The 72,089-nt window shown below is 40.5% G+C and overlaps 4 protein-coding genes and 1 pseudogene across 4 annotated transcripts; 1 reads left to right on the top strand and 4 right to left on the bottom strand.

Annotated features, from left to right (window-relative positions):
- Window positions 1-424: 424 nt before the first annotated feature.
- LOC117676507 (proto-oncogene Mas-like) lies at window positions 425-2,176 on the bottom strand. The gene has a single exon (XM_034436015.3). It carries the CDS (start codon window positions 2,033-2,035, stop codon window positions 1,100-1,102), a length of 936 nt encoding a protein of 311 aa, XP_034291906.2. The 5' UTR covers window positions 2,036-2,176; the 3' UTR covers window positions 425-1,099.
- A 10,805-nt stretch (window positions 2,177-12,981) lies between these two features.
- On the top strand, window positions 12,982-21,526 carry LOC148114975 (proto-oncogene Mas-like; annotated as a pseudogene).
- A 6,423-nt stretch (window positions 21,527-27,949) lies between these two features.
- LOC132709919 (proto-oncogene Mas-like) lies at window positions 27,950-35,011 on the bottom strand. Its single transcript, XM_060684978.2, has 2 exons — window positions 34,938-35,011; window positions 27,950-29,478 (listed from the first exon to the last, which is right to left on the bottom strand). The coding sequence occupies exon 2, from the start codon at window positions 28,946-28,948 to the stop codon at window positions 28,001-28,003; it is 948 nt and encodes a 315-aa protein (XP_060540961.1). The 5' UTR covers window positions 28,949-29,478; window positions 34,938-35,011; the 3' UTR covers window positions 27,950-28,000.
- A 9,052-nt stretch (window positions 35,012-44,063) lies between these two features.
- LOC132709921 (proto-oncogene Mas-like) lies at window positions 44,064-45,984 on the bottom strand. The gene is made up of 2 exons (XM_060684980.2): window positions 45,929-45,984; window positions 44,064-45,105 (listed from the first exon to the last, which is right to left on the bottom strand). Exons 1-2 carry the CDS (start codon window positions 45,982-45,984, stop codon window positions 44,133-44,135), a joined length of 1,029 nt encoding a protein of 342 aa, XP_060540963.2. The 3' UTR covers window positions 44,064-44,132.
- A 12,359-nt stretch (window positions 45,985-58,343) lies between these two features.
- On the bottom strand, window positions 58,344-59,261 carry LOC132709922 (mas-related G protein-coupled receptor member D-like). Its single transcript, XM_060684981.1, has one exon. It carries the CDS (start codon window positions 59,259-59,261, stop codon window positions 58,344-58,346), a length of 918 nt encoding a protein of 305 aa, XP_060540964.1.
- Between the last annotated feature and the right edge of the window lie 12,828 nt (window positions 59,262-72,089).

The following is a 72,089-nucleotide window of genomic DNA, read 5'->3' as shown; positions in this document are numbered from 1 at the left end:
TTTTACTTATTAAACATCAGGCCAGATAAAATAAGCACTAACAAATGGTATCAGATTGTTTATATCACAACTGTGGCTAGAATATGCCTCGCCCAAAACTGGAAGGGTAAAGATCTACCGTCTAAAGATATGATTATAAGGAAAATCATGGAATGTGCAGAAGCCGATAGGCTAACTAAAATTTTAAGAGATCAAAAAGATTCTGCATATTTCCAATGCTGGGACCTATGGTATGCCTGGTTAGATTAAAAAGAGGACAATGCTAGATTAGACTTTTATTTTTTATCTGTTTATTTAGATTGAAAGTTATGTATTGTGTAATGTTCTCACCGTGACCTGTTTGTCGACAAATCATCTGTTTGTACTTTTTTAAAGAAATAAAATTTATAATAATAATAAAAAATAGATTAATTTATTTGCTAAGTTTTGATCCTTCCTTTCTGTTTATTCAACATTCAGAGTGGATAACAACATATAAAAAAGAAAGTGTAAACCATAGGAATACATGATTACAAATGTCATTAAAGTAAAATTAAAAGCAGTATCATTAAAATTGAAATTGCAATATATTTAAGCATGCATGGGATATTAATGAAGAGTATATATATTAGATGGTTGCCACATTTGCATGGATGCTAACACAAAATTAGATTTCCAGATGAATTCTCACTGGTAAATGAACTTTGCTGAGTAGCTGTGGGGATAAAATAGGCAGGGTACATCGAAGCATTTTAAATAGGGTTTGGAACATTTGACTTGTGCTTGCAAATGAACAGACCAAATGCAGAAATCTGAAGATACGGTAAACTGTTCATTAAACTGCTCATAGCTAAGAACAAAGATTCAAAAAAAAAAAAAAAAGTTTAGCTCCTTTAACCTATGTGTTATTTTACCAAGTCATCTCAAAAGAATCTATTTGGAATGTTTTAGAAACCACTGTTAAAGTTGAGAAGATATCAGACTAATTTCCTAATTTCATTGGTGTTAAATTTCTGGTAATGCTGGATTTGCCAGAGTAGGTTGGTCTGAATGGAACCTCGAGACTTTTCAGGAAACCATAGAAATATGGAAGCTTTTCACTCTTGTGAGAACCTCATAATCATATATCCACCTGAACCTCTGGTTGCTTGTCATTCTTTTCTTCCTCTTTGCAAATTTTTAAGTTGTGCATAGATGTATGTTCCTTCTCTCTCCCCAAGAGGAAACAGATCAGTGGGTTTACACTGCTGTTGAGACAAACAAATAAATAGATGTATGCAATTAAATTGAAATAATTCCATATGAAAAGAACGTCGAAGAGATAAATGGCGCTTGTTGGAATAGAAAGGATGAGGAAGAAGAACAGGGCAAGCAAGATGGTTAGGAGAAGCTGTTCTCGCCTCTGCATTTGTGGTTTAAGAGAGCCTTTGATGAAGAGGGCCAGAGAGGAGACCACCATGAGCGGGAAGCAAACTGAGGTACATATTATAATGTTAAAGATTATGGGGGGCCATATAAAAAAACTCATAGTGTAATGAATTGCTGAGATGAGGAAAGAGACTATCCATGTAATGGTGCAGAGGATGGTGGACAGGCAGGGGAGCTGATGGCTTTGGTACCGAATAGGGGAGAAGAGAACCAAACACCGGTCCATGCAGATGATAATCAGAAAATATCGACCAGCGCAGTAAGTGCATATTAAACATTCTCTTATTAGTTCAGTATAATACCAATTATTTATGTCCAGAATTCTGGACAGAAATATTAATATGAGAAGCCCGCTGTCAGCCAAAGCTAAATTGAGGATATAGAGATCGAAATAATTCCTCTTCATCCGGAAACACAAACGGACGATGACAATTCCATTTCCAATAATCCCCGGAATGCAGAGGAAAAGGATGAAAGAATAGATGAGTTTTCCCGGATATGTAGAATCAGAATTGCTGACATGTAAGTCCATGGCATCAGTGACATTGTGTTCAGTAAACTTGGATGTCAGATTTTCCAATTTAGCAGCCTTTATTCCAGAAATGATGTTTGTCATGTTGATCGTCATCTTCTATGGAAATGAATCTTGACCCTTACAAAGTAAAGGACTTGTTTCAACTCTTTATACAAGGAAAGCAGAAATCACAGTTTGTTTAAACCCCTTTCCAGATAAAAGAGGAAATCCTTTTTGGTTTTTTTGAGGACTTTGTTTTCCTCTGGTTCCGCAGAACAAATCTGTGAAAAATAAAAGTAAGCAAAAAATGGCCATATGATCATTCTGGTTGGGCACAAGACAGTATGGATCGTTTAATCATTATTACAAAATATATTTAAAACTGTTATACAAAAGAATTAATCATAATTTTTTGGGACTACCTGTGAATTACAAAACGTTTAATAATATTCTGGTCCGTTTATACAGCAGTGGCCAAAATTGTGGAAACCATTTGGGAAAAGTGCATTTTCTAAAACTCGCTAATAACACCACTTTTTTTGGGGGGGGAGTAGGACCATAAAATGATATATCAATGGAAAGATAATTTAATCAAGAATGTAATGCAATAACTTTTAGGAAGGATTTGCTATTAGAATAGCAGTTACAGTATAAAGAAGAAAAGTGAAACCTGTAGAAAAAAACGAGATATACAAAAATTATCACCATAGAACAAAATGAGAACTACAAAAATTATTACCATGTCAGTTAATAGTTGGGTAACCTTGAACATGAATTATGGCCTTAAAACATCTTCCCATGGAGTAAACCAAGTCTTTTAGTTTTGCAGCTGTTATAATGTCAAACCAAGATTGAATGATTGCTTCTGTAACTGGGTTTTATTGCTGGGTCTCTTCTGACTAATGAGTTTCTTTAGTCGGCTCCATAGATTTTCAATTGAGTTAAGATCTGGGCTATTCCCAGGCCATTCCAGCAGTGGAATAGGATTATCTTGAAATTCAAAAAAAAAAAAAAAAAAAAAGTTGTGTTATTAGCCATCAAACTTAAGTCATTTCTTGATTTTGAGAAAAGAATGAATGTAGGGGAGAAAGAACAGGAAAAAGGCAAGCAAAAGAAACCAATCAACAACAACCAAAAAAAAGGCAAGAACGTTTGATAGGATGGGGGACAATGAATAAGATATCTCTGTGACCTGAAATGCATAATTGAGGAATGCAAGATAGTGTATATGCAAGAGAAGGTTGCCCGAATGAAAATGAGAACCTTTAGAGTTAGGTCATGGTATGGAAAAAGTCAGTAGGAGAAAAGGACCAGAAAAGGACTTCTTCATAAGTTTTCTGACAAACATTTGAAAGGAAAGGATGTTTTTGACAAATAACCATATCTGTCCAAGACACCAAGAGCAAATTTGTGGACCACTGCAGATTAGAACTTCTTAAGTGTTGTTGGATTAAATGATCAAACCTGATCAGCAGTTCCTGACACTCAGAATAACAGAGTTGGAAGGGATCTTGGAGATCCTCTAGTCCAATCCCCTGCTTAGACAGGAAACCCTACACCACTTCAGACAAATGGAGGCTAAAACATATGAAGAACGGTTGCAGGAACTGGGTATGTCTAGTTTAACGAAGAGAAGGACCAGGGGTGACATGATAGCAGTATTCCAATATCTCAGGGGCTGCCACAAAGAAGAGGGAGTCAAGCTATTCTCCAAAGCACCTGAGGGTAGAACAAGAAGCAATGGGTGGAAACTAATCAAGGAGAGAAGCAACTTAGAACTAAGGAGAAATTTCCTGACAGTGAGAACAATTAATCAGCGGAATAACTTGCTTCCAGAAGTTGTTAATGTTCCAACACTGGAAGTTTTTAAGAAGAGATTGGACAACCATTTAGAATAGAATAACAGAGTTGGACGAGACCTTGGAGGTCTTCTAGTCCAACCCCCTGCCTAGGCAGAAAACTTTACACCATTTCAGACAAATGGTTATCCAACATCTTCTTAAAAACTTCCAGTGTTGGAGCATTCACAACTTCTGGAGGCAAGTTGTTCCACTTATTAATTGTTCTAACTGTCAGGAAATTTCTCTTTAGTTCTAAATTGCTTCTTTCCTTGATTAGTTTCCACAAATTGCTTCTTGTTCTACCCTCAGTGCTTTGAAGAATAGTTTGACTCCCTCTTCTTTGTGGCAGCCCCTGAGATATTGGAGCACTGCTATCATGTCACCCCTGGTCCTTCTGAAATGAGAAAAAAGTTCTTTTCATATAATAGTTATCAGGAGGAAAGTTATACCTTCCCTGTGGACATACCTGGTGATGATGTGCAGGAATCCCTGGTGAGAAGGTCTCTTTGAGAATCCAAAGAAGTCCAGAAAGCTAGATTTCTTGGATGAATCCAGTTTGCTCCGTCTGCATTTGATGTTGCTGTGATGAACAAGCAGACTTTATCCAGCAACAGGAGCAGATTTCCTGTAAAGAAAAGAGGAAGTCATTTTGCTATGTATTTTATTACAAAGGAAATGCTTATGTTTAATCATAACTTCGAAGGAAAAACAAGAGACAGGCTGAAAAGAAGTGTAATCTCATTTTGGTTTATAACTTCTTTAAGAATGAGAAAACACATAAAATTGAAACCAAATTGTGAGAGTTTGTTGCAGCACACACAATCCGACACAATTAAATGAACTTTAGCAGGATTCAAATTACATAAGAAACTTCTTTATACCATAGAGGAGAATTCAGCATACAATACCAGGAACACAGAAGCAATCTTCATAGAAGCAAGTCATTACAGAGTAGAGAGATACAGAGGCTAATATATTGTACAGAGGCTCCCATTACAGAGGCCAAACCAACTCTTATATACAGTTCAGCAAGTCTAAGCCACGCCCAGGCTCCAAACTGTCTCTTATGGCCCCATACAAACAAATGTTTCAGTTTCCAAACAGTCCCCATTGGCTGACCTGTTGCCATGTCTATTCCAATCTATGAACATACTCTGACACAAATGTCTGCAAGTATTAGTGAATTTTGAATTTTCCACATTTTTGTGTCTTGTGCTCATGGGCGAGTGTGTATGTGCCTGTGTTTCTGATAAGGGTGAAAGTGGGGGGGGGGAGTAAATTTTGGAACATTTGATAGAGCCTCCATGAACAGGTACTCTGGTTGCTTTACCAAAAGGAAAAATAGAAACGTGGACTCATAAAGTTTTCTTCAAAGTCTCTTTTAACAGCTTATCTGTCTCCTGTCTGACCATTGAAGAAGGGGAAGCCACTCATCGTCACCTACCGTATTTTTCGGACTATAAGATGCAGCGGTGTATAAGACACACCAAGATTTTGAAGAGGTAAACAAGAAAAAAAATTTTTTTGCCCTCCTCAGCCCCCAGGAGCACTCTGCAGGCCCCGTTTTTGCGAAAAAACGGGGTGGGGCTTTTGGAGGCCAAAAATGGCTGTATTCGGTATATAAGACTCACCAACATTTCTGTCCTCTTTTAGGGTGGGGGGAAGTGCATCTTATATTCTAAAATGTAGGATAGTCTTTACAGCAGAAGCCTCCAAGAGAAGGTTTGAAAACCAGAGAGCCTGCTTTCCTGCTAGGGGACACAACTGAGAGACCTGCAGGAACAGGTCTGGCAAATGTCCAGTGACATCAGTGTTGGATGGGCATCCAAACAACTGGATTAGCACTACTGGGCATAGATGTATGGTGTATGATGTAATAGGACCCTGGCTTCCCTACAATAGGATAGAGTTCTTTATTGGCCAAATGTGATTGGACACACAAGGAATTGTCTCCAGTGCAGAAGCTCTCAGTGTACATACAAGCAACAAGTGATAAATCATGACCTTAATCATAAGATACAAACTCAGTGACAGGGCACTAAATAAGCAAACAACATAAATCAGAATAGAATAGAATAGAATAGAATAGAATAGAATAGAATAGAATAGAATAGAATAGAATAGAATAGAACAGAACAGAACAGAACAGAACAGAACAGAACAGAATAGAATAGAATAGAATTCTTTATTGGCCAAGTGTGATTGGACACACAAGGAATTTGTCTTCGTACATATGCTCTCAGTGTACATAAAAGAAAAGATACATTCGTCAAGAATCATAAGGTACAACAATTAATGATAGTCATAGGGAACAAATAAGCAATCAAATCATATTGGGAAACAGTCAATATAAATCATAAGGATACAAGCAACAAAGTTACAGTTGTACAGTCATAAGGGGGAGGAGATGGGTGATAGGAATGATGAGAAGACTAATAGTAGTGCAGACTTAGTAAATAGTTTGACAGTGTTGAGGGAATTATTTGTTTAGCAGAGTGATGGCGTTCGGGGAAAAACTGTTCTTGTGTCTACCTAACCTAACAACATAAATCATGATAGGATATTAAATAAAGGCACTCAACATAAATTATGAGATACCAACAACAAAGTTATAGTCATAAGAAGCTAAGGAAATAGATAATAGGAAAGGTGAACAGATGAGAAGGATAATACAGCCTTACTAGGAGGTTTGACATCCTAGGGCATAGACAGCATTGTGAGAATTAGTTGTTTAGCAGAGTGATGGAAAGGGGTGGGGGGTGGGGGAGGAAACTGTCTTTGCTAACGATTGTCTTTTGGATTCAGTAGACTTCAATAGGTTGAGGAGGACTGCAGGAGGAGCTCTCTAGCAGAACATAAGCTATTCAGAATGACACAGCATTGACACCTTCACCAGCCAAAAAGGCTTGTCTTTCTCCCTCCTGCTGACAAGGCATACCTGCATTTCAGCTGCAGTTTCCCATCGCAGAGCAACTGATTTATTTACAGTAGTGGCCAAAATTGTGGAAACCTTTTGGCAAAAGTGCAGGGGTGGGTTCTAAATTTTTTTACTACCGGTTCTGTGGGCGTGGCTTATTTTGTGGGTATGGCTTGGAGGTCATGTGACTAGGTGGGCGTGGCTAGCTGGTCAGAGTCATTTCTGGAAGGTCCTTGCACTTAAGACCAGTCCTCGCACTTATGACCCGACTCATTTGTTTGCTTTTAACACTGATTAGCTGTGGGACGGCCCTTTGAAGCCCCGCGGCAAGAGTTTAAACAATTTTTTTCCCTCTAGTCATCAGCTGGGACTCAGGAGGCAGCAATAGATTGGGGGTGGGACCAAATAAAAGGTAAGAATAACATGGGGGGGAGGGGGGGAGGGCGGGGGGGGAGAACTGGTTCGGTGACGTCATATCGTCACCGCTACCAGCTCGGCCGAACCGGACCGAACTGGGAGGAGCCCACCATTGGAAAAGTGTATTTTTGAGGTTTGATGGCAAAAAACACCACTTTTTTTTGGGGGGGGGAGTTTCAAGATAATCCTATTCCACTGCTGGAATGGCCTGGGAATAGCCCAGACCTTAACCCAATGGAAAATCGATGGAGCCGACTAAAGAAACTGGTTAGTCAGAAGCGACCCAGCAATAAAACCCAGTTAATAGAAGCCATCATTCAATCTTGGTTTCATATCATAACAGCTGCAAAACTAATAGACTTGGTTCACTCCATGGGAAGATATTGTAAGGCCGTTATTCATGCTAAAGGTTACCCAACTAAGCATTAACTGACGTGATCATTTTTGTATATCTTGTTTTTTCTATGGTGATCATTTTTGTGTATCTCATTTTTTCTACGTGTTTCACTTTTCTTCTTTATACTGTAGCTGCTATTCTAATAGCAAATCCTTCCTACAAGTTATTGCATTACATTCTTGATTAAATTATCTTTCCATTAATATATAATTTTATGGTCCTACTCCCCCCAAAAGTGGTGTTATTAGCGAGTTTTAGAAAATACACTTTTCCCAAATGGTTTCCACAATTTGGGCCACTACTGTATCCTGGGACTGATGCTCTATTCTTCAGCAGATTAATTGAATGGAATGGAGGAATGGTGACATCATAGATATTGATCTCTATGCTTGTAATGATTGCTGTGTTTTTGCTTGTTGTTGCTGTTATGTCATGATCTCTGAGCTTGATTGTTTGTTTGCAGATGTTTCATTACTGGAGAGAAAGCCACATCACCACCAACACTGGGAGTGCGAGTTACTGTATATAAACAGGCATCAAATTCCACACTCACATTGAAATTGTTACCGTAATTGAGGAATGAAATGTCTGCCAAGCAATCAGCCAAGCTCAGAAAGCACCAAGGAGCCCACAAGTATCTTCTGTTGAAATTAATCATTTCCTCTTGCCATCTTTTATGGTTATCACACTCTTTTGCTGTGGTTAGCCTGATCAAAAGCAAACTCATTCAACTCTTGTGTTCTCCTGCTGCCTGCCTGCCTGCATTGACTCCCTCTTCTTTGTGGGAACCCCTGAGATATTGGAAGACTGCTATCATGTCTCCCCTAGTCCTTCTCTTCATTAAACTAGACATACCCAGTTCCTGCAACCATTCTTCATATGTTTTAGCCTCCAGTTCCCTAATCATCTTTGTTGCTCTTCTCTGCACTCTTTCTAGAGTCTCCACATCTTTTTTACATCGTGGCGTCCAAAACTGAATGCAATATTCCAAGTGTGGCCTTACCAAGACATTATAAAGTGGTATTAACACTTCACGTGATCTTGATTCTATCCCTCTGTTTATGCAGCCCAGAACTGTGTTGGCTTTTTTGGCAGCTGCTGCACACTGCCGGCTCATATCTAAATGGTTGTCCACTAGGACTCCAAGATCCCTCTCACAGTTACTACTATTGAGCAAGGTACCACATATACAGTACCTGTGCATTTTGTTTTTCTTCCCTAAATGTAGAACCTTGCTTTTTTCACTGTTGAATTTCATTTTGTTAGATAGCACCCAATGTTCAAGTCTGTCAAGATCCTTCTGTATCTTGAGCCTATCCTCTGGAATGTTGGCTATTCCTGCCAGCTTGGTGTCATCTGCAAATTTGATGAGTTCCCCATCTATTCCCTCATCCAAGTCATTGATGAAGATGTTGAAGAGCACTGGGCCTAAAACAGAGCCCTGGGGTACTCCACTGCATACTTCCCTCCATGTAGATGCAGTTCCATTGGGGACTACATGTTGAGTGTGGGTGGCCAGCCAGTTACGAATCCATCTGGAGGTGATGCTGTCTAACCCACATTTTTCTACTTTATCTAGTAGTAGGTTATGGTCTACTTTATCAAATGCTTTGCTGAAGTCCAAGTAAATTATATCGACAGCATTCCTCTGGTCCACTAATTTTGTCACTATGTCAAAGAATGCAATAAGATTAGTCTGGCGTGATCTACATGGGGCTCTCTACATGGGGCTCCCTTTGGGGTGCACCCGGAGGCTTCAACTGGTGCAAAATGTGGTCGTGCGGGGGATTATGGGAGCGACGGGGCGCTCCCACGTGACACCTCTCCTGCGCGAGCTGCATTGGCTTCCGGTGGACTTCTGGATGCGCTTCAAGGTGTTGGTGACCACCTTTAAAGTGCTCCATGGCTTAGGGCTGGGGTACTTACGAGACCGCCTTCTGCCACCAATTGCCTCCCACCGGCCGGTTCGCTCCCACAGAGAGGGCCTCCTCAGGGTGCCGTCAGCCAGACAATGTCGGCTGGCGACCCCCAGGGGGAGAGCCTTCTCTGTGGTGGCACCCACCCTCTGGAACGATCTACCCCCAGAGATACGAGTGATCCCCGACCTCCAGACTTTTCGTCGGGCCCTAAAAACTTCTTTTTTTTAGTTAGCCGGGCTGGCCTGATTCCATGTTGGTTTTAACATTTGATACTGATTTTTAATTGAAATGTTTTAAATTATGGGCCAAATTTCATTTAATTATTTTTAAAAATTATTTTAACTTTTGTGTACAAATGTTTTTATTTTGGCTGTTCACCGCCCTGAGTCCGAAAGGAGAAGGGCGGTCTACAAATCTAATAAAAGATAAAGATAAAGATCTGTTTTTGACAAACCCATGTTGGCTTTTGGTTATTACTTGGTTTGCTTCTAGGTGTTTGGTGATATGTTGTTTGATTATCTTTTCCAGAATCTTCCCTGGTATTGAGGTCAGGCTGATAGGTCTGTAGTTTCCTGGATCTATTTTTTTTTCCTTTTTTGAAGATGGGAACTACATCAGCTCTTTTCCAATCCTCTGGCAGTTCCTCTGTGCTCCAGGATCTTTGAAAGATATAGTTCAGTGGTTCTGAGATCTCATCTGCCAGTTCCTTCAGAACCTTGGGGTGTAATCCATCTGGTCCTGGTGATTTAAACTCATCTAGGGAAGACAGGTGTTCACTTATCATTTTCTTCCCTATTTTAACTGGTATTCCTAATCTGTTTTTTTGTGGTGCTGTTTTTATTATTTTTATTATTATTTATTGAATTTCTATATCGCCCTTCTCCCGAAGGACTCATGTGGTGAACAGAATAAGATTTCATATACATATAATATTTTTATTTTTTTCTTATAAACAGTAAATAATAAATTGAGTCAACTTAGTGTATCTGCTAAGACCTTGGCATAGAATTTAGATGTTTATGCTAGCCCTGCTTGTTGAAACAGAAAGGTCTTCAGGGCACGTCGGAAAGTGCGAAGCTCTGGGATAGGTTGGACTGTTTTTTCCTTTTGTGTAAAGACAGATGCATAAAAATGAGTTAAGTAGTTCTTAACTCATTTTTAACTCATAACAAGGCATTGCCTGGCCTTGTTTTCTGAAATTGGGGCCAAAGTTTATTGGACCTTTCCCCATCAAACACATCATCAAACCAGTGACTGTGGAATTAGATCTGCCTAAATCCCTCCGGCAAGTCCACCCTGTTTTTCATTGCAGCTTGTTAAAATCTGAAATCACCTCTCCCCTTAGGTCTCAGCTTCCACCATCACCTGAGCCACTAATAATAGAGGGGGAATATCACTTTGAGGTGCAGAATATTTTAGATTCCCATAGGCATAGAGGAAACCTTCAATACTTAGTGGCCTGAAAAGATTTCCCTGAGCCCCAGAACAAATGGGGCCCACCACATTAGGGCCCCTAGACTTCTCAAACTAAATGATTTTCCCCCTTTGGTAACCGTTTTCTCTCCTACTGTTTGTTGTGTTTTGTTCTACAGGACTGCCACCTATGTTCAGGGGGGCAGCATGTCAGGTCCACCATCCTGTCCTGCCTTTCTGTGGAAGGTGGGGGAGGAAAGTTTGCTGGCATTTTTCACAAGCTTTTACTTTTGCTGCACCTGATTGGGGACTAAGGAAGGGGATTGTCTTCAGAGACAGAGCAACCTCTCTCCCAAGACTGGCAAGGCAAGCTACTGTATATAAATAGACATCAAACTCCACACCCACTCACGTTGAAATTATTACCATAATTGGAGAATGAAATGTCTGCAGCCTTGATAGTACAGTGGTTTAATGCACCCTGTTATTAACACAGCTGCCTGCAATTTCTGCTGGTTCGAATCTCTCCAAGGCTCAAGGTTGACTCAACCTTCCATCCTTTCTAAGGTAGAAATGAGGACCCAGTTTGTGGGGGCAATAAGGTGACTTTGTATAAATATACAAAAGGATGAAGGCTATTGCTTAACGCATTGTAAGCTGCCCTGAGTCTCCGGAGAAGGGAGATAATAATAAATAATAAATCAAATTTAAAAAAAAAAAAAAAGCAACCACCAAGCTCAGAAAGCACCAAGAAGGCCACAAGTCTCTTCTGTTGAAATTAATTATTTCCTCTTGCCATCTCTTGTGGTTCTCCCATCTTTTCCTGTGGTTAGCCTGATCAAAAGCAAACGTCTTTCACTCTTGTGTTCCCTTCAGTGGTGAAATTGAAATTTTTTTTACTACTGGTTCTGTGGGCACGGCTTGGTGAGCGTGGCTTGGTGGGCATGGCAGGGGAAAGATACTGCAAAATCTCCATTCCCTCCCCACTCCTGAGGGAAGGATATTGCAAAGTCTCCATTCCCACCCCACTCTGGGACCAGCCAGAGGTGGTATTTGCCAGTTCTCCGAACTGCTCAAAATTTCCGCTACCGGTTCTCCGAACTGCTCAAAATTTCTGCTACTGGTTCTCTGAACTACTCAAAATTTCCACTACTGGTTCTCCAGAACCTGTCAGGTTTTGGAGAACCAGGGGTGAAACTGGATTTCACCCCTGGTTCTCCTGCTGCCTGCCTGCCTACCTGCATTGCCTGGCCTTATTTTCTGCTTAATCCTGACATCTCAAAGATGCCCCTGCTTTTGGAGTCCTTGGTGACTGTTGTGACTCCGACCCCCGAGGCTGACTTATCGGAGGGAGAAGGCTCCAAACATGAAGGAGAGGAGTTGGCCAGGCCTCCCTCTCCAGGATCTCCTCTCTGGCAATGCCTCAGGTGTCTCCCGAAGGAGAAGAGATTGGCCAGGAGCCAGGTATCTCCTTGCAGTTGGACAGCAACGGAGATAAGTCTTGGCTGGATCCACGCCAGCGTCGGAGTGACAAGCGCATGCAGCAGAAAAGGAGGCGTGCCAGAGTCACTGGACCACACCCCACAGGGGATAAAAGGGGGTGAGGTGGCCATTCAGACTCTGTGACAGACAAAACTAACTACTAGTGAGTCACATTGTATCTGTGAAACAACGTTATCTGCCTTGGATTTAATACGGACTGGACTTGACAATTCTTGAACTGTGTGTATCTTGTTTGGGTTTATCTGTCGGAGGAACAACCCCTCCCTCTATGAGTAAAGTTCTTGGCAAGCAGCTACTGGGTTGCTGCCAGGGCCGGATTTTCCTATAGGCTAACTAGGCTTCAGCCTAGGGCCTCAAGATCAAGAGGGGCCTACATTCCCTACATTCAAATTGTTAGCAAAATTAAAATTACACTTTCACTATAGGTGAAAGGGCCTCATAAGTGGAATAGCCTAGGGCCTCTTTGCATCTAAATCCGGCCCTGGTTGCTGCCAATCCTCTTATCGAAAGAATTTGTTGTCTGCCAGTTTTATTTAACCCCTGGCTATCTGTTTGTGTGCGTGTGTGAGATGGGGACAGAACAGTGACCTCTGAGTTTGGTTGTTTGCTTGCAGATGTTTCATTACCAAAGAGAAAACCACATCACCATCGACATGGCAGGGTAAGTTATTGTATCTAGGCAAAACTCTATGTCCTGTAGTAAAATATAAAGTCTGAAATTTTCAGGCTCATAAATACTATATTTTATTTCCTGAAACTGAGCTTACAGCAGAGTTTCCTCTTCACTTTTAATTTCTCCTTTTGGCATTTTCCCCTCATCAAGCTGGAATTACTAGTGTCAGGGTTCCAAGTAAGACCCACAATGAAAGAAGATTCCAAGGCTTGATTGGAGCTTAATTGATAGCCTAATTAAGGAACTACCAAGGAGAAAACAAGACTCCTATCAACGCCGACAATACAAGCTATCTATCGTTGGATCTATCATTGATCCTCAACAAGAAGCAGAAATGACAAGAAATCAAAATAATACCCATTTGCACAGAACATGGCAATCAATATGACAATCACCTTTTCAAGAAAAACTGATGCTAAAATGGGAAGCTCAACATTCAATTATAATGAACACACTTACATTGATGCCATGCATTCAAAGGAAAGTGTTTGTGAGCCTGAATATCAGGGGGAAAAAGTCATATCAAGTCCAACTGGTCCAGAATGCTGCCGCGTGAGTAATTATGGGAGCAACATGGCGCTCACATGTAACATCTCTTCTACGCGAGTTGCACTGGCTTCCGGTGGCCTTCCGAATACGCTTCAAGGTGTTGGTTCTTACCTTTAAAGTGCTCCATGGCTTAGGACCTGGGTACTTACAAGACCACCTGCTGCAACTGATAACCTCCCACCAACCAGTACGCTCTCACAGAGTAGGCCTACTCATAGTACCATCATTAAAAAAATGTCATCTAGTAGTTCCAAGGGAGAGAGCCTTCTCTGTGGGGGCACCTACTCTTTGGAACAAAATACCCCCTGGAATACGAATAATCCCAGATCTTCACACTTTCCAATCAGGAGCAATGTGAGATCGCAGCTGTCTCTTCCTTTTAACTGCTAGTGGGGGTGTGAGCTGATTGGGTGGGAACTTGGCTGTGTTCTGATTGGGTGGAGGTGTGTTCTGATTGGTTAGGGGCTTGGCTGTGCTCTGATTGGATGGGGGGTTGGTTGTGCTCTGATTGGCTGGGGGTATGTTCTGTTTGGGTGGGGGCTTGGTTGTGCTCAGCTTAGTCTGAGTTGCAGGGGGATTTGAGCTGGTGAGCTGCGTTGTTGTTGTTTGGCTTCGTGTTTGTGGCCGTGCGAGCTCTTCATGGTGGGTGTCAGTCTGCTTCATGTATGGATTGGAGGGCTTTAAAGTGGCTAATGATGCAGCTGCGGTCTGGCTTCTGGTCCTTGGTCGTGGCTCATTATCAGTGTGGGTTTGAGTCTGCTTTCTGCGTGGATGTGTGGTGGTGACATCCTGTGTGGCTCTCGTGAGTGTGGGTCTGGTGTCATTCGTCGTGTTAGGGACTCGTTTGTCAATAAGGGCGGGTTTCCAAATGGCTGGTAGGCGGGAGGTATCGTCTCGTTTGTTCATGCTGTGTGGGCGTTTTTCTATCTCGATGGCTTCTCTGATTATTCTGTTGTTAAAGTGTTCAGTTTTGGCGATAGTTCTGGTCTTTTTAAAGTCAATGTCATGTCCTGTGGCTTTAAGGTGTTGGACCAGGGAAGAAGTTGGTTCCTCTTTTCTGACTGAGTTCTTGTGTTCTTCTATGCGTGCACTTATTCGTCTGTTGGTTTGTCCGATGTATGTGGTGGGGCAGGCGGTGTATGGGATTTCATATACTCCTTGATTTTCTAACTCAATTTTGTCTTTGGGGTTCCTTAGGATGGTGGATATTTTTCGGTTTGTGCAGAATACTGTCTTGATGTTATGTTTGTGGAGGATTTTGCTTATTCTGTCTGTGGTGCCTTTTATGTATGGGAGGAGGGCTTTGCCGTTTTCTTGTTCTCTGTCTTGGATTTTAGTGGGGGTTTCTTTTTGGATTAGGTTGGTGATCTTATTTCTTTGGAATCCATTGGATGTTAGTACGTTAGTGAGAGTGTGTAGTTCGGTTTTTAGGTGTTGTTCGTCAGCTAAGCGTTTTGTTCTGGAAATGAGTGTCTTGGCTACAGAGTTGATCTGGGCAGGGTGGTGGTGTGAGAGTGCGTGCAGATAGCGGTTTGTGTGTGTTTTCTTCTGGTAGATAGTGTGTCCTAGGGAGCCATTGGATTTTCTGTAGACTAAGACATCCAGGAAGGGAAGTTGGTTGTTCGCTTCTGTTTCCATGGTGAACTGTATTTTGGGGTGTAGGCTGTTGAGGTGTGTGAGGAAGTTGTCCAGTTTTTCTTTCCCATGTGGCCAGATTATGAAGGTGTCGTCCACATATCTGAGCCAGAGTTTGGGTTTGTGATCAGATTTTTCTAGAGCTTGGGTTTCAAAGTATTCCATATAGAGGTTGGCAATGACAGGTGAGAGGAGTGATCCCATGGGTGCTCCTTCTGTTTGTTTGTATTTCTGTCCATTATAGATGAAGTATGTGTTGGATAGGCAGTGGTTGGTCAGATCTAAGATGTGCTTGGGGGGGTTATATTTGTTTTGGATAACTGTCAAGGCTTCTTTGATTGGTACTTGGGTGAAGAGGGATATGACATCGAAGCTCACGAGTAGGTCACTGGGCTGTAAGTTTTGTTGCTTTATGATGTCTATGAACTGGAATGAGTTTTTTACGTATGAGGTGATGGATTCTGCATAGGGCTGTAGTTGTTTGGCGAGAAATTTGGCTAGGTTTTGTAGAGGTGAGCCTATGGAGCTGACTATGGGTCTAAGTGGGGTTCCTTCTTTGTGTATCTTGGGGAGACCATAAAGCTTAGGGCATCTGGATGATTTCTCTCTGGGAATGATTCTTTGCTGAATCTCTTCGCTGATGGGGGAGGCTTTTATTTTGGATCTGGTGGTTTTTTCCAGGTAGGTGGTGGGGTCTGTGTTTAGGGGTTTGTATATGGAGTTTTGGAGTAGGTTGGTTAATTTGGTTTGGTAGTCAGATGTGTTCATAACCACCGTGGCATTGCCCTTGTCTGCTGGTAGGATTATTATGCTGGTGTCTTCTTTCAGGTTAAGTAGTGCTGTCTGTTCCTCTTTGGGTAAGTTACTTTTGGGTGGCTTGCTGGTGCAGAGGATGTTGGTGATTTCGAGTCTGATTCTGTTTGCATCGTCGGGGTTGATTTTGGTCAGGCTGGTTTCAACTCCGCATATAATGGTTTCAGTGGGGATGCTTTTGGGAGCGACTGCAAAGTTGAATCCTTTGGAAAGGACATTGGTTTCGGCTTTGGTGAGGATCCTATCTGAGATGTTATGCACTGTTTGTTTCATGTGTGGCTGTGAGGGTGGAGGGGATTGTTTCTGGCGTTCTTGTAGTCTTCGGAGTTTGTTGGTGTGTGTGTCTGTCTTGAGGGTGGTCTGTGTTTCGGCTCTCCAGATGGCAAGTTGTTTGGATTTGTCCCAAAGTGCGGGGTGGATCTTGTTGCTGAGTTTGAGGTGAAGTGTGAGGAGATCCTTGTTGATTCGGTCTAGGAGGAATCTTTTTCTGTGGAGTTCATTTCTGATTAGGGCTAGTTCTGTTCTTTTCAGAATGCGTTTGGTGGCTGCAGAGGTGGAGTGGAATTTCAGTTGGAAGCCTGTGGGGATTAAATTTTGATCTCGGCAGTTGCGTAGGAATGCAAGGTCACATAAAATGGAAGCTCTTTGGACTTCGAGTTTTTCATAGGTCCTGGTCAGATGGTGGATTTCCTCCCCGTAGAGGTGCGATATTTGTTTTCTCAGGTTTTCGCGGGTGTTTGTATGTAGGTCTTTGGTTATTCGGGTCTTCTCCCACGTAAAATTGGAAGTGTCTTGGCGACGTTTCGACGAAGTCTCATTCGTCATCTTCAGGCTGGTGTTCTCGGCTTCGTGCTTCCAGGAGCAATGTGAGATCGCAGCTGTCTCTTCCTTTTAACTGCTAGTGGGGGTGTGAGCTGATTGGGTGGGAACTTGGCTGTGTTCTGATTGGGTGGAGGTGTGTTCTGATTGGTTAGGGGCTTGGCTGTGCTCTGATTGGATGGGGGGTTGGTTGTGCTCTGATTGGCTGGGGGTATGTTCTGTTTGGGTGGGGGCTTGGTTGTGCTCAGCTTAGTCTGAGTTGCAGGGGGATTTGAGCTGGTGAGCTGCGTTGTTGTTGTTTGGCTTCGTGTTTGTGGCCGTGCGAGCTCTTCATGGTGGGTGTCAGTCTGCTTCATGTATGGATTGGAGGGCTTTAAAGTGGCTAATGATGCAGCTGCGGTCTGGCTTCTGGTCCTTGGTCGTGGCTCATTATCAGTGTGGGTTTGAGTCTGCTTTCTGCGTGGATGTGTGGTGGTGACATCCTGTGTGGCTCTCGTGAGTGTGGGTCTGGTGTCATTCGTCGTGTTAGGGACTCGTTTGTCAATAAGGGCGGGTTTCCAAATGGCTGGTAGGCGGGAGGTATCGTCTCGTTTGTTCATGCTGTGTGGGCGTTTTTCTATCTCGATGGCTTCTCTGATTATTCTGTTGTTAAAGTGTTCAGTTTTGGCGATAGTTCTGGTCTTTTTAAAGTCAATGTCATGTCCTGTGGCTTTAAGGTGTTGGACCAGGGAAGAAGTTGGTTCCTCTTTTCTGACTGAGTTCTTGTGTTCTTCTATGCGTGCACTTATTCGTCTGTTGGTTTGTCCGATGTATGTGGTGGGGCAGGCGGTGTATGGGATTTCATATACTCCTTGATTTTCTAACTCAATTTTGTCTTTGGGGTTCCTTAGGATGGTGGATATTTTTCGGTTTGTGCAGAATGCTGTCTTGATGTTATGTTTGTGGAGGATTTTGCTTATTCTGTCTGTGGTGCCTTTTATGTATGGGAGGAGGGCTTTGCCGTTTTCTTGTTCTCTGTCTTGGATTTTAGTGGGGGTTTCTTTTTGGATTAGGTTGGTGATCTTATTTCTTTGGAATCCATTGGATGTTAGTACGTTAGTGAGAGTGTGTAGTTCGGTTTTTAGGTGTTGTTCGTCAGCTAAGCGTTTTGTTCTGGAAATGAGTGTCTTGGCTACAGAGTTGATCTGGGCAGGGTGGTGGTGTGAGAGTGCGTGCAGATAGCGGTTTGTGTGTGTTTTCTTCTGGTAGATAGCACAAACCGAAAAATATCCACCATCCTAAGGAACCCCAAAGACAAAATTGAGTTAGAAAATCAAGGAGTATATGAAATCCCATGCACCGCCTGCCCCACCACATACATCGGACAAACCAACAGACGAATAAGTGCACGCATAGAAGAACACAAGAACTCAGTCAGAAAAGAGGAACCAACTTCTTCCCTGGTCCAACACCTTAAAGCCACAGGACATGACATTGACTTTAAAAAGACCAGAACTATCGCCAAAACTGAACACTTTAACAACAGAATAATCAGAGAAGCCATCGAGATAGAAAAACGCCCACACAGCATGAACAAACGAGACGATACCTCCCGCCTACCAGCCATTTGGAAACCCACCCTTATTGACAAACGAGTCCCTAACACGACGAATGACACCAGACCCACACTCACGAGAGCCACACAGGATGTCACCACCACACATCCACACAGAAAGCAGACTCAAACTCACACTGATAATGAGCCACGACCAAGGACCAGAAGCCAGACCGCAGCTGCATCATTAGCCACTTTAAAGCCCTCCAATCCATACATGAAGCAGACTGACACCCACCATGAAGAGCTCGCACGGCCACAAACACGAAGCCAAACAACAACAACGCAGCTCACCAGCTCAAATCCCCCTGCAACTCAGACTAAGCTGAGCACAACCAAGCCCCCACCCAAACAGAACATACCCCCAGCCAATCAGAGCACAACCAACCCCCCATCCAATCAGAGCACAGCCAAGCCCCTAACCAATCAGAACACACCTCCACCCAATCAGAACACAGCCAAGTTCCCACCCAATCAGCTCACACCCCCACTAGCAGTTAAAAGGAAGAGACAGCTGCGATCTCACATTGCTCCTGGAAGCACGAAGCCGAGAACACCAGCCTGAAGATGACGAATGAGACTTCGTCGAAACGTCGCCAAGACACCTCCAATTTTACGTGGGAGAAGACCCGAATAACCAAAGACATATATATATATATATATATATATATATATATATATATATATATATATATATATATATATATATATATATATATATATGTGTGTGTGTGTGTGTGTGTGTGTGTGTGTGTGTGTGTGTGTGTGTGTGTGTGTGTGTGTGTGTCTTTGGTTATTCAGGTTTTCTCCCGCGTAAAATTGGAGGTGTCTTGGCAACGTTTCGACGAAGTCCCATTCGTCATCTTCAGGCTGGTGTTCTCGGCTTCGTGCTTCTAGGAGCAATGTAGCCGAGCAAGCACAAAGCCGAGAACACCAGCCTGAAGATGACGAATGAGACTTCGTCGAAACGTTGCCAAGACACCTCCAATTTTATGCGGGAACCGCCCTGAGTCCTTCGGGAGAAGGGCAGTATAGAAATTCAATCAATCAATCAATCAATATATATATATATATATATTCTGTAACCATTTTAATCTGCATTCCAGTGATTATTTATCAGAACTGCCATCTCACACTTGTGCTTTGCATTCGCTGGATCCAAGTTTGGGGAGATGAGAAAGCTCACTACAGACCATACCTTCTGGAGACACAGCTTCAAGGCCAGACAGCTGAGAATGGAATGCAGCTGCATACCAGCCAGTCCACAATGGAAGGGAATGTTCCCAAAACAATTCATTTGAATATGATTGGACACTCATGATGGTCTCCAGTCTGGCCATCTTCATCAAAGGGTACCTTAAGTCATGGGTGCAGAAGTAGAGCATTATTTGCATATTGCCCCCAACAATCTGGATCCTCATTTTACTGACCTCAGAAGGATGGAACGCTGAATCAACCTTGAGCTATTCAGAATCGAATTCCTGGAGTGAGCAGTGAGGTAGCCTGCAATATTTATTTTATTTATTTATTTTATTTCCAATTTATATACCGCCCTTCTCCCTGAGGACTTAGGGCGGTGTATAGCTAGAATTAAGAACATGAAATACAAATATTAAAAAACAATTAAAATATATATAAATTTGGCCCAAAAATTAAAAATCACAAACCAATTAAAAAATTTAAAAATTTCTTCTTAAGCTAGCCCGGCTTGCTGGAAAAAGTGGGTTTTAAGGGCACGGTGGAAGGCGCTGAAGTCTTGGATTCTCCTTATCTCTGGGGGCAACTGATTCCAGAGGGTAGGTGCCCCCACAGAGAAGGCCCTCCCCCTGGAGGTCAGCCGCCTACATTGATTGGCTGATGGCACCCTGAGGAGGCCCTCTCTATGGGAGCGCACGGGTCAATGGGAGGTCGTCGGTAGCAGCAGGCGGTCTCGAAGATAGCTAGGCCCTATATGCATTCAAACTACTCATCAGGATTGTACTCCTGGCTGTGGGCAGAGTTTGCTGGAAATACTGCATTCTAACCACCATGCCACCAGGGTTCCTAATGCTAATTTAGAGATTACCTTGCAATATGCATTTTTAGGAACCACGACCCAGGCTAATGCCCTCTGTTTCGCTTTTGTTCCAGCAGGAGTATCTGCTGTCCTGATTATCGAAATTCACTGGCTTTTTGCATACTGATATTACTGATATCTGTTTCTCTATGAATTCTTCAAAATGGTCCTGCTGTTAATATACAGTACGGGATAATTTCTCCTGACAGCCATCAGCTTCGACAGGTGTGTTTTGGTCCTTTCTTCAATTTGGTATTGATGCCACCAGCTGGTGCATCTGTTCAATATTGTCATCTGGGTCATTTCCTTCATCCTCTGTGCAATTCACTTCATAATTGTAGCTGTTGCTGGATATGAACAGACGTATACTCTGATGTATCCATTCATGATTAATGCTTTGCATTGTCCCCCACTTATGACCATCTCCAGTGTCATCTTGCTCATGAAAATCTGCTTCATATCCCAAAGCCAAAGGCAGAGGAAACTTTTGACAATAATTTTGCTCACTCTTTTCATCTCCTTAGTCTTTGCTTTCCCATTAAATACCTTTCATTTGTTTTGTTTGTTTGTTTGTTTGTTTGTTTGTTTTGCTTTTTTTGTTTTAATTTGATTTATATGCCGCCCTTCTCCGGAGACTCAGGGCAGCTTACAAAGTGTTAAGCAATAGCCTTCATACTTTTGTATATTTATACAAAGTCAGCTTATTGCCCCCACAAACTGGCTCCTTAATTTACCTACCTTAGAAAGGATGGAAGGCTGAGTCAACCTTGAGCCTGGTAAGATTCGAACCTGCAGAAATTGCAGGCAGCTGTGTTAATAACAGGGTGTATTAAACCACTGTACTACCAAGGCTCTGTTGATCCTGTACTTTGCGTACAGGATAAGTATGGCTACTTATTTGCCTGCATCAACAGCAGCATGAACCCTCTGATCTATTACTTACTGGGGAGATAGAAGGGTAAAACTCAGAGAAGCATGAAAGACATACTTCGGAGAATTTTCAAGGAGGAAGAAGATTGTACTGATCAAATGGAAACTTCAGAAGTTTCCAAGATCTGAACTCTTTAATTTCACCATTGTCATTCAAAAGATAGACGCATTTCTTTCCAAGCACATCCATCTTGTTTTAAAAAAGAAACTGATTTTTATAGCGATTAATTTGTGCAAGAATCTAGAATTTGTACAGATGATTATTTTTGTGGAATATCAAAACATTTGTCAAGCTGGACTTACTTATTTTCCTAGTACCCTGTTTTTCCCAAAATAAAACATTTCCTGATAATAAGCCCAATCGGGCTTTTGAGTGCCTGGCAATAAGGTCAAGCACTTATTTCAGGGTTCAAAAAAATATAAGACAGGGTCTTATTTTGGGGAAAACACGGTATCTCCTACCTGAAGATTAGTTAGCTTGCTGTAATTCAGCTTTACCCAATTTCAGTGGCCTCCAATTCTGTATGTTTGAGCTTCAGTACCTATTCAGTAGGACTATGGTTGGGAATTTTCAATGTTGGCATTCCCAACTTTGGAAGGCCCCACCATAGAAAGGCCAAGCCAAAGATGGACACATGTAACCTTCAAAAGATTCAAAAGGTTCTATCCATGAGCAATGGTGAAGGATAATGGAATTCTAGCTCAACAGCATCTGGAGAACTGTATGTCTCCTGTCTCCACTAGTCCAGTATTTACCAAACCCACTGAATCAAAAAGAGGACAACTCTTACAACAAGAAAAGACTTTATAAAATCATATTTAATTGACGATATTTTTGAATGATTCCAGAATGATTGACAATCTCCATAGGCATTCCAGAAGAAAAGAATCAGAGATAGACTGAAAAGATTTCAAGCGCTAATATCTACAAGCTAATCTCTCTTTGAATGCATGTAAATATATTGTTTTTGGAGCAACTACACCCCAACTGTTGTAACTTTATTGTCTGTGCATACAGAGATGAGATTTAAAGGTTTCATATTATTGAGGACAGATACAGAAGCAACTGAAACTAAAACAATACAATATAACCTTTATGGAAGGGAAAAAAATAACATTTTTTATGCAGGACACTTTCCCATAATAACGAGTGACAAAGCATGGAGGAGCTCTGAAAATGTTTTGCTTCCTTATGAAAGTGCAAGTGACTATTTTTGACAAAGATACTCCATGTGGTGGATCTACGACAACTCGCACAGCCAACTCACCACAGCCAACTATCCATAGCCAACTTGCTGTGGCCAACTCACCATGGCCAACTCTCCATAGCCAACTTGCTGTGGCCAACTCACCATGGCCAACTCTCCATAGCCAACTTGCTGTGGCCAACTCACTATGGCCAACTCTCCATAGCCAACTTGCTGTGGCCAACTCACCATGGCCAACTCTCCATAGCCAACTTGCTGTGGCCAACTCAACATGGCCAACTCTCCATAGTCAACTTGCTGTGGCCAACTCACTATGGCCAACTCTCCATAGCCAACTTGCTGTGGCCAACTCACCATGGCCAACTCTCCATAGCCAACTTGCTGTGGCCAACTCACCATGGCTAACTTGCCATGGGAGAAGAGCAGGGGTGAAATGCTACCGGTTCGGCCGAACCGCTAGAGATGGCAGCGGTAGCGGCAGCAGTGTGAGGCTCTGCCCACCTGCCTGGATGTTGTTACTTCCTGGTTTTAACCAGGAAGTAACCTATTTTTGACCTTCTGCATATGCACAGAGGGTCCAAACGCGCACTTCCGAACCGGTAGGGAAGGTAAGTAGATTTCACCCCTGGAGAAGAGTTACACTAATGTCAGACTACGATGCTATCTCAAAATTAAATGAATTTCCAAACTGCCAATCTTTAAGGAAATCTTTCTTTAATTGAGCACAGCCACCGGATCATGACTCCGCGCGGACAAGACTGACCTTTTGCCCCCCAATCCTTCCCTTTCCGATCCCCAAATCTCTGCTTCTCATTGGCTATCTTCCAAGTCATTCTTCGGACTTCATTCCCCAGGAATGTTCCCCCTCCCCTCATTTCCACGACAACCCGACTTCAAAGAGATTTAGCCTGCAAAAGTTCCAGAGTTTATCTCTCGCTCTCCTCTGCTCTCCATGCCAGCATTGAAACTAATATAGAAGAAATAGTCAGATAGAATCGTTAAAGAAAGGATGTCAAAGGAGCGACAAAATAAAATGTGAATGACAAAAATTAAAATATTTTTGTATTATTTTAAATAATTAAATTGAATTGTTGAATAGTCCCAGAGTGAATTGTCCCGTAGCAAGTTTGCAGGGGTGAGTTGGCCATAGTGAATTGGTTGTGGTGAGTTGACCATGGTGAGTTAGCTGTGGTGAGTTGTCTCATTCCGCCATGGGGTTCATTTGTTGTGGCTCAATCCAGACAAAGTGAATCTTTCTTCTGCACCTGAGCCATAATCATGCAGGGTTGCTCATATTAGAGAGTTTGAAAATTTCCAAGTGGTACAAGAAGGTTAGTAACAACCGCTTTGCATTTTGTTTTTATTACATTTATTGTGTCATAATTTCAACAGCTGCCTATTCACTACTTGTAGATGTTAAATTCCTAAGTGTTTCTGGATTAGAGTACCTAAAGAAATCTTCTTCTCTCACACCAAAAATGAGAGTGGACAAGTTGCCAACCTTGGGAAATAAAGGAAACACTCTGAGCTTTGTGGTTTCATATTTTAAAGTCATTTAAAGCTGTGGGTATTGTTCCTGCTTTGAGAATTGTTAACTACAAACAATTCCTTTTTGTTTCTATATGAGTATATGAATTACAGACCAATCAGCCTGACATCAATACTTGGGAAGTTCTTGGAAGAAATAAGCAACAAATCTGTGAACACGTACAAACAAACAAAGTTATAACTAGAAGCCAACATGGACTCCTCAAAAGGAGTCTGGTGGCTCAGCAGACTGATAGCATTGTGATTAACACCAGCTGTCTGCAATTATTGTAAGTTCGAATCTCACCAGGCTCAAGGTTGACTCAGCCTTCCATCCTTTCTAAGGTAGGTAAATTGAGGACCCAGTTTGTGGGGGCAATAAGCTGACTTTGTATAAATATACAAAAGTATGAAGGCTATTGCTTAACGCATTGTAAGCCGCCCTGAGTCTCCGGAGAAGGGCGGCATATAAATCAAATTAAAAAAATAAAATAAATAAAATAAATAAAACAGATCATGCCAAACAAATTTTATTTCATTCTTTGACAAAATGACTCAATTAGTGGATAAGTGAAATGTTGTGGACATAGTATACTTAGACTTCAGTAAAGCATTTGATAAAGTAGACCACAACCTACTTCTTGATAAACTAGAAAAATGTGGGATAGACAGCATCATCACTAGATGGATTTGTAACTGGCTGACAAATGATGGCCGTGATGGCTTTTGCAAAGATACCTGGACCGATTGAGGTGTGCTATTTTTACATCTCATTTGTGACAAAATAGCTCCTTGTAATACCATTTGAGATTATTATCATGATAATCTACATTTGTAATAATTATTCAAAAATTGAACAAGTTTATTAATGTATATGAAATTTAAGATTTGGGATGCTAAGTGATACTAGCTACAGTAATTTTTTTTTTTAATTTGATTTATATGCCGCCCTTCTCCGGAGACTCAGGGCGGCTTACAATGTGCTAAGCAATAGCCTTCATCCTTTTGTATATTTATACAAAGTCAGCTTATTGCCCCCACAACTGGGTCCTCAATTTACCTACCTTAGAAAGGATGGAAGGCTGAGTCAACCTTGAGCCTTGGCAAGATTCGAACCCTGCAGTAATTGCAGACAGCTGGTCTTAATAACCAGCTTAATAACAGGGTGCCTTAAACCACTGTACTACCAAGGCTCTGTAATTCCCTTAACATTCCTTTTTTTCCCCTTTACACCCTTTACTTTTTTTTTTTAATTTGATTTATATGCCGCCCTTCTCCGGAGACTCAGGGCGGCTTACAATGCGTTAAGCAATAGCCTTCATACTTTTGTATATTTATACAAAGTCAGCTTATTGCCCCCACAACTGGGTCCTCATTTCACCTACCTTAGAAAGGATGGAAGGCTGAGTCAACCTTGAGCCTTGGAGAGATTCGAACCAGCAGTAAATTGCAGGCAGCTGTGTTAATAACAGGGTGCGTAACCACTGTACTATCAAGGCTCTTGATATGGATCACAATAGCTGCATGTATGAACTATTGCAAGAAGGCTAGTTTTAATAGTTCAATATTCTGTTAAGTATGCTGCATTATGGTATTATATCTTTTCAACAGGGGATGCCATAAATCTGTCTAATCATTTTGCAAAATTCAAAATTGATTTTCTGTTATACACTAAGCCAACTGGTGGCATGGTTCCCATTGGAAAGAGTAAAAGTTTCAAACCAGTGAATTATTATATGGTTGTGCTTAATAGTCATCATAAAATAAAGATAGCAATAGTAATAGTACTTAGACTTACCGGTATATACCGCTTTACAGTGCTTTATATCCCTCTCTAAACAGTTTACAGAGTCAGCATCTTGCCCCCAACAATCTGGGTCCTCATTTTATTGACCTCAGAAGGATGGAAGGCTGAGTCAACCTTGAGCCGGTGAGACCCAAACTGCCAAACTGCTGGCATCTGGTGATCAGCAGAAGTAGCCTGCGGTACTGCATTCTAACCACAGTGCCACCATGGCTCTTGCAGTGTCCCTAAATCAGGGATCAGCAACCCACAGCTCTGGAGCCGCATGTGGCTCTTTCGTCCCTCTGCTGCAGCTCCCTGTCACCGGTCGGCTCCACAATTGATAGAGCTTTCTGTTGGGACAAGTAGAGGAAAAAGGATGCTGCGCTAGGAGACTCTATGGTGGGGGAACCGGACTTCCGGTCAGTAGAGGAAAAAGGACGCTGCGCTAGGAGGAGACTCTATGGTGGGGGAACTTCTGGTTGGCTCCAGAATTGAACAGGGGGGCTTCTGGTTAGGACCTTTGTGGCTCTTTGAGTGTTTAAGGTTGCTGACCCCTGTCCTAAATGAAGACAATTAATGTATTCTTCTGGCTCATTGGTTACCTAAAAGCTTTTTTAGATATAAGTACTGTCCCTCTCAGACAAGTTTACTCCTGCATAAGTTCTTCAAGAACTGAGCTGTGGTGCCGCAGTGATTAGAATGCAGTATCGCAGGCTAATTCTGCCAACTGCTAGCAGTTCGATTCTCACAGGCTCAAGGTTGACTCAGCCTTCCATCCTTCTGAGGTGGGTAAAATGAGGACCCAGATTATTGGGGGCAATATGCTGACTCTGTAAACCGCTTAGAGAGGGTTGTGAAGCACTGTGAAGCTGTATATAAGTCTAAGTGCTATTGTTATTGCTATTAGTACCATTATATACTGCCTTGCTAATACCACACTTGAATACTGCATCCAGTTCTGGTCTCCACAATACAAAAAAGATGGTGAGACTCCAGAAAGAGTACAGAGAAGAGCAACAAACATGATTGGGGAGGGGTCTATGATGAACGGTTGCATGAATTGGGTAAATCTGGTCTAACAAGGAAAAGAACTAGGAGTGACATGATAGCAGTCTTCTAATATTCAAGCGGGATAAAATGTTCTCCAAAGCACCTGAGTGCAAATCAAGAAGTAACAGATGGAAACCTATCAAAGAACAATCCAACCTTGAACTAAGGAGAAATTTTCAGACTATGAGAACAATGAATCAGTGGAACAGCAGGGGTGCTATTCAACAGGTTCTGACAGGTTCAGGAGAACCGGTAGCGGAAATTGTGAGTAGTTCGGAGAACCGGCAAATGCCACCTCAGGCTGGCCCCAGAGTGGGGTGGGTATGGAGATTTTGCAGTATCCTTTCCCCAGGAGTGAGGAGGGAATAGGGATTTTGCAGTATCCTTCCACTGCCACACCACCAAGCCATGCCCACCAAGCCACACCATGCCCACCAAGCCACGCCCACAGAACTGGTAGTAAAAAAAAAAATGAATTCTACCACTGTGGAACAGCCTGCCTTCCGAAGGTGTGGGTACTCCATCACTGTTTTTTTTTTTTTTTAATTTGATTTATATGCCGCCCTTCTCCGGAGACTCAGGGTGGCTTACAATGCGTTAAGCAATAGCCTTCATTCTTTTGTATATTTTATACAAAGTCAGCTTATTGCCCCCACAATCTGGGTCCTCATTTCACCTACCTTAGAAAGGATGGAAGGCTGAGTCAACCTTGAGCCTTGGAGAGATTCGAACCAGCAGAAATTGCAGGCAGCTGTGTTAATAACAGGGTGCACTAAACCACTGTACTATCAAGGCTCTTTTAAGCGTTTTTAAGAAGATATTGGGTAATCATTTGTATGGAATGGTACAGGGTTTCCTGCTTGGGTAGGGAAATGACTACTAGACCACCACCTCAATTATTCTGTATTCAATTCTCTCTTCTGGCAGTCCTGTATTTGCCACAGCAAATTTTTTCTGAATAAAAGATCAGGTCCTAGCAGGGAGCTATAAAAATATAGATTTTTTTCCCCCACTCTTGTGTGTACATCATATCTAGATATCAACCGGGACCTCTGTTTTCTCTTCACTCTCTTCTTCCTCCTTGAAAAGCGTTTGGAGATTTATTTTTAGGTTGTACATAGAACGATGTTCCTTCCTTCTCCCCAGCAGAAAATAGATCAACGGATTAACACTGCTGTTTAGACAGGCAAATAAGTAGCCAAATGTATGTAAATTGAAATATTTGTTGCTGGAAATAACATTGAGGGCATAAATGGCAATTGGTGGGAAAGAAAAGATGAGGAAGAAAAACAGGGAAAGCAAAATGGCTGTGAGGAGCTTTCTTCGTTTCTCCATCTGTGATTTAACATAGCCTTTGAAGAGGAGGGCCAGAGTGGAGACCACCATGAGTGGGATGCAAACTGCGATATATATGAACAGGTGATAGAATAGGCTGAAGTTTCGACGGCGCTTAACCAAAATCAGAGTGTAATGAATTCCACAGAAGAGGATGGAGACTATCCAAGTAACGACACAGACGATGGTGGACAAGTATGGGGGCTGATGACATCGATACCAAATTGGGAAGAAAAGAGCCAAACATCGGTCGATGCTAATGATAGTCAGAAGAAGTTGACCAGTGCAATAATTGAATACTAAACCTTCTATGATTTCTATCAGAGAATCTCCGATCGTCATGTGCAGAATTGCAGAGATAAATAGGAATAGGAGAGTCCCACTGTCCGCCACAGCCAAATTAAGAATGTACACGGTGAAAGAATTCCTTCTCATCCGGCAACGCAAAACTTGGATGACAGCTCCATTTCCAATAATCCCTGGAATACAGATTAAAATGATTAAAGAATAGATTATGGTCCCAAGAAATCCAGGCAGATAAAATTTGCTCTTCGAGTGGATAGCCTCAGTGTTATGGTGTTCCGTATAATTGAAGGTCAGGTTTCCCATTTTAGAGTCCATTATTCCAGAAAAGTTGGTTGTCATGTTCTGTGGAGTTGAATCTTTTTTTAAAATTTAATTTCTGCTTCTTGTTGAGGATCAGTGAGGGATCCAGACAGCTAAAGGACAAACCATTTACCTTTAGTTTAGTCAACAGACACCAAATGACATTTGCATCTGTTCTGGTTTTTCTGAGAAGTATGGCAGAGGATGTGGAAAATTTCTTCAGAAGTTCTTCAGAAGAAGTCACTTGGGTAATGCTTTTGTGGACTTCTGCATTGCTTCTCACTCAAGAATACAGATGTGGCAACATCAATGTCTTTAGATTATTTTATCCTTTCAATATGGGTCAATTCAGCATCTGACATATATAACTCTTCAGAACTCATGAAGAATTTGAATCTCCCAAAATAAAGGACTTGTTTCACCTCAATGCCTCTCCATACAAGCAAAGGAGAAACATCTCATGGAGGATAGTTTATTTGACCACGTTGCCATATAAGAGAAGAATTATTTTTTTTTCAGTTTTGTGGTGAGTTTGTTTCCTCTGGTTCTTCACAAGAAATGTATAATATCTAAAATGAAAAGAAAACAATAGTGATAGGATTGTTTTAATGGCATACAATACAACATGGATCCTTATTTTAAAATGTAACTAAAATGGCTGTAGATGGTTATTAATCAGAATTCTTATCCTACCAAAAAGTTCTTTTTTGGGGACCACATGTAAATAGCAGAACATTTAATAAAACTCTGGTTCAGTGTTTCTCAAACTTGGCAAGTTTAAGGTAGATGGATTTCAACTCCCAGAATTCATCAGCCAGACCTGCTGGCAAGGGGATTTTGGGAGTTGAAGTCCAGCAATCTTAAAGCTGTCAAGGTTGAGAAATTGCTCTGGTTGGTTTATATTTGGTCACTGATTACCCCCATTTTTTAAAAAAATAGCCCACAGTGGATGTCAGCACTTAAGAGATAAGGAGCTTATTGAAAGAAGCAGCCAACTATCTAGATGGCTCTATTCATAAGCAAAGCAAATACTGCAGACAGGAATCCATTCAAGACAGGATATCTTGAAACTGCTTGCAGCAAAGTTTGACAGCTAACAAAAGCAGAGTGATAGGATTAAAAGCAGCCCTTCAGCCAAGATCCAACGGAGGATGAAAGCCATTAAACCAGAGGTTAACTAGATTAGCTCAGAAAAGCACCTAGGATTTGCATTTTGTCTTTTGCCTATATAGCCAGCTATGACCCCCTACATAACCTCTACATGACCCCATAGGAATCTGACAACAGCCAATAGAATATTAAAGGACATGTTCTTGCACAGGAACAGGAAGCTCAAATACAAAGCCCAAAGAAGGTATAAACCATACCCCCACTCCCCCATTTTGTCAGCTGCACCAGAACCACAAATGCTGCTGGTTCTGCTTCATCAATAAACCATCTTTCCAATCAGCCTCCATGTTTCCAGTCTCTTTCTCTCAGATTGGAAGTGAACCAGGTGGATATTTCTTCCAACAGTGGGGAGAAAGATCAGAGAAAATGACAAGAAAGGAACAACCAAAAGGGACAAGAACATTTGGCAGAATAGGAGACAATTATTGAAGTATCTCTGCTGACCTGAAAAGCATCATCAAGGAGTTCAGTTGCACAACACAAAGACTTATCCCGAGAAAGTTCTTCAGAATGAAAATCAGAAGCTTAGAGTTGGGTCATGGGTAGGAAAAAAAAAATCAGCAAGAGAAGAGGACCTGAAAAGCGCATCTTCACAAACTTTCGGACAAACGTTTGAAAGGAAAGGATGTTCTTGATGAGTAACCACATTTGTCCCAAGCAGCAAGAGAAGAATAGTGGGTCACTGAAGATGGGTTGTGGGACCACATGGTCAACACTGCGACTTCTCTAAAAAAGGAGTGGTCCTGTGCTTAAAATTTTGCAGTGGTAAAAAATGGAAATGCTCTAAATCACCCTATAGTGCAGAGGTGTCAAATTCAAGGCCCAGGGGCCAGATCCGGTCCGTGTGGTGCTTAGATCTGGCCCAGATCTTAGGGGCTGCCCTGGAAACATGGAAGGACCGGCCCACAGTGCTTCTGCCACTGAAAATGGAGCTCAGGAGGGCCACGTGCGGCCCTCTCGAGCTCCGTTTTCACTGGCGGTGGGTTGCAGGAGGCCGTAGCGGCCAAAAACAGACCTTGGGAGCCCATTTTCGCTGGCAGAATACTCGGTTCACCACAGGCACCCCCGACACGAGTGACATCAAGCTGACCATGCCCACCCTGGCCCCTGGAGGCCAAACACAACCCTGATGCAGCCCTCAATGAAATCGAGATGCATCAGAATTGTCCACATTGTCTCCAACCAGTGGTGGGTTGCTCCTGGTTCGCACCGGTTTGCAAGAACCGGTAATAACAATTTGTAGTAGTTCCAAGAACCGGTAATAACATTGGCTGGCCACGCCCCCGAACTGGTCCCCGGCCCGGTCACAGCTTACTTACCCCATCCATCTCATCAGAGGCTTTTTTAAAAAAAAAAATAAAACTTTTAAAAGCATTTTTTCTACAACCTCTTCGGCCGAAAAAATGCTTTTAAAAGTAAAAAAAAAAAGCCTCTGATGCTCAGCCGAAGAGGTGGTAAAAATAATGCTTTGAAAAGCCTCTGCTGATCTCAGCTGAGTTGCCTGATCGGTAGAGGCTTTTCAAAGCATTTTTTCCTGCAACCTCTTAAGGTTGTAGAAAAAAATGCTTTTCAAAATATTTTTTTTTTTTGAATATGACCTGATTTTATTTTATTTTATTTTATTTTATTATTTTTTTTATTTAATAAACAAACATACATATACAGACGTAGACATTTAAACAAACAATACATAAACTAACTATACAGTAAAATCAAGTCATACAGCTTGAACTTTGAAAATAGAGCTACTTCGGTAATTATATATCTATATATCTGTGTATATTTATCCTTCATCATGTATCAATGTTTATACAACGATATTTCATTTTATTTCCTTATTTTTGTATCATTGGGTGGTATTCCCTTATTTCGTGTTCTTTTTATCTAACCAGTTGTACCATTTTTGCCAAATTAAGTAATAATCTGAATCTTCTTTTCCCTGTATTTCTTTGATAAGTTTGTCCATTTCCGCACATTCCATTGTTTTTTGTATTATTTTTTCCTCTGATGGCATATCCTCCAGTTTCCACATTTGTGCGAAAGTGATTCTAGCTGCGGTCAGGATGTGTATTATCAAGTATTGTGTCTCTTTTTTATAGTCCTTTGTCAGTATTCCTAATAGGGCCTAGTTATCTTCGAGACCGCCTGCTGCCACCAACGACCTCCCATTGACCCGTGCGCTCCCACAGAGAGGGCCTCCTTGGGGTGCCATCAGCCAAACAGTGCAGGCTGGTGACCCCCAGGGGGAGGGCCTTCTCTGTGGGGGCACCTACCCTCTGGAATCAATTGCTCCCAGAGATAAGGAGAATCCAAGACCTCAGTGCCTTCCGCCGTGCCCTTAAAACCTTCCTTTTCCAGCAAGCTGGGCTGGCCTAATTTTTTAAGTGTTTTTAAGTGTTTTGTTTATTGTTTTTAATTAATGGGGCCAAATTTATATATATATATATTTTAACCGTATTTTAATATTTGTACTTGATGTTTTTACTTGGCTGTTCACCGCCCTGAGTCCTCAGGGAGAAGGGCGGTATACAAATTCAAAATAAAATAAAAATAAAAATAAAATAATAGATATGTTTCCGGTCTGAGGGGCACTTTTTGGGTGGTGATTTCTTCCAGCTGATTTTGAATTGTTTTCCAAAATTTTTTGACCTTTGGGCATGACCACCACATGTGGTAGTAGGTCACGCCCACCCAGTCACATTACCCTCCACCAAGCCATGCCCACAAAATAAGCCACACCCACAGAACCAGTAGTAAAAAAAGAGCCCACTCCTGTTTCCAACCAGATGTGAAAACTCAGGGCTATTACTGCTTTTACTGCAAGCAGGTTGGCATGAAGATATGCCTGGTTATGTTGGCTAGGTTTTACAGTGCTGAGGAAATACATGTAGATATGATTAACTCCTCCACTCAACTGTTTATCTGATCTTTTTAGTACAGTAACTAATCATCTGTGATGGATCTTTTTCTGAAAGAGATGTGATATCAAATAATCATATTCTAGCAGTTTCTGAGGCTCTGAACTACGAGTTCCTAGCCAACGTAACCATGCATATCTTCACACCAACCTGCTTGCAGTAAAAGCAGTAAACTTTCTGACAAAAGTTTGAAAGGAAAGGATGTTCTTTTTTATATATATATAAAGTTTTTTATTTTTTATTTTTCAAAATACAAAGATTCCATATTTTCTTAAACAGTGTGTCATTTGGGTTCAAATATCTCTGTGCACCAACCTTCAACATTTACAAGTTCATTCACTTTAGTATAATTCTCTAATCTTAAAATTATAGAATATTAAACAATTAAACGTTATAAGCCTGTTTTTCCTCTTACTGTCTTCTAGTAAAAATACAATAATAATAATAGCATTACACATAATTAACCTCCTCATCCTAATACTAACAATTTTCATCTTATTTTTACCTCTATCTTAACATATTTATTTATTTATTATTTATTTATTTATTTATTAATTTTATTTCTATACCGCCCTTCTCCCGAAGGACTCAGGGCGGTGTACAGCCTATTTAAAAACACAAAGACAGACAAAATTTAAAAATTATTAAAATTATTAAATAATAGACCCAATTTATAAAACCCCAAATTTAAAATCCCATTTAAAACCAATTAAAATCTTTACATTGATAGCCCAGCCTGGCGGAACAACATGGTTTTGAGGGCACAGCGAAATACACGGAGATCAGAGATTTTACGAATTTCCGGGGGCAGTTCATTCCAAAGGGCAGGGGCTCCCACAGAGAAGGCCCTCCCCCTGGGTGTCGCCAGCCGACATAATTTGGCCGATGGCACCCTGAGGAGACCCTCTCTGTGGGAGTGAACTGGCCGGTGGGAGGCTACTGGTGGCAGAAGTTGGTCTCGAAGGTATCCAGGTCCAATGCCATGGATCGCTTTAAAGGTGGTAACCAACACCTTGAATCGCACCCGGAAGACCACTGGGAGCCAGTGCAGCTCACGCAGGAGGAGTGTCACATGGGCACAACGAGTTGCGCCCATAACCACCTGCGCGGCTGCAATATTTTCTATTGTTCTTTAATCTTTTATTTCCAGTTTCCATTTTTACTCTCTAACCATTGATAAAATACTTCCCATATCATATAATATTCGGTTTGTTCTTTCTCTTTAATTGCTAGTGTTAATCTGTTCATTTCTGCACATTCTAATATTTTCCTAATCACCTTCTCCTCCGTAGGAATCTCTTCACTTTTCCAATGTTGTGCAAATACAATTCTAGCTGCAGTTAATACATAGATAATTAAATAAGTATTCTCTTTATTATAGCTTTCGGGTAAAATCCCCAGCAAAAATATTTCTGGTTTTAGCTCAAGTTGTTGTTTTGTCATCTTTCCCAACCATTTTTATCCAATACTTTTGTGCTTCTACACACGTCCACCACATATGATAGTAAGATCCAGGTATCTGGTGGCACTTCCAACATTTCGCTGAGTTATCTTTAAACATCTTTGCCAATCTCGCCGGTGCAAGGTGTCATCCATAAAACATTTTACACAAGTTCTCTTTATATGCAGTCGACATTGTTAATTTGTAATTCCTATCCCACAGTTTCTGCCACTTATCTAATTCTATCATGTAACCAAAAATTTTTGCCCATGCAGAAAGGACGTTCTTAATGGGTTGTGGGACCACATGATATATCTCCTTCACTCAACTGTTTAACTGATCTTTTTAAGTAACTAATCATCTGTGACGGATATCTTTCTGAAAGAGATGTGATATCAACTAATCATATTCTAGCAGTTTCCAAGATTCACCCTGAACTAAGAGTTCTTTTCATATAACAGTTACCATGATGAAAGCTCTATTTTAGCTGTGGACATACCTGGTGATGATATTCATTAATCCCTGGTGAGAACTGAACCAACAGATCTCTTTGAGAATCCAAAGAAATCCAGAAAGGTAGGTTTCATTGAGGAATCCAGTTTTGTCTGTTTTTGATGTTGCAGTTGTGAGAAAGAAGAACGTATCCAGCAACAGGGAACAGATATCTATGCTAAAGAGGAACTTCCTTTACATTTTGCTGCAGAACTGAAAAGCAGAAGAGAAAATGTTTCTACAAATTTGTGGGGTGGTGATGGTGATCTTTAGAAATTTCATCATAACTTTGAAGGCAAAAGAAACATCAGGCTGAAAATCAGTCTAATTTCATCCCTGTTTATAATATCTGTAAGACTGAGAAAACACATTGAATCCAAAGCCAGTTTCTTCCTTTGCTTGCCAACATTAATGACTTTTGAAATTTTTGCATGAAAATTTAAAGTCAATTCCCCCCCCCTCTCTGTGGGCTAAGATATCCTTCAGGAGCCATAGTGGCACAGTGGTTAGAATGCAATATTGCAGGCTAATTCTGTCAACTGCCTGGAGTTTGATCCTGGTCAGCTCAAGGTTGACTCAGCCTTCCATCCTCTCGAGGTGGCTAAAATGAGGACCCAGATTGTTGGGGGCAATATGCAGACTCTGTTAACCACTTAGAGAGGGCTGTAAAAGCACTGTCAAGCGCTATATAAATCGAACTGCTATTGCTGTTGCTATTTTGCACAATGTTTGTTAAGACTGTAGCTCTTCCTCCTCTTTGCCAAGGTCATTCCCACATACCATTGCATGTCTGCATATCACTATAAGGTTCTAAGGATGAATCTCTGCAGCTGAAGGCTAACACCTTAACTTCTAAACTATAGCCTCTGTATATTCACATTCCTCCTCATGAATGTTAGGTCTGATTCTGGCTAGGTTACCCTGTTAATGGAGAAGCACAAAATGGGCATATAAAATCAAGCAGGAAAAAGTTCTTCTTTCTCACATGAATATCAGTAATCATCCAATGAAGATCTGACTGGATCTAAGACAGGCAAAAGATAAGTACTCACACGGTGCGTAACTTTAGTATCTAAAAATGGTTACCATCATTTTAAAGCATCCTGATTGCCATTAACATGGATCATTTTAAAAGTAGGGTTGATCAATGTATAAAGGCTAGGGCAGCCAAAGGAGATCACTGATGATGAACCAACGCTACCTGTGTTTTGTGGGCATTTCAAACATCCCTTCGCTCAGGAATCGAGAAAGAAGCCTTCTGCCATATCTTCCTTCTGAACATCTTAAGAGGTATCTGTTTAATTTTGTTTTAAATGCTGAAATAAAAGGGATCTTTGATTCATTTGGAGGTCCAATGTGGAACTTGTGGGCCTCTAGGTACTTTCAATATTGCTAGCCGTGCTGATGTAGTTCAGTTATAACCTCAAGAGCATAAATTCCCCAGAGACATATCTATATGAAGGCAACCCAGATTGAATGTAGCACACTACAAGCTCTATGCAATCTTAACAGAATAGCAGAAGGGACCTTGGAAAGTACCTGCTAACAAAATGAGAAGAAGCCAGTTCTTATTACAAGCAATAAGGAGATTTCTGTGGATTTTTTTTGGGGGGGGGGGGACAATTAAAAGGTAATTTCAGCAATCCAATTTCTTTCTGCTTGTGTAGCCAGAGAAATTGCTGCAGTGATCATAAAACCAAGTTTTTTTTATCCGTAAGTCCTCTAGATGTTTTTCATTATAATTCCCAACAGTCCTCATTATTTCCCATTCTGGCTGATGCCAACACTTGGGAATTCCCAAGTTTGGACAAAATCAGGTCATTGATGCCCCGGCTTTCTACCAAAAGTTGCCGCAATTCAACCCACACAGCAACAAATGTAGCATCTCTCTGCCGGTTTGAATGCAGCTTTGCTTTCAAGTGGCAATGAGAGGTACCGGAAGAGGTAGCCAGATAACCAGGGGCCTTAGCTGGAAGAGTCAAAACTACTTTTGTCAGTCAGATCTAAACTACTGATTTCTTACTGATTTCTTAAAATCAGCCTATTGAATGAAATCATGGTACTGTTGTGGCCTGTCGGCCGCCAGCCCCTCCAGTAGCCAAATCAGAGGAGGAGGAGGAGGCGTGGGAGTCAGGGTCAGCATTAAGGCAACCTGAGAGCTCCGAGGGGGATGAGGGAATGGAGCTGTCAGAGAGAGAGAGAAAGAGAGGCGGAGCCTGGGCCGTCCATCAGCCCTCAGATGGACAGTCAACAGCCCCCAGGTCTGGAGGTGGCTGATGAGGAAGAGGAGGAACAGCTGGGTCCAGTGCCTGATGTCCGGATGTGCAGAAGGCAGAGGAGAGGAGAGCAGTGGAAATCTATGGGCTGATCCTTGGGACGGAAGAGCCACCACTGCTAGCGAAGCCCCACCCTCGCTCTGGGGATAAAAGGCAGGGAGTGGAGATGAATAGATGTGGCAGACAACTATTCATCTCCCTGCCAGACAGACTTGTTAGCCTGCTATGTGTGAGGGAGAGACTTTTTGCCTGGGCTGCTGGCGCTCCTAATAAACGGAACAATTAGGTAACTACAGAGGATTTGTTGTGTTTTGGAGCCGGGTCAGGTACCTTACACACCCATCCCAACCCAACCCTTCTTTCAGCCTATCCACAACTGAAGAGTGCTTCTTTTCTTTTCTTTTCTTTTCTTTTCTTTTCTTTTCTTTTCTTTTCTTTTCTTTTCTTTTCTTTTTTTTCTTTTTCTTTTTCTTTTCTTTTCTTCTTTCCTTTCCTTTCCTTTCCTTTCCTTTCCTTTCCTTTCCTTTCCTTTCCCTTCCTTCCTTCCTTTCTTCCTTCCTTCCTTCCTTTCTTTCTTTCTAAAATTTATTGGCCACCCATCTTGCCACAGGGTTACTCTGGGCAGCTTAAGGATACACCCAACAATTACATCTGTTCATATAACAGTTTCCATGAGCTACACCCGGACAACAGGTTTCCTGAGGATGATAATCAGGAGCTCCAAGGAGGTTCAGCAGATCTATTTGAAGACCAAAGGATGCCCAGAAAATGAAATGTGTTTGAGGAATCCGGTTTCACCCTTTGATGGGCTGTGGTAGAGATGCTTTGAGAAAACAGAATATATGCAGCCAAGGTGGAAAGAAAAAGAGGAACTTGTTTAGTCTCTGCAAACTCAGCACGATAAAGGTTTTTCCTGTAATTACCCAAAGAAACTGATTAAATATCTAATTATATCTTGCACTGATAAAGGTTTTTCATGTAATTACTCAAAAAACTGATTAAATGTCTGATTATATCTTGGCAGGAGAAACAATCTGAGTGCAAAACATCCTGTTGCCTTCTCTGTCTATAAATTCTGTTTGAATAATGGGAGAATGCACCAAATTCAGATTTATTTCAGTTACAATAATTTCTTTTCAGTTACAAGAATGGAGGCCTTTGAACTCTGGTGCTGGAGAAGACTCCTGCGAGTCCCTTGGACTGCAAGGCGAACAAACCGGTCAGTCCAAGAGGAGATCAACCCTGACTGCTCTTTAGAAGGCCAGATCCTGAAGATGAAACTCAAGTACGTTGGCCACCTAATGAGAAGGAAGGACTCACTGGAGAAGAGCCTAATGCTGGGAATGATGGAGGGCAAAAGAAGAAGGGGACAGCAGAGAAGGAGGTGGCTGGATGGAGACACTGAAGCAGTAGGTATGAGCTTAAATGGAGTCCAGAGGATGGTAGAGGACAGGAAGGCCTGGAGGAACATTGTCCATGGGGTCGTGATGGGTCGAACATGACTTCGCAACTAACAACAACAACAACTTTCTCCTTTTTCCAAGCCTCACCCGATTCCAACCTTTTTTTTTTCTTCAACAGGTTATGTATCCTGACAGCAAGAATAATTAATCAGTGGAATAACTGGACTTCAGAAGTTGTCGGTGCTCCAGCATTGGTGGTTTTTAAGAAGAAATTGGACAGCCATTTGTCCAGAATGGTATAGACACTGCTGCTTAAGTGGGGGTTGGACTGGAAAGGACTCCAAGGTCTCTTCTGACTCTGTTATTCTGTATTCTATAAATGTATAGAGGACAGGCCAGCAAGGGCTATCACTGATGAAGGATCAATGCTACCTATGTTTGGTTACATGTGTTTTGTTCCTCTACACGGAGGATCCGGATCTGCGCACCTTCCGTCGCGTGCCTAAGACTTTTTTATTTCATCAAACTGGCCTGGCCTAAATCTTCTCCCGTTTTTAAATGTAAATTTTAATTTGTTTTTAAATTATGGGGTATTTTAAATTTGTTCAGCCAAATTATTTAATTCATTTTTATTCTATTTTAAATTTTTGTATTTATGTGTTTTATCCTGTGGCTGTTCACCGCCCTGAGTCCTTCGGGAGTAGGGAGGTATAGAAATTTAATAAAATAAAAAATAAAATAAAATAAAATACACATGAGTAGAGGAAGAACCTAGCATAAGGACTTGAAATGTCAACAAAGGTGTTATTCTTAAGGAAACTTTGGAAGCCACGTAGCAAGAAAAAAGATTTAAAATGATAAAAACCACATAATTTTCAAATACATTGAAAGGGAGAAAATCTAGAAGCAAGCTTTATTGCAAATGAAAGGAAGAAAATCTAGAAGCAAACTTTATTGTAAATGTAAATATAAATGCAAACATGTGATAAAGTTAACATTTAAAATTTAAAGTAGAAAAAGGGTAAGATTTAGATAATAATACGTCTGATATTTTCCAGATCATCAATGTCATATTTTATTTCTTGGATTATTTATACAGCAAGGTTTCCTTCCCCCCCCCCTATTTCCTGGAATTACTTAAATCAATTTGACATGATTTTATTCCATAGATCTTCGATTAATTATAATTATAAGTAAAAATATTAACAAAACTGGCCTTCCTTCATGGTTTTGTGTTCTTCTCAACTGCCTTCTAATCCTTGAATACTCTCTATGAGATTGGTTTGGTTCTTTTTTTCATCTCTTTTCTCTGGCTAAAAAAAATAAGCCACTTGATTGATATTTCTCTTAAAAGAGGTATATCTATACAATACAGATGAATAAAAGACTGAATTGAAGGAGAATTTACTTGTGCTACTTGTATAACTGATATAAAATCTACTATGCATAATTTAAAATATAAACAAATGTTAATGGACCTCAACTTTTAAAACTGTTCAAGCTTTCAAATAACTTTCAATTCAATCAACAACTTAATTTCAACACTGGAGGTTACTAAGATACTAATGGAAATTACCAGGGGTGAAATACTCCCTGTTCGGACTGGATCGCCTGATCCGGTAGCGATGGAGGCGGGTGGTTGGGAGAACCAGTAGCAAAAATCCCTGCCCCCTCCCATGCCCAGCTGAGTCGCACAATCATCAGAGGCTTTTTTTTTTTTACTTTTAAAAGCATTTTTCTACAACCTCTTCAGCGGAAAAAATGCTGTTAAAAGTAAAAAAAAGAAAAAGCCTCTGATGATCGCGTGGCTCAGCTGGGATCATCAAAGGCTTTTAAAAGAAAAAAACCCTGTTTTTAAAAATGCCTCTGACGATCCAAGCTGAGTTTACAAGAAAAAAAGCCTCTGACGATCAGGCAACTCAGCTGGGATCATCAGAGCCTTTTGAAAGCATTTTTTTACAACCTCTTCGCCGAAGAGGTTATAGAAAAAATGGTTTTAAAAGTAAAAAAAAAAGAAATTGGCCATGCCCACCCAGTCACATTACACCCCCCCCACCAAGCCACGCCCACAGAACCGGTAGTAATAGAGTTTAGATTTCACCACTGGAAATTACTAAGTTGATTATAGCAGCTAATTGAATCTCTCTCTCTCTCTTTTTAAAAAGTTTTTATTAATAGTTCAAAATTAAAAACATTGGACATAGATATGACATCACTGGTCCCAAGCATCTTCCAACACCTTAAACTAATACATAATATACTAATGATAATATAATAATATATTCCTTACACCTTATACATTATTTAAACATAGTATAATAATAGTAATTTATACCTTATTCCTATACAATTATACATATCTTTACCTACATATACCTATCTATACAATTCACATACATATTTATCTATAATAACGTATAAAATTCTAGCCTAATACTACACATTTGTCTCGGCTATCCTCCTTTTATCTAACCATTCATAGAATTTTGCCCAGATTTTATAGTACAATGTTTCACTTTTATCCTTGAGTTCCAAAGTGAGTCTATCCATTTCTGCGCAGTTGAAAATTTTTAGTAGTATTTCCTCTTCAGCTGGGGTATCTTTCTCTTTCCACTTCTGCACAAAGGCTATCTCTGCCGCTGTAAGTATATGCAGTAGTAGATAATTTATGTCTTTCTTGTATTTGCCCTCTGTCATTCCCAAAAGGAAAAGTTCCAGTTTGACTTCTATGTTTATTAACAAAATTTCTTCCAACCAAATCTTTATCAGATTCCAATATAAATTTGCCTTTGGGCATTCCCACCATATATGATAGAAGTTCCCTGGAGCCACCTTGCACTTCAACATGCCGAAGAATTTCCCTTATTGATTCGTGCTAATCTTGTGGGGGGGAGGTGCCACCTATAAAACATCTTATATAAATTTTCCTTATATGAAGTTGCTAATGTAATTTTTATTTTTTTTTCCCAGAGAGTCTGCCAATTGTCCAAATCAATACTGTGCCCAAAACATTTACTCCAAAGTATCATTGTTTCTTTGACTTGTTCCTCAATTGTGTCTTGTTCCAATAAATAGCAATATAATTTACTTTTGGTCTTACCCTCCCTACTTAATAAAATCTTATCTAATTGTGATAACTCTTGCTTTATACCCCATTCCTTTTTGTCTTTGCTAAATTTAGATTATATTTGGAGGTATGCCCACCATTCCAATTCAATTCCTTCTTCCTTTAAAATGTTTCTTGTTTTCAATTCTCCTCTTTCATTCAGAATATCTTTATAGGTGACAACCCCCTTTAATTTAGTAAAATTTGGATGAGTATACATTTCCAAAGTTGACACCCAGTTGGGAATTTCCATATAATTACTTCTTTTTGTCTTAATCCAGATATTTAATACAGCCCTACTGATATAATTCCTCTGGAAGTACTGATGGACTTCATGCTTTTCCTCCCATAAAATAGCATGCCATCCTGTCTGTAAATTGTGGCCTTCTAACGCCAATAGTTTTGTATTTTTGAGATGCATCCACTCACTTATCCATACCAAAGCTACTGCCTAATAATATTTTCCTGAATCTGGCAAACCGAATCCCTCTCTTTCTCTAGCATTTTATAATAACTTTAATCTAATTTTCGTTTTTTTCCTTGCCAGACAAATTTTGAAATATGTCTATCCAAATTAGTAAAAAAATCTTTTTTGAGCCAAACTGGTATGCACTGGAATAGAAACAACATTTTCGGTAGGACATTCATCTTAATGGTAGCTATCCTGCCCATTAAAGACAGCTGTAATTTTCCCCATTTTTCCAAATCAGACCTAATTTCTGCCATTAATTTATCATAATTATCTTCTTTGAGTGTGATGCATCTTGCAGTCAATTGAATTCCTAAATATCTAAGTTTTTTTCATAGTCTGAATATTTATCTTTCCCTCCAATTCTTTTTTTGCTCTTCAGTCTTATTTTTGACTATCATTTTCATTTTTCCTTATTTATTTTAGGCCCACTACTTCCCCATATTCCTCCAGTACTTCCATCAGCCTAACATCGGATTGTATAGGCTCTTCGATAATAAAGACAAGATCGTCTGCAAATGCTTGTACTTTAAAAATTTCTTTTCTTATTTTGACATCTTTGATCTGTACATATTCTTGAATTGTTCTAATTAAAGTCTCTAATGATAAAATAAACAATAATGGTGATAGTGGACAACCTTCTCTTGTCCCTTTTTGGATTGGAAAATTCTTCGTCGTTTCCCCATTGATTACCACTTTGGCCTCCTGTCTAAAATAAATTGCTTTATACATCCTTATAAATTTCCCCAAAAAATCCATGTAATTTAATTGTTCTAATATAAAGTCCCATTTGATGTTATCGAAGGCTTTTTGCGCATCAATAAATATCAATGCCATCTGTTTTTCATTATGGATTTCATAATATTCTATGGTATCTAAAATAGTCCTAATGTTGTTCCTTATATGCCTTCTGGGCAGGAAGCCATTTTGGTCAGAATGAATAAAATTCTCTAGAAATTTCTTTAATCTGTCTGCCATGATTGTCATAAAAATTTTGTAATCCGAATTCAGTAAAGATATCGGTCTATAATTTTTAATATAAGTCAAATCAGAATTTTCCTTAGGGATCAATGTAATTATTGCTTCTTTTCACGATGCTGGTATCCTGGCTTCATTCAAAACATCATTATATACCTCTAGTAACAATGGACTTAGTATCTCCTGGTGATTTTTATAGATTTCTGACGGCAAATCATCAGGACCTGGTGCTTTATTACTTTTTTGTTTTTTTAATTGCCTCAAATATCTCAAATGCTGTTATCTCATTATTTAATAAATCTTTACATTCCACCGAGATTTTTGGCAGTCCTATTTTTTTGCAGATATTGCAATATCTTGCCTTCCTCTATCTTTTCTTTATCCTCATACAAATTTTTAAAGAACTCATAGGCCCTTATTTTGACATATTAATTCTAATTGAATCTCAAATTCTATAATTTGGTGATAATGCTTAACATAACAGAGCATAACATTTAAAATGATGATAAAGGCTATAGTTTTTAAACATTTCATCTGGTATCAACTTACAATTATTGCTACGAAAACTCCTATTATGAAAAAACAACAACAAATGGAATGATATAAACGTTTCGCTAGCTGGGAAAGATTGAGGGCAAAAGAAGAAGGGGACGACAGAGAATGAGGTGGCTGAATGGGGTCACTGAAGCAGTCGGTGTGAGCTTAAATGGACTCCAGAGGATGGTAGAGGACAGGAAGGCCTGGAGGAACATTGTCCATGGGGTCGCGATGGGTCGGACACAACTTCGCAACTAACAACAAAAAGCTTTAAAAACTACGAATACAGCAATGTTTACTCTTTTTGTGGTTTCGAGTTTTGTAGTTTCCTCTTGCAAAGCACGTCAGTGTTACACATCCTCACTGAAAACACACATTATATACCAAACTAAACAACAATATAAAATATTGGATAGACAGCGTCAGAGACACTTCACACCTTGTCTTCCTTCAGACTTTCCTGGTCTACTTCCCTGTCCTGCTCATCCTTGAAAACTCTTTGCAGAGCAACCTTGAAAGAGGTTCTGGGCTGCTCCCTTTCCCTCTTCTTCCTCCCAACTAAGAAATAAAGAAGAGGGTTGATGCTGCTGTTGAGAGAGGCACATCCGAATCCAATGGTCATGAGAATGTTATGAGGTGGATCCAAATATTCAACGACATAAAAGGCGTTTATTGGGAGAGAAAGGAGGAGGAAGCAAAGGAGAGCTAGCAAGGTGGCGGTGAGCAGCTTCCTTTGATTGTGTTGCAATTTAGACCTCATATGAATCAAAAGGGTCACAGTAGAGACAATCATAACGGGTGTACAAAGTAAACCATTCACAATAAGCTGGAAAAGCAAAGGCGAGCTGCTGATCTGGTAGAGAATGAAGTGCACCATAAACAGCAGGAAGGAGAGGATCCAGATGATGATGCAAACGAGTTTGGAGAAATATGGAGGACGATGGCAGCGATGCCAGAGTGGGAAGAGAGCAGCTGCACATCTGTCCAGGCTGATGGCCATCAGCAGAAACTGGCTAGCAGAATAAGTGAAGAACAAGAGCTCAAAAACCAAGAATTGAATGGTTTTGACAAGGTGAGTTCCGTGACCAAGAAGTGACACCACTACAAATATAGCTGCAATAATGAGGAATGTGAGGACGCCAAAATCAGCAATGGAGAGATTCAGGATGAAAGTGGTGAAAGAATTCCTCTTAATGGATTTAGTCAGAATATAAATTGTCCTTCCATTTCCAATCAGGCCCAAAACACAGATAATGGCAATGAATCCATTGATAAGATTTCGTGTTAGATTATCCAATCGTACATCATATGGAGAAGTAGAAACATTGTTATAGGCGCCACGAAATGAATGTTGAAAAAATTTAATACCTAAATGATTACTAAAACTTAACGGTTCAGGGTTTGATCTGTTGACAGAAAGAGAACAAAATGAAACCAATCCTTATTACAGAAATAGACATATTTCTTTAAAAAAAATTTTTTTTTTTTTTGCAAAGATTGGTGGACAAATTTCTCTTTTGACAATTAAAAGGTAATGTCGGTCATGCCAATTCTCTGTTCTTGTGTGGCAGGAGAATAGCTGCAGTCAATACAAACCCAAGCTTTTTATCCATAAGTCTTCTAGATGCTTTTCATGATAACCCCCAACAATCCTCATTGCTGACTACTCTGACTGATGCCAAATGGAAGGCAGAGTTCCATGCTTTGGAGAACACCAGATCCCTGATGCCATGAGTTTGTACCAGAGGTGGAATTCAGCAGGTTCTGAACAGTCCTGGAGAACCGGTAGCAGAAATTTTGAGTAGTTCGGAGAACCAGCATATACCACCTCTGACTGGCCCCACCCCCAGCTATTCTCTGCCTCCCGAGTCCCAGCTGATTGGGAGGAAATAGTGATTTTGCACTAATCTTCCCCTGGAGTGGGGTGGGAATGGAGATCTTACAGTATCCTTCCCCTGCCACACCCATCAAGCCATGCCCACCAAGCCATGCTACGCCCACCAAGCCACACCCACAGAACCAGTAGTAAAAAAATTTGAATCCCATCACTGGTTTGTACCCAAAGTCATCAAAACCTAACACACTGGGAAACAAATGTCGCAGTTTAAATGGCATTTTGCTTTCAAATGGAAATGAAACGACCAGAAGAGACAGCAATTCCTTCTGACATCCTCTCCAACTGCATTGATAGATTCAGGGCTTAAGCGAATTATGACACAGCATACAAACCGTAAAGTTTCGTCATCCTGAGGAATTCCTGATTTGAAGTGGGAGTCGTCATCCATCCTCATAAGGTCTAAGGAAAGTAGGGATGGGAAGGAAATAATGGCAGCAAATGTTATTTAAGCAGCTAAAGAGCCAATTTTCTAACACCATGTTAAACTTGATTAAAGCTAAGTTAAAAGTATAATCGGCAAGTGAATAAGCCCACATAATATATTAGTTTTTTTGACTGCCCAGGAGAGAAGTCACACTGGAGGTCCCATTTCAATGTCTAGATGTTGATGGAGTCTGGATGGGGAGGAACTAAATCAGTCTCAATGCCAACAAGACCTAAGGCTTGTTTATAGAATGACAGTAATTTCCCAAAAATTAGTTCTGAAATGGGTTACACTATCTCAGTCAGAGCTTATGTTTAATTTGTGCTGGTCCAAGATTCTTGGCTCTTCATGAAAGATATGCAGATAATATGATGATTACTGAAAAGGATCTGCAAATCCTAGTATTAGTATCAAACTAGCTACTAAGTCTGCATTACTATTAATCTTCTCATCGTTACTATCACCTATCTCCTCCCACTTATGACTGTAACCTTATTGCTGGTATCCTTACGATTTATATTGACTGTTTCATAATATGATTTGATTGCTTATTTGTACCCTATGACTATCATTAAGTGTTGTAGCTTACGATTCTTGATGAATGCATCTTTTCTTTTATGTACACCGAGAGCATATGCACCAAGACAAATTCCTTGTGTGTCCAATCACACTTAGCCAATAAAGAATTCTATTCTATTCTATTCTATTCTATTCTATTCTATTCTATTCTATTCTATTCTATTCCTTTCCTTTCCTTTCCTTTCCTTTCCTTTCCTTTCCATTCCTTTCCATTCCATTCCATTCCATTCCATTCCTTTCCTTTCCTTTCCATTCCATTCCATTCCTTTCCTTTCCTTTCCATTTTATTCCATTCCTTTCCATTCCATTCCATTCCATTCCATTCCATTCCATTCCATTCCATTCCATTCCATTCCATTCCATTCCATTCCATTCCTTTCCTTTCCTTTCCATTCCATTCCATTCCTTTCCTTTCCTTTCCATTTTATTCCATTCCTTTCCATTCCATTCCATTCCATTCCATTCCATTCCATTCCATTCCTTTCCATTCCATTCCATTCCTTTCCTTTCCTTTCCTTTCCTTTCCATTCCGTTCCTTTCCATTCCATTCCATTCCTTTCCTTTCCTTTCCATTCCATTCCATTCCATTCCATTCCATTCCATTCCTTTCCTTTCCTTTCCTTTCCTTTCCTTTCCTTTCCTTTCCTTTCCATTCCATTCCATTCCTTTCCTTTCCTTTCCTTTCCTTTCCATTCCATTCCTTTCCATTCCATTCCATTCCATTCCATTCCTTTCCATTCCATTCCATTCCATTCCATTCCTTTCCTTTCCATTCCATTCCATTCCATTCCATTCCATTCCTTTCCTTTCCTTTCCTTTCCTTTCCTTTCCTTTCCTTTCCTTTCCATTCCATTCCATTCCATTCCATTCCATTCCATTCCATTCCTTTCCATTCCATTCCATTCCATTCCTTTCCATTCCATTCCATTCTATTAAAAGTGACAGAGCACAGTGAAAAAAAAATGGAACTAACATTAACTATACCAGACTAATGACAGGGCAACCATTCTCAGAACTGACAATGTAGATACTGAATGGATGAATAGCTTCTGCCTTTTAGAATGAAACGAATAAGCAGTCACGTGATATTTCACAGTCTCCTACTTTTAGAGTGTCCATGAAAAAGACATCAAAATGCTGTGATGTGTCTCTACATATAAAGATCGGAACAGTGCAAGTCATGGAATTCTTGGTGATATCCTATGGAATTAAAAGGTGGACTTTAACAAAGTAGGATAGGAAGAGCATTGACACTTTTGAACTTTGGTGTTGGAAAAGACTAAAACCAAACAAACAAACTGATGGAGCACTGAGGAAATCAGGAAATTCATAAGAAGACTATGACCAACAACTAAGTGGATGGACAGTTATAGTGGCAATGAATACACCGTTGGGAAACTTCAAAGAATAGAATGGATTGCCATGGAGGAAATCTAATTATGTTGTTGCTTGGGGTCCAAAACAATTTTGTGATACATCATCCATCCATCCATCCATCCATCCATCCATCCATCCATCCATCCATCCATCCATCTCCAGTATGCCCTGCATGTGGTTGCCCTTGAAGATAATACAGAAATTCTAGCTAGAATGAAATGCATCTATAATGAGTACTTCAGTTCATCCATGTTTCGTTGGTCCAGCATTATGAAAGATGCAGTTACATAGGGAAGGAGAAGAGAGGAGAGGGAGAGAGATTGAAAGAAGGAGAGGAGAGGAGAGGGGAGGAAAATTTCTGGTGATAATGTCACTAAACACAACTTAAACACTTGATAATTTCTTTAAAAGAAATAACCTAAAAGAAGGCAAAGGAAAAAAAGCACATAATTCCCTTTGTATCTTGCATATACCTTTTAAAGAAGTGAATAGATTTGTCTGTGTGCTTAAGATGAAATCAGTCCTCATTGTTTAAAATGTAATTCAGGATACTGAAATTTAAAAAAAAAACATAATTGTTAGAATGAAAGTGAACAAATCAGCTAATAAATAAAGCCTATTTGCTTTCACAAGAGCACTTATCAAACAGAGCTCCAATTAGCTTTCCGTGATTCTTTCTTCTTGTTGTTGTTGTGCTTTCAAATGAGTCTTGACTTTTGGTGACTATCTGGATTAGTCCCTGCAACTTTCTTGACAATGTTGTTTTGAAGTAGCTTGTGACTGTGAAAAAGAAACTGACCCAAGATCACCCAACAAATGGAGGAATAACTCATAGTCTCCAGTCTTCACATATATGTGAAAGTTGCCTTAACCACAATTCCTCAATTTTTTGAAAACTGTACCCTACCTACTGCTCCACTTTGGCTGGTTGCTCAAGAGGAGGATAAATCTGTATCAAGAACAGAAATTATACCTCTCAATGTTTTTCTTAACATTGACTTCCTCTTCTTTCTCTGAGTGCTTAAAAAGGTAAAGTTAAAGGTTCCCCTCACACATATGTGCTAGTCGTTCCCGACTCTAGGGGGCGGTGATCATCTCCATTTCAAAGCTGAAGAGCCAGTGCTGTCCAAAGATGTCTCCGTGGTCATGTGGCCGGCATGACTCAACACCAAAGGCACACAGAACGCTGTTCCCTTCCCACCAAAGGTGGTCCCTATTTTTCTACTTGCATTTTTTACGTGCTTTCGAACTGCTAGGTTGGCAGAAGCTGGGACAAGTAATGGGAGCTCACCCCATTACGCGGCATTAGGGATTCGAACCGCTGAACTGCCGACCTTTTGCTCAACAAGCTCAGCATCTTAGCCAATGAGACACCACGTTTCCTCTGGGTGCTTATGATATTATAACATAAGTATTAATCTCACTTTTCTTTTCAAATCTGGAAAGAATGTGTGGGCCAGCTCTCCTCTGAAATCCCATCTGCCTTTGCTGCCCAATCTATTTTGATTGGTTTTCTTTTCAGAAAGAGCTTGGGGAAGACTTTTTTTCCATCTCTTCCTTCAATTTCTCCCAAAAAAGTGTAGGATTTCTTCAAATCAACACATCGGAGAAAATCATAGCATCTTACAAACTCCTCCCAACCCTTCTTTCAACCTATCCATAACTAAAGCGGACTTCTTTTCATTTTTTTTAAAATTTGATTTATATGCCGCCCTTCTCCGGAGACTCAGGGCGGTTTACAATGTGTTAAGCAATAGCCTTCATACTTTTGTATATTTATACAAAGTCAGCTTATTGCCCCCACAAACTGGGTCCTCATTTCACCTACCTTAGAAAGGATGGAAGGCTGAGTCAACCTTGAGCCTTGGAGAGATTCGAACCAGCAGTAATTGCAGGCAGCTGCAATACAGTAGTGGGCAAAATTGTGGAAACCTTTTGAGAAAAGTTTATTTTTGAGATTTGATGGCTATTAACACCACTTTTTTTGGAGTTTCAAGATAATCCTATTCCACTGCTGGAATGGCCTGGGAATAGCCCAGACCTTAACTCAATTGAAAATCTATGGAGTCGACTAAAGAAACTGGTTAGTCAGAAGCGACCCAGCAATAAAACCCAGTTAATAGAAGCCATCATTCAATCTTGGTTTCACATGATAACAGCTGCAGAACTAAAAGACTTGGTTCACTCCATGGGAAGACGTTGTAAGGCTGTAATTCATACTAAAGGTTACCCAACGAAATATTAACATGGTGATAATTTTTGTAGTTCTCATTTTTTCTATGGTGATATTTTTTGTATATCTCATTTCACTTTTCTTCTTTATACTGTAACTTCTATTCTAACAGCAAATCCTTCCTAAAAGTTATTGCATTACATTCTTGATTAAATTATCTTTCCATTGATATATAATTTTATGGTACTACTTCAAAAAAAAAAGAAAGAAAGAAAGAAAGTGGTGTTATTAGCTAGTTTTAGAAAATACACTTTTCCCAAAAGGTTTCCATAAGTTTGGCCACTACTGTAGTTTCCAAGAGACAACAAGTTTACCTGGTGAAGACAGCTAGTAGGTCCAAGGAGGATCAGCAGATCTCTTTGAAGACCAAAGAATGCCCAGAAAATGCAATTTCTTTGATGAATCTGGTTTCACCCTTTGATGGCCTGTGGTAGAGATGCTTTGAGAAAACAGAATATATACAGCCAAGTGGAAAGATAAGGAGGAACTTGTTTAATCTCTGCAAACTCAGCGCGATAAAGATTTTCTGTAATATGCAAATAATATGAATGATATTTGATGATATCTTGGCAGGGGAAACAATCTAAAAATTTGAGTGAGAACATACCAGTGCCTTCTCTGTCTACAAATTGTATAGCACGGGTGTCAAACTCGATCGCAACATGATATATCGTGACATTTTTGCCTTTGCGGATCTGGGGTGGGCGTGGTCTGCTTGTGACGCATCCGGCCTACGGGCCGCCAGTTTAACAGGCCTTTTGTATAGGAATAATGGGAGAATAAGTCAAATTGCAGAGTGCATTGAAGTACGGGTAGTCCTTGACATATGACCACAATTGAGCCCAACTTTCTGTTGTTACGTGAATCAGTTGTTCAGTGAATTTTGCCCCATTTTACAACCTTCCTTGCCACAATTTGTCCAGTGAATTACTACAGTTGTTAAGTTAGTAACACGGTTGTTAAGTGAACCTGGTTTCCCCATTGGCTTGTCAGAAACCATGTGACCCTGGGATATTGCAACCATCATAAATATGAGTCAGTGACTAAGTACTTGAATTTTGATCACGTGACTATGGAGATGCTGCAATGGTTATAAGTGTGAAAAATGGTCATAAGTCATTTTTCCCTGCCATTTGAATGGCCACTAAATGAACTGTTGTAAAATAATAATAATAATAATAATAATAATAATAATAATAATAATAATAATAATAATAATAATAATTATTATTATTATTATTATTATTATTATTATTATTATTATTATTATTTCAATTTATATGCCGCCCCTCTCCTAGGACTCAGTGCGGCATATAAATTGATTACCTATGGTCCCATCTGGAAGTGACTGTTGTAGCCCGCCAGCGGCCAGCGGAGCTGGTGGCAGACTCAGATGATGAGTAGGTTGGGGAGGAACTTGGGCCAGTCCTGGAGTCTGGGGAAGACTCTGATGGATGCTCTGCATCAGACACAGAGATAGAGCCAGAGCCATCCAACATTTCCCAGATGCCTTTGGAGTCAGAGGCAAGTGGGGAAGAAGAGCTGGGGCCTGTTCCAGTTGCGTATATGCGCAGAGCTGTCAGGAGAGGAGAACAATTGTTGTGGCCCGTACGTGGCCTGTGCAGCTTGTAGCTGATTTGGACAGCGAGAAGGCTGGTGTGGTGTTGCACCAGCAGCCTGTGCAGCTGGCACTCGAGTTGGACAATGAGGTGGCTGGAGAAGATGTGGTGCCAGAGGCGGGGATTCAGCCAGGACCTTCAGAACCTCCAGAAGCTCCCTTAAGTGAAGAGGAAGAAGAGGAGGAGCCTCTTCTCGATACATGGGCGCGCTGAGCTGCCAAAAGGCAGGAATGGCTCCTCAGGAGGAGGTCTCCTCGAGAGTAAGTCTTGGGGCTAATTGGCCACTCCTTTAGCCTACTTAAGAAAGGACGATGACCGAAGCAATTTGCAGGGAACAACTTCATTCACATACCTTTGTGTCTTGTCTTGCTAATCTTATCAGCTTCCTGCAAATTGCTTCTGGGCATTCTGCCAACCATAGTAAGTTTTCAGTTATTATTCTTTGAATTCTTGGTGGCTATTAATGCAGTTAATTAACAGCCGTTGTTGTAAAAGACTGGTTTATTCAGTAAACTAAGGTTTGAATGGACTTTGTGTGTGCTGCGTTCTTTGGGGTCCGTAGCTGGGGCAGAACAACAATTGAGTACCAGGAGCCGAATCAGAAAGAAAGGCACTCATGGACATTGAATGGCTCCTCCCTGGCTGGGGAATAAATAGAAGCTAAAGGGAAGTGGAGTCATGGGAAACAACATTCGGATTTATTTAGGAAGATTTGCTCATCGTGAATTCCTGTCTCAGAGACTGTTTGAGAGAGTTTAATTTACAACTTTGTGGCTGGAAGCTCCCAGCCTGGCAATTATCCAAGAACTTATAAGGTTGGTACTTCAGTTAACCCTTGGAAGGATTATTGCTTGGACTTTTCTCTGTGTGAATGCCATGAATTCACAGTAGTTAAATAAAGAGGGATTTTTCAGGACAAGGGGTTCTATTTCTTGGTTCCGCAAAGGCTGGGTCAGAACCAGGGGTGGGTTCTAAATTTTTTTACTACCGGTTCTGTGGGTGTGGCTTATTTTGTGGGTGTGGCTTGATGGTCATGTGACAATCCTTAAGGATTTAGCAGAGGTACTGGTCCACCAGGCTTTTAACTGCTTGAAGAGCTGTACCGGTCTACTCATTTGTTTTTGGAGGCACCAGTCTACCACCACACTGCCTTTTAACACTGATCAGCTGTAGGGAGGCCCTTTGAAACCCTGCGGCAAGAGTTTAAACAGTTTTTTTCCTTCTAGCCAATCAGCTGGGACTCAGGAGGCAGCAATAGATTGGGGGCGGGGCCAAATAAAAGCTAAGAATAACACGGGGGGCGGGGGGCAGGGGGCAGGGGGGGCAGGAGGGCCCAGCTCCTGAACAAAGAGAACTGGTTTAGTGACATCATATCATCACTGCTACCAGCTCAGCTGAACTGGGCTGAACCAGGAGGAACCCACCACTAGTCAGAACAGTGTCTAGGGAAGAAATGACTCAGTAGAGCTTTCTGGGTGCACAACATGAAGCTACAGAAAGGGTTAAGGGGATATATTTGTTCAGTAAAAAGAAAGGAGAAGATGAGAGATTTCTAAGAATAAGATTTGGTTTCCGGTAGAGTCTGGGAAGATCTGAACCGCTATTAAGTCACCAGTTCCACATTGCTTTCAAGTAATACAACTTAACCACTCCTTCGTGATTTCTTCGATGAGTTCCCTTGAGCCAGGCTTGATTCCTGTGATTTGCATCCCCGTGTTCACCATCTTCCTTAAAATTTGAAAATAACTTCACAATGGTAACTTTACAGTGCAAACCTGCGAACAAGTATTTCGACAGGCCGTTCTTGTCACTCCTTAAAAAAAAAAACACCACATTTTCTCTGCAGATAAACTCTGCAGAGTTTTGCAGATAAACTCTGCAACAGTACAAAGCACAGAGAAATATTGAAGTTCCCAGAACTCTTCTAGATCAGCTGCCCCCAAGCTTTTGGGTACCAAGGACCAGTTCCATAGAGAAAGGTTTATCCGCAGACAGGAAGGAAGGGCTGTGGTTTTGTGTGCTGCCTGCATCCTGTGGATGGGGCTTCACTTGTTTCCATGACCCGGTTTCTGGCATGCCACAGACCAGTGCTGGTCCACGGACCAGGGATTGGGGATTGGGGACCCCTGCTCTAGAATATCCACAAACAGACACCCAGACATTCAATAATTGCCTTAGAATGTGCTAGAGCTCTCTGGGTTGTCACGGTTCTGAGCTAGGGAAGTAGGACGCTGATTTACAATGCCTTTATTCCAGCATAGAATCACGGCACAAAGTGAGTCAAAGCCAGCTCTACGAGCCTCCATCCTCTAGCTGATTATGGAGGGCCTGAGCTCCCTGTCCCTCTCCAGCTGTCTTGAATGCCGGCAATCAACCTCCTTGGATCTCCGGCATTTCCGTGGTGCTTGTTGCTCGCCTACTCACTGCTGCCATTCTGCGCAGAAATCTGCTTTCATTGCTCCGCCATATACCCTCTCCCTGTGAATCCCACCCTCTTCCTCCCAAGTGACAGGGCCTAACTACCCCACCCAGGGCTTAATCCAGAGGTGGGTTTCAGCAGGTTCTGACCAGTTCTGGAGAACCAGTAGTAAAAATTCTGACTGTTCCTGTCCCCGTTTATTCCCTGCCTCCCAAGTCCCAGTTGATCGGGAGGAAATGGGGATTTTGCAGTAACCTTCCCCTGTAGTGGGGTGGGAATGGAGATTTTGAAGTATCCTTCCCGTGGAGTGGGGTGGGAATGGAGATTTTGCAGTATCCTTCCCCTGCCATGCCCACCAAGCCACGCCCACCAAGCCATGCCACACCCACCTAGCCACACCCACAGAACTGGTAGTATTTTTTTTATTAAAACCCACCACTGGCTTAATCCCCTTCAAAGGCTCACCCCCCCACTTTGTAGCAACCCCGAGATGGCACACAGAAGCCTGAAACCATTGCCGTTTCGGAGGTTGACACGGTGTTCTGCCCCAGCTTCGGATTCCCAGAGAATGTGACACACACCAAGCTTCGCAAACACTGTTTAATTCCAAACAAACCCCTTTCAAAAATGCAGGCTTCTCATGCAAAGGGTCCTTATCAAAGTTATTAAGAATGAAGTCCGACAAAGATTGGCAATCAGCCCAGAAAACCAGATATGAGAAGTCGCTCACTCTCCAAGATGCTCTGTAGTAATGAGACGTTGTTTCTAGCAAGAAAGCACTAGCTGCGACTTAAATAGGCTAAGGGAATGGCCAATTATGAGTAGCCACTCCTGCCTTTTGGCAGCCCTGCGTGCCTGAGCATTGAGGAGAGGCTCCTCCACTTCGCTCTCTCCACTTGAAGGAGCCTCTGGAGGTTCTGAAGGCCCTGGCTGAGTCTCTGTCTCTGGCATCACATCCTCTTCAGCCTCCTCGCTGTCCGACACAAGCACTGGCTGTGCCAGCTGCTGGTGTGACACCACACCAGCCTCCTCCTCATCGGGATCAGTCACGATCCGCACAGGCCGCTGATGGGCCACGACACACGGGTATTGTACTAACCTATATGACTTTTTTTTTTTTTAAGGTCAGCAGATCAGACTACAGGATGCCACTTGGTGTGACTGATTAGAATACATTCAAGTTTTTAGAATGCAAGTTTTTAAGCTCCTACTGAGAACATCTGGATGGAGTTTACAGAGATCATCCTGGTTTCAACACAAAGTTGTATTCCTTCCTAAATAATCATCATTATTGTAATCCTATTTCTCATTTACATGTACAGATTTATGTAATGTTTGCATGTAGTTATTATTGTATTCCTCCTATTTGGGAGCACTGCATTAATCACTCTCCTAGTTTTTTTTTTATTATTATTATTATTTATTGGTTAATCTTTAGTGAGATTCACAGCCTTTGAGGCTGGTTAATAGCTCAGCAGCTCAAGTCCTAACCAAGGACCTAGGAACTGTTAAGGTATCGTTGGAGGATGTAAGCTGTTCCGAGTAAGGTGGTTTTTTGTAGAGTCAAAATGTTCAAGTCCGGCAAATTTAGAATTTCTAAATAGCGGGGTAGACCTTTGGGTATTGCTCCGAGGGCTCCAATTACAATCGGGACAACACACGATTTCTTTTTCCACAGTCGCTCAACTTCATTATTTATTTATTATTCATTTATTATTATTATTATTATTATTATTATTATTATTATTATTATTATTATTATTATTATTATTATTATTATTATTATTATTATTATTATTATTATTATTTATTGAATTTATATACCACCCTTCTCCCTGAAGGCACTCAGGGCGGTGAACAGCCGAAAATTAAAATAACATACAATATAAAAGTTAAGATAACTAAAAATAAATTAAATTAATCGGCCTCCCAATTTAAAACCCCAAGCTATACAATTAAAAACTAACCCATAAAACCTATTCAGGCCAGGCCGGCTTGCTGAAATAAAAACGTCTTCAGGGCCTTACAGAAAGTGTGGAGATCTGGGATCAGTCGTATTCCGGGAGGTAGCTCGTTCCAGAGGGTGGGTGCCCCCACAGAGAAGGCTCTCCCCCTGGGGACCGGAGCCGACATTGCTTGACCGATGGCACCCTGAGGAGGCCCTCTCTGTGAGAGCGTATTGGCCGGTGGGGGGTTATCGGTAGCAGAAGGTGGTCTCGTAAATACCCTGGCCCTAGCATTATCAGTGCTATTCTAAGCGTTTCTGCTGACACCTGATTAGAATATACATGTATGTATGCTTATGTATGCTTTTAGGCTGTCATTTCAAGACAGCCAACTATCTGAAATGGTATAGGGTCGTGATGACGAACCTATACTTTTTCAAAAAGAGTTTGGAGAAGATAGTTCCACAGAATTGCTGAACTGCTTCTGGTTTGTAGGAAATCATGGAATCTTCTGACCTCATCCTGAGACTCATATCGAAGCAAAAAGGAATTATTGGCAGATAACAATTCTCAAAGCAGAAGCAACACCATATTTGTGATGGTAGCCCAGAAACTTAAAAAGTTAAAAGAGGTTTTAAATGAATTTAAAATATGAAACCACAAAGCCCAGAATGTTTCCTTTATTTTCCAAGAGAGGCAAACTGCCTTCTGTTGTAGATGTGAGGGCAAAAACTTTCTTAGAGATGCAAACCCAGAACCATTTAGTAATTAACATTTAAGAGCCACGGTGGTGCAGTGGTTGGAGTGCAGTACTGCAGGCTACTTCTGCTGATCACCGGCTGCCAACAGTTTGGCAGATCAAATCTTACCAGGCTCAAGGTTGACTGAGCCTTTCATCCTTCCAAGGTGGGTAAAATGAGGACCCAGATTGTTGGGGCAAGAGGCTGACTCTGTAAACTACTTAGAGAGGGCTGTGAAACACTATGAAGTGGTATATAAATCTAAGTGCTACTGCAATCTAGATGTTTCCTCTTAAACTAAGCAGGCAGCTGTTGAAATTATGACACAATAAGCATAATAAAATCAGAATGCATACTTGCTGCCACCACTCCTAACAGCATCACTGCTGTCAGCACTGGTGTTCCTGCACTACTTGAAGTTTTCAAATTGTCTTTATGGACAGTTATAACATAGTTGCAGAAGAAAGATTCACTTTCTCTGGATTAAGCCACAGCCAGCGAACCATACAAATGTCTAAAATAGTCCCTTGCACTTTCATAAGAAAGCCAAAAAAGTTCCGAGTTCCTTCATAGTTTGTCATTAGCTCTTTAGGGAGAGTACACTGAATAAATAATGCTATTTTTTTCCCTTCCATAAAAATTATATAACATTGTTTTAGTTTCAGCTGCTTCTCTTTCTGTCCTCAGTAATATGAAACTCTATGTACAGGCAATGAAGCTATAACAAATGATTTAAATGTAATTGTCTAATACAATATATACATATATATGTAGGAAGAGAGGCCAGTTTATAGGTATTACCACTTGAAATGTTTTCAGTCTGATACTTTTCCGCTGGAATCATACAACTTTTTTCATTAAAATGCGATTTCATAAGATCTTGTTGTATCACTTGTCCTCTTTTTGATACAGTTGATTTGACGAATCCTGGTCTCGTGGAGTCAGATATAGGATTCTCCAGATAGAGTTGAGCTAGAATTCCATCATCCTTCATCATTAGTCATATACCTGATAGAACCTAAGACATTTTGAAGGCTACATGTGTCCATCCTTGGCTTGGCCTTTCTATGATGAATGCCTTGAAAAGTGTGAATGTCCACTTTGAAAATTCTCAACAATGGTCCTACTGGCTAGACATCGAAGTTCAAAGATAGAATTGAAGGCCACTCAAGTAGGGGAAGGCCGAAGTAAAACAAGCTAATTAATCATCAGGTTGGAGATACTAGGTAATTACGTTACTTGAAAAATGTTTTTGTATTGCACAAAGATAATTGTCTGCACAAATTGTGGATTCATGCACAAATTAATCAGGATAGAGATCAGTTTCCATTAAATAAAAAAAAGAAATTATTGGTTTGCTTTGAAAGAAATGATTGTATCTTATGAATGACAATGGTGAAATTAAAGAGTTCAGATCTTGGAACCTTCTGAAGTTTCCATTTGATCACTAGAATTTTCTTCCTCCTTGAAAACTTTCTGAAGCAAGTCTTTGATGTTTCGCTGAGTTTTACCCTTCTGTCTCCCCACTAGATAATAGATCAGAGGGTTAATGCTGCTATTGATACAGGTACATAAGTAGCCATAATATAAAAGGTTGGGATGTATATTTTTGAAAACATATAGAATAAAATAAAAGGCATTTAGCGGAAAAGCCAAGACTAAAAAGAAGAAAAGCGTGAGCAAAACAGCTGTCAAAAGCTTCCTCCGCCTTTGGATTTTGGATAGGAAGTAGATTTTGACAAATAATACCACACTGGAGATGGTCATAAGTGGGAGACAAAGCACAGCGTTAACGATGAACTGATACTTCAGGGAATGTTTCAGTTCATATTTATGAAAACTTGCAATTGTGAAGTAAACTAAAGAGAGGATGAAGCAAATGGCCCAGATGGCAGCACACACACTAGTGAATAAATGCGCCGGCCGATGGCATCGATACCAAATTGGGAAAAGGACCGAAACACATCTGTCGATGCTGATGATGGTCAGGAGAAATTGCCCCGTACTGTACATTAACAGCAAGCCCGTTTGGAAGAGTTCATAGGGAAAGTCACAATACAAATGTGTAAAAAACCAGTGGATTTCGATAATCAGCTCAAAGGTGAGGAAACCAAAATCCGCAACAGAGAGGTTGATAATATAAATGGCAAAAGTGTTCCTCTTCACGGAGGAGCCCAGCAGCCAGATCACGAGGCCGTTGCCCAACATTCCCAACACACAAAAAAGCACAGTGAAGATTGCAAAAATAATAATTCCTTCGCCTTTTTCCGGAGAACAGGTTTTATTTTCAGAGTCGGCTATTGTTGGAGGGGGGGATGTCATATTCATTATGCTTCAATCTTTTTTTTTTTCTTCTTCTGTGGCTTCAGATACTCCTGTTGGAACAAAAGAGAAACAGTTCCCATTAGTCTTAGTTGCTAAAACTGCATACTGCAAGGTAGTCTCTAGATTAGCAGTCCTGTCCTCACAATTAGCATGTAGGGATGCGGTTTGTATGGTTGAGATAAGGATGATGATTTGGTCTTGCTTATCTGATTAAAAAGTGTTATGTGATCATCTTGATTCATCAAAGCAGTGATCGGTCATGGAAGTCACCTTCCATCTATGGTCCCATATGGTGTGCTCATGGAAAAGGCAAGATTGTGACTTCAAATCTAAGAGTAGTAAATAGTAAGCAACATGGATTAATGAATGGGTGGGAAGGAAGGAAGGAAGGAAGGAAGGAAGGAAGGAAGGAAGGAAGGAGGGAGGGAGGGAGGGAGGGAGGGAGGGAGGGAGGGAAGGGGAGAAGGAAGGAATTTGGTTTCGGTAAATAAAAAGAGACGGAAAGTGTTAGATCGGTGCAAGACGGAAAGTGTTAGATCGGTGCACTAACGAGAGTCGTTAGTGAATTCAGCACCTTTTTATTTCCAGCAACATGTGATTGCGCTCTGCCGGCTGGGCTGCCGGAACTCTCCTTTTTAAGGAGCTCCAGGCAGACCAGCCGACCAATGACAGCAGGTTAAATCTCCCACGGTCCGGACAGCCAATCGGCAGTGAGCATGAAATCTTATGTAGATTCTAGCCAATCTGTGGCGAGCATGAAAACTTATGTAGATTCCAGCCAATCCGTACATAACAGAAAGAATGTACAAGATAAAATGAAGATCTTCTAATCTTCTGTAATTGATGTATACAGAATGATGTTAACATATGAAGAACAGTTGCAGTAATTGGGTGTGTCTAGTTTAATCTATGATCTTATCTGGTGTTCTCATGGAATATGGAAGATTGTGATTTCAAATAGTAAGCAACATGGATTAATGCATGGGAAGGAAGAAAGGGAGGGAAGGAGGGAGGGAGGGAGGGAGGGAGGAGGGAATTTTGTTAAACTAAAAGAAAGGGAAAGAATGCACAAAATAAAAATGAAGATGTTCTAATCTTCTGGAGCATGCATGCAGGGAATAGGAGAAAAGAAAGAGTTTATTTTATTTTACTAATAAAAATGAATCTGATGATGGATTATGAATCTGTTGCTCCATATTTAATTTTTTTTAACAATATAATTCAAAGGCTTTCCAGTTCTGTTTTTCAGGCCTCCCATTAGCTTTTAAGAACATTTTCACTGTGATTTCTAAATCACTCTGAAGTTGATCATCTGTTTTCACTTGTCCTTAATCATTTTATATGCTTACTTTTTCAAATTATAAAACTATAAAATCAGAATAGAGCTAGAAGAGACCTTGGAGGCCTTCGAATCCAATCCCTGCTCAAACAGGAGATCCTGCACCATTTCAGATAGGTGGCTGCCAAGTCTTTCTTAAAAACCTCCAGTGCTGAAGGACCCCCCACAACTTCTGAAGCAAGTTGTCTGTCAGCTTTGGAAGCCATATTAGGCCAGAAGCTCTAATGCTGCCACCTTCTCATGTGTGGGAAAGTAGGAGAGGGGGTTAGTAGACATAATAACATTCTTCCTGTCAGTCAAAGTCAGGGTGATCCCGCATCTGGAGAAGGAGTGGTCAGGGGGCTGGATCGGGATAGAACGGACGTTGATTGGAGCATGTGACCGACTGGGTGGAAAAGGGGATGGTTTTGGGCAGGGGTGAAATCTAAAAATTTTTGCTACCGGTTCTGTGGGCGTGGCTTAATTAGTGGGCGGGGCTTGGTGGTAAGGTGACTGGGTGGGCGTGGTCAAGTCAATGTCACTTCTTTGCCCTTTTTTAACCTACAAAACACAACACAAAACAACTGGCTCACCCACAATGTAAAAGCAGCTGTGCTAGACCCAAAATGGCCACTGCAACAATCAGGACCCTCACACAGCCACAAAAAGCCCAAAAAACCAAATTTCACACTTTACACACACAAAATTCCACATACATGTCTGTGTAGTTAGAGTGAAACACTACAGAAACACACTAAATCTCAGAAAGCTGCACAAATATTATATTATTTTTATTTATTTTTATTTTTATATAAAAGCAGCTAAATTTAAAGCTTCCTAAACTTTAAATGGCTAGGTCTAAAAAAAACAACTAAGAAAAACCCCAATTAACTATTTTTTTTAAAGCTCCAAAGGGGAAAAAAAAACTTATCCAATAAAACAGGGGTCTCCAACCTTGGCAACTTTAAGACTTGTGGACTTCAACTCCCAGAATTCCTCAGCCAGCTTCCCTGGGAGTTGAAGTCCACAAGTCTTAAAGTTGCCAAGGCAGGAAGGCAGGCAGGCAGATAGAGCTGCTCACCGATGAGCTTGATTGCAGGCAGGGAGACTCAGTTGCTTGCTGATGCAATGGATTGCAGATATTACAGCAAGCGAAGCAAGGCAGGCGTTGTGACCAGCAGCTAAGGTAAGCAAGCTGGAGGCTGGAAGGGGGGGGGAGGGATTTAAAACTTCTTTTATTTTAAATGGGTCTGACGATCCAAGCTGAGTTGCCTGATTAGCAGGCAACTCAGCTGGGATTGTCAGAGCTGGGATCATCAGAGCTTGGATCGTCAGAGCCATTTAAAATTTAAAAAAAAGGCTCTGATGATCGCGCGGCTCAGCTGGGCATGGGGGGCGGGGGCAAGGATTTTTGCTACCAGTTCTCCGAACTGCCCGCCACCATCTCTATCTACTCACCCGAGCCAGTCCGAACCGGGAGCATTTCACCCCTGGTTTTGGGAGCTTTGACTTACTGAAGGAAAACCCGGGCTTTTCAGATTCCGGTTTTCCCAGATGTGCCAGTTTGCCTATTTTAGTAAAGAGGACTTTGGAAAATGCGTGCTTCCGCATCTTTACTTAGAATCGGGTTTTTTTCTGGAACACTGACACTGTCCTCACTATTAGGAAGTTTCTTCTTAATTCCAGGTTTCTCTTTAATCAGGCAGAAACTAGAAAAATACCTGTGTTATGGAACAGGACTTGCAAAATACCTACATTTTTTTAAAAATTTGATTTATATGCCACCCTTCTCCGGAGACTCAGGGCGGCTTACAATGCGTTAAGCAATAGCCTTCATCCTTTTGTATATTTTTTTATACAAAGTCAGCTTATTGCCCCCACAACTGGGTCCTCAATTTACCTACCTTAGAAAGGATGGAAGGCTGAGTCAACCTTGAGCCTGGCGAGATTCGAACCTGCAGTAATTACAGGCAGCTGTTCTTAATAACAGGGTGCTTCAGACCACTGTACTACCAAGGCTCAGTTGGGGAAAATGTGCATGAACATCTTTAAAAAAAAAAAGCATATACAGAATGTGTACATTAGCAGAAGCTCACTCAAAACATGTAAAATTCTTTGGATGATGATGTTGATGATGAAAATCATCAAGGATTGCATGGGTTAAAAAGCAATCTCAGTCTGAATATGAAATGGGGTTGATAGAATCTGAGATGGGGAAAAAGAAGACATGGCAGGAAATAATAATAAAATAAAAACTCTATACTCTCTCTGCATATTAGAAAACAAGGAAGAAATTTTTTAAAGGGTTTATCTCATCAGGTTAATTATTCCATAAAGCACCTCTATTCAGTGCAAGTATGGAAATATTACCAAGATTATGGTTGGTTTTTAAAATTTAAAATTTGATATTGATTTTAATTGAAATCTTTTAAATTATGGGCCAAACTTTATTTAATTATTTTAAATCTATTTTAACTTTTGTGTACAAATGTTTTATTTTGGCTGTTCACCGCCCTGAGTCCGAAAGGAGAAGGGCGGTATAGAAATCTGAAAAATAAAATAAATAAATAAAATAAAATAAGATGAACAGGCAATATTCAGACTTCAATAATCAGCATCACTTCAGAGCTAACCCAAAGGGAAGATGACAGATCAATACAAACAAAAGCATATAGTTATTTTGACACATTTTGAAATATTTAGGTATTCAAAGTGGCTCCATCAAATTCTTTGGAAACAAAGGTGTATATGATGAAGGGTCATAGACAGAAGAGAATTTAGTAACAAGATTTTTTTTTCTATGAATATCTTACCTTCTCTTTGAAGAAGACTGCTAGAAAAAATCTCCTTCTAGATCAATGCAAGTCCTATTCTAAATGGCAAGATTTTTCTTCCTAATCTCAGTTTTGGTATCAGAGGAGCTGTGACCACCCATTCGTCTCAGAGCAGAAAATTCTACAGAATTGCTTTAGTTCAGGAGAATTGGTGCAAAAACGACACACCCACAGCTGGAGTTGGGTGCACAAGTACGAGGAAATAAGTATATCTTTTTTTGAAATCATCCTTACCAGCAAATGAGGAACTTTTGATAGCAAACTCTGAAAACATCATTATGAGGATGACTGTGTTAATATAGGAAAGAGTAGATATATTGTCTGCCTAGCTGTTAAATGTATTGCAACGATAATAGTTGCTCCATTATGAAGCAGGCCCACAATTTATAAAATTATATGTGTCTATTTGAACCAATCTGACCTCATCTAGCTACTGTATATAAAAAAGGGTAGTTAACAGGTGAACCAACAGCAGAATTAAACCTCAGACTCCTCGGTTAACAATCTAATTAGTGTATTTAACTTGTAGAAAGGCTACAAGAGCTACCTACAACAGCTACCACAAATCACCACAATCATTCTCTCTGGTCTGTCCAGAGATGGTCTGTCCAGGATCAAATATCCTCATTTGATTCTTAAAAATGAATCTTTTCCTTGATGTTTTAATTGGGATCTTTCCCAACAATTACCCAGTCTCCATAATCATAAGCCCCTATTGTAAATATCTCTGTAGCACCCATTGTTTTGAAAGTCTTCCCATAAGAAAAACACAGCATCTCTTCTTAATTGTTTTCTGGTTAAATATAATAATTCTTCAAGGTCCTTCCATCTTCCCAAGAAAATTCAGTCCATCACTCATCAATTCCATTATCTTTAAGTTTCTTGTATCCATTCCCCTTTCAGTCTTCTCCACCAAGCTTGCAATTCTCAGACTAGGCTCTTTTTTTCACATCTGGCAGCAACTGACCAGATCCCAGTCCATCCAACTGCATGTGCCAACTTCTGTCATCTACATCTGAGTGTTATCTCTGGATTGATTCCAAACTGTTGGTGAACCACCAAACTTTTTATTAAAATTTTCAGATTGATCTTGCAAGTTAAGAAGCATTTTTTTTCAAAGACTTCCCGAACGGTTTTATCTCTTTTTGTAAACATTGTAAATGTGAGAGGAAGGAACTTTGACTTTACTTTGGGTGGAGAAAACACGGGGCTTTCAGATTTGGGTTTTCCCCAGATGTGCCAATATGATGTCTCTAATAAATTTGTACTTTGAGGAAGATACCTGCCTCGGAGTTTTGATTCTGTTGGGGGTGTTACTTTAAACCCTGACACACACACACTCTCTCTCTGTCTTCTCTCTCTGTCTCTCTCTCTCTCTGTGTGTCTGTCTCTCTCTCTCTCACTCACTCACTCTCTCTGTGTCTCTGTCTGTCTGTCTGTCTGTCTGTCTCTCTCTCTCTCTCTCTCTCCATCTATCTGCAGTGCAGGATAGGATAGGATAGGATAGGATAGGATAGGATAGGATAGGATAGGATAGGATAGGATTCAAATACTATACTGAATACTATACAATTCAAATACTGAAATACTATACTATACTATACTATACTATACTATACTATACTATACTATACTATACTATACTATACTATACTATACTATACTATACTATACTATACTATACTATACTATACTATACTATACTATACTATACTAGTATTACTTCTTTGTTGTTTGCATTTAATATAGTCCAGAACTGAGCCTCCATGGCAAAACACAAACAGTTTCACTCAAGGGCAAGAGAAGCAAATGCCCCATAAAAAACTGACCACACACACAAAAAAATGAGAGAAAATTTCCCACAATAAAATTAATTTAAGAAAAGGAATTTTCCCATCAGAAGTTGAGAAAGAGAAGGGGGAAAAATGAGACCAGAGTTTTTAAAAAATTAGTAAAAAATGAATCCTTGAGGTAAAATCCATTATAAGAAAATAAACAAAGTAAATAAATAAAATAAATAAAAATAAGTATAAATCAAGTTGGATAGCTTGATAGAGTGAATTCGCTCCCCGCTGACTTCCTTATGGCAAAAGTGAAAGTAATCTGGAACTCTAAAGTAAACAATAAACAAATGGGTGGGAAAAACTACACTAAAATCCAGCAAGGATTATAGGATAAGTCAGAATTCAGCCTGCTTATTAAAGTATAAATCAAAAAGTAGGAAAAAAAAAAAACCTTTAAAAGTGCAATTAAAACCAAGATGTGCTTAAAAAGACAAACAGCTGAGAGGAAAAGCTGAAAGATGACCAAACCCTCCAAATGCTCCTAATGGGAATTACAATCTTCAAGATCTCTCTTCTCAAAAGGTTTATGATCATCTGATGATCATCTTTGGTCATTCCAAGTTCTTCCCATTCAAATTTTGGGAGCAAGCCCCCAAATAGCCAGCTTTGGCAGCATAATCAGCTATTTGTCAGTGAGAAATTGCCTGCCGTTCAGGACGCCATTTTGGAGAAGTCCCAACTTATTTTATTTTCAATTGGAAAGATACTAGGTTGGGTCTCTGTGGGGTTTTTTTCTAGGTTTTTTTTTTAAATTAACTACTCTCTTTTTAAAAATTAATTACTCTCTTTAGGAATAAAGTCCTTCTGCTTGTAGGATAATTCTTTGAAACTCTATTGTGTTTGGAACACTTCACATCACTGATTGGTTTGCCGGGTTACATTTTAACTGAAAGGCAATGCTTATTTTTTAAGTTGTGTGTTCATTTTAATTGATATGGGGCTATGTTATCAATCACTTTATATATTACCCCTGTTAGCCAACTTCATAACTCCAACATTTATGATGGAAAAGTGTCATATATGTTTAATGAATGAGTGAATGAGAAAGCGAATTTACCATCAATCATCTTTTCACTTCGAGTTGCTTTGCTTTTTCTTTGAAATTGTCCTGTCACTCTTTTACTCAACCTCAAAAACAGGAAGATTCCCCCCCCCCAGATGTGGTAATACTTTATCTCTGTGCTCTTTATCAAATAATAAACAATGACCAGCAAAATGGGACTTTCTTGGGCTTTATCACATCACATCCATTCAAAGATGCCTGTTATTAAGTTGGTTATTAAGACCAGCTGCCTGCAATTACTGCAGGTTCGAATCTCGCCAAGGCTCAAGGTTGACTCAGCCTTCCATCCTTTCTAAGGTAGGTAAATTGAGGACCCAGTTTGTGGGGGCAATAAGCTCACTTTGTATAAATATACAAAAGGATGAAGGCTATTGCTGAGCACATTGTAAGCCGCCCTGAGTCTCCGGAGAAGGGCGGCATATAAATCAAATTAAAAAAAAAACAAAAACCTAGAACTGAATGTGTGAAATAGCTTGTTTTGATCCCAAAGGTGCTTTTTCAAGAGGCAACTGAGCTTTCTGGAGTTTTGGACTTTCTGGACTGGCCTTTTTTTTACCAGAAAGTCCAGTTGCCTCTTGAAAAAGCACCTTTCGGATAACCATGACCTGGATGAATGAGAATCTCCACAGACATTTAGCTTGTTTGATGTAGTAGTTAAAGGCACTGGACTGGAACCCAAGAGACTATGAGTTCTAGTCCTGCCTTTGTCATGGATGAGCAAACGAGTTCCAAAAATCTTACCAAGAAAATTACATAGATTTGTCCAGGCTGTTTCTAGGAACCAAGATTGATTGTAAGTCACCAAGGTGAAGAAGAATCTGATGACTAATAGGACAGTTCTGTGGAAATATTTACCAGGCTGTTTTGCTGCAGCAAAAGTTGCCTTTGGAAATTATGGGTGCTCCATTATTGGAGGTTTTTAAGAAAGACTGGACAGCCACTGGTATAGAATGGTATAGAGCTGTGATGGCGAACCTATGGAACGGGTGCCACAGGTGGCACGTGGAGCCATATCTGTGGGCACGCGAGCGTTGCCCTAGCTCAGCTCCAGCGCGCATGTATGTGCCAGCCAGCTGATTTTTGGGCCTTCTGGTCCCACCGGAAGTCGGGAAATGGGCTGTTTCCCACCTCCAAAGGGCCTCCGGGGGTGTGGGGAAGGCTGTTTTTGTCCTCCCCAGGCTCCAAGAAAGCCTCTGGAGCCTCACGAGGGTGAAAAATGGGCCTACTGGGCCCACCGTGCCATTGGGTGACAAAAGCAGGGGGAGTGGGGGAGTGTCACACGTGCATTGAATTATGGGTGTGGGCACATGCACGCGTGACCCCACTGTGCTCCCCCCGGTTTTGGCACACGATGGCAAAAAGGTTAGCCATCACTGGTATAGAGTCTCCTGCTTTAGCAGGTGGTTGGACCAGAAGACCTCTAAGGTCCATTCCAACTCTACTATTCTGTTATTCTGTGAAAAGTGGAGTGGCCTGAGAGAGAATGATTATCCCTTAGCCAGTTTCATGCCTACAAAGGAACTATAACTTACCATCTCCTGGTTTCTAGGCCAACATCTTAATTTTTAGGCCAAACTGCTCCTGGATATATTTCAGGTAATTTTTGTTCTCTGATAGTGGTAAGAAAACAGAGAGTGAGCAATCTTTAGGAGCAGAATTAAAGATGTGTGGACTTCAACTCCAAGTCTCATTGTGGAAATGAACTGAGAATTCAACATTTTCAAAATGCTGGCTGGAGAACTCTGAGGATTGAAGTTCACATATCTTAAATCTGCTGAGGTTGAGAAACCCTATTTTATGGCTTTCCAACAAACTTGCTTTTGATTATAGGTGGATAACAAGAAGGATCATAGCCCTCAAGCCCAGATCATACAAAATCTTCCTGCTTTCCCAAGTAAATCTCCAGTGCTTCAGCAATATCTTTGCTGACCTCCATACTTTGTGCACTGGGATTACCCCATTTATAGCAAGGAGCAGATGGTCCTTTAAATCACCAGACTGCATGATATGCCAGGGGGAATCACCTGAACCTGGGAGCCAATAAAAGGAAATAAGGGGATTCTGTCAGGGATTTTGTCGGGAAAAACTTGGAGCGTCTTTTGTGAGAAAGTGAGATGGCGTGACGAAGAATTGCCTCAGGCATGGTAGGAAGTTGTATTATTTCGTTGCAGTCACAATTGCACTGGCATTTTACATAGTTAAACTCTGTGTTCTATGAGTAGAAACTTGTTTTCTTTTGTCATATTTGACAAAGTGGATTTTTGTTTCAATCCTGACTTTGTGGCTGAGCTCTTGGATCCCCAAAGTTTTTCTTGGGTTCCTTTCTGGATTTAGCCAGATGGAGTGGGGTGTGGCTGTCCATCCCCCACATTTTCCCAGAGGGCTAATGTGGAGGGAGAAACTAGTTTCCAGTGAAGGCGATGGCAGCAGCCATTGGACTGAATTTTCAGTTGATGGTCATTTCAGGCAGAGGTTACCTCAGAACTGAAGGACCTCATAGGAAGGGCAAGTTGAACCCTAAGGGCCCCTTCCCTAATTCCCTAATTTTCTTGGCAAAAAGGACAAACTTGAAAAAAGGATAAATCTGAAAGCAGTTCATAAGGACAACACATTATAATTGTTGATAACTTTGCTTTACAAAAGAAAACTAGAAATGAGAATCCAGAAAGGCAGATTTCTTTCATGAATTCAATTCCATCGTTTGCCTCCCTGGGATGGCTCCCGGTGAAGTCAGAAAATAGAAAATATGCAGTCACAGAAAGAAAATGAGGAATTTGTGCAATATTTCTTTCCAGATTGTGCAAGATAGTTTTCAGAAAATATGCAAAGGAAATGATTAAAGACCAGATTATATCTTGTAAGGAGAAATAATCTAAAAATTTAACAGAAAATACTCTGGTGCCATCTCTATGAATAATAAAAAAATATGACAAATTTGATATCACTCAATTGGGGGGGGGGAAATCTCATTTTTCCAAATGTTAATCTGTTCTGTTTGTTTGTTTGTTTGTTTGTTTGTTTGTTTCGTTCTTTCTATCTATCTATCTATCTATCTATCTATCTATCTATCTATCTATCTATCTATCTATCTACTTGTATGAAACTTTCTTTAAAAAGGGGGCATTTCTAATATCTTGGTGTGGTTATTTCCAATTTTTGCTAATTCATTCATTTTTTTTTTTGCCTTTCTCTTAATGATACATATTAAAAATCATAATAGATATCAGCATTTATAGTAGTACTGTAGTAGTATCAACATGCATTGCATCAATTCACGAATAAGATTTGAGACAGCTGACTTGCATAAATGTGAAAAGATCGACATTTATCTCACCTTCTTTTACTCTTTGGAATTTTTATCCCAATGTTCAGTCAGAATTAATTTTCCTGTAAATTAAGATCAATATTCTGGACATACACTCTAGGAGGGAATAATGTTATCATAACAGGCCAATCATAAATTGAAGAGTTAATAAATCTCTAGTTGTAGAGAACTAGATACAGATCTAAAGCTGTTTTCTTTAGATTGTGTATTCACCTATCCACTTTGCAAAAGCCCTTGTAGTAGAGAATGGGGGACTGCAGGGGTGCGAGATCGTGTCCCCGAAGGTTTCTGTCCCCTTTGCAAAAGCTTCTGGTTTGAAGAATGGGGGCCTTCAGGGGCATGAGATCATCCCCATGAAGATTCCCATCTCCTTTACAAAAGCTTTTGACATGGAGAATGGAAGCCTGTAGATATTGAAGAGTACTGGGCCTAAAATGGAACCTTGTGCTTCCTTCCTTCCATGTAGATGTAGTACCATAAAGGACTACTCATTGGGTACAGTTTATCAGCCAGTTACAACTCCATCTGGTGGTGATGCTGTCTATCCCACATTTTTCTAGTTTACCAAGAAGCAGGTTGTGGTCTACTTTATCGAATACCTTATTGAAATCTAACTATACTTATGTCCACATCATTTTACTAGTCTACTAATTTAGTTACTTTGTCAAAGAATGAAATGATATTGATTTAGCATTATCTCTTTTTAACAAACCTGTGCTGGCTTCTAGTTATAACTTTAACTAGATCAAATCTGGTTTTTTTTAAAATTATTATTATTATTATTATTATTAGTAGTAGTAGTAGTAGTAGTAGTATTGGTTAATCTTTAGTGAGATTCACAGCCTTTGAGGCTGGTTAATAGCTCAGCAGCTCGAGTCCTAACCAAGGACCTAGAAACTGTTAAGGTATCGTCGGAGGATGTAAGCTGTTCCGAGTAAGGTGGTTTTTTGTAGAGTCAAAATGTTCAAGTCCGGCAAATTTAGAATTTCTAAATAGCGGGGTAGCCCTTTGGGTATTGCTCCAAGGGCTCCAATTACAATTGGGACAACACGCAATTTCTTTTTCCACAATTGCTCAATTTCAATTTGCAAGTCCCGGTACTTTGTGATTTTTTCTTGCTGCTTATCTTCAATCCGTGCATCACCAGATATTGCAATGTCAATGAACCATACTTTTTTCTTTTCAACTATTGTTATGTCAGGTGTGTTGTGGACCAAGTGCCTGTCAGTCTGAATCCTAAAGTCCCACAAGATCTTGAGTTTCTCATTCTCTAAAACTTTCTCAACCTGATGTTCCCAGTGGTTTTTGCTGTACTCAAATCCAAACTTCTGGCACAATTTCCAGTGAATGATATTATTATTATTATTATTATTATTATTATTATTATTATTATTATTATTATTATCATCATCATCATCATCATCATCATCATCATCATCATCATCATCATCATCTTTCCAGTATCTCCCCAGGTATTGATATTAGTCTGTCAATCTACCCCCACCCCACCAATTTTTATGAAGATGGGAACCACATCAGCTCTTTTCCAATCCTCATGTAGTTCCCCGGTGCTCCAGAATTTTTGAAAGTTATGGTACAGTGGTTCTGAGATAATATCTGCCAGCTCTTTCAGAACTCTGGGATGTAATCCATCAGGTCCTTGTGATTTATATTCATCAAGATCAGACAGGCATTCTCTTACCATTCTCTTGCTTATTTTAATTTTTTTAGTTCTGACCTGACTTTTATGGCTATGTTATGATTTTGGCTATAGTTTCTTTCTGCACGAAGGACTGGGTTCAATGTGTGTTTGCATACCAATAATAAAAGAATTCTGGTCCATTTTCCAAGCGGGGATCAGAAGAATCCCCGCTTGGGGAATAGTACTGGATGTTCTTCTTGAAAAGGTTGAATGTTTATTTGAGAGCATAAAGAAAGAGCTCAAAGGCAGACTACTTTTAAGTTTCCAGGTAGGGGGTATTTATAGGAAAAATGATTCTTCATGTGAATGTGTTGTGAAGTGTTTATCTCTTCATAAGTGTACATGATCTTATCTAAATCTTTCAGGATATCTTTCAGTATATGTGTATCTGTAGACTTTGGGGCATCCTTCCTTTGTGTTCTTAAACTCCTATATCTAAAAGGATTTGTTTGGTTTACTATTCTTTAAGAGGAATGGAGGCCTGTTGGTTTCAGCCTGGTTGTTAATTATCGGACTGACAAATATATGTGTTCTTTGTCAATTTGTTTCCTCCTTGTTTAAATTGATTTCCTTCCTTAGTTTCTTTCCAGGATGTCTCAATTCTCCAGCATGTCTCCTTGGACTGGAATGTGAGGAAAGATGGATAATATAATGGTATGTAGGAAAGACTTTGGGGGACCAGTCCAAGAGACGCCACTTAGGAAATGATCATATAAGAAACAGCATAGCTCACAGCTAGACAGTG

The sequence above is a fragment of the Pantherophis guttatus genome, chromosome 3 (genome assembly GCF_059756535.1).
Source record: "Pantherophis guttatus breed Tessera chromosome 3, ASM5975653v1, whole genome shotgun sequence".
Classification (NCBI taxonomy): domain Eukaryota; kingdom Metazoa; phylum Chordata; class Lepidosauria; order Squamata; family Colubridae; genus Pantherophis; species Pantherophis guttatus.
This window is presented reverse-complemented; position numbering and strand designations above follow the sequence as displayed.

Coding starts and splice junctions, on each gene's coding strand:
- LOC132709922 (XM_060684981.1), bottom strand. CDS start 59,261: ATGAATATGACATCCCCCCCTCCAACAATAGCCGACTCTGAAAATAAA.
- LOC132709921 (XM_060684980.2), bottom strand. CDS start 45,984: ATGGATGACGACTCCCACTTCAAATCAGGAATTCCTCAGGATGACGAA. Junction 45,106..45,928: donor CAGGATGACGAAACTTTACG/GTTTGTATGCTG, acceptor TTCTGTCAACAG/ATCAAACCCTGAACCGTTAA.
- LOC132709919 (XM_060684978.2), bottom strand. CDS start 28,948: ATGACAACCAACTTTTCTGGAATAATGGACTCTAAAATGGGAAACCTG.
- LOC117676507 (XM_034436015.3), bottom strand. CDS start 2,035: ATGACGATCAACATGACAAACATCATTTCTGGAATAAAGGCTGCTAAA.